Source organism: Plecotus auritus (assembly GCF_963455305.1).
Source record: "Plecotus auritus genome assembly, chromosome: 3".
In the NCBI taxonomy this organism is placed as follows: domain Eukaryota; kingdom Metazoa; phylum Chordata; class Mammalia; order Chiroptera; family Vespertilionidae; genus Plecotus; species Plecotus auritus.
In genome coordinates, this window is record NC_137772.1 from 221429275 (window position 1) to 221490656 (window position 61382).

General features: G+C 57.1%; 2 protein-coding genes across 2 annotated transcripts; both read left to right on the forward strand.

Annotated features, from left to right (window-relative positions):
* Positions 1–12408: 12408 nt before the first annotated feature.
* On the forward strand, positions 12409–46537 carry MGAT3 (beta-1,4-mannosyl-glycoprotein 4-beta-N-acetylglucosaminyltransferase). The gene is made up of 2 exons (XM_080661849.1): positions 12409–12579; positions 42031–46537. The coding sequence occupies exon 2, from the start codon at positions 42032–42034 to the stop codon at positions 43631–43633; it is 1602 nt and encodes a 533-aa protein (XP_080517975.1). The 5' UTR covers positions 12409–12579; position 42031; the 3' UTR covers positions 43634–46537.
* A 9022-nt stretch (positions 46538–55559) lies between these two features.
* On the forward strand, positions 55560–57602 carry MIURF (mitochondrial elongation factor 1 upstream open reading frame; the record flags this gene model as incomplete). Its single annotated transcript, XM_080660612.1, has 2 exons — positions 55560–55657; positions 57362–57602. Exon 2 carries the CDS (start codon positions 57390–57392, stop codon positions 57600–57602), a length of 213 nt encoding a protein of 70 aa, XP_080516738.1. The 5' UTR covers positions 55560–55657; positions 57362–57389.
* Between the last annotated feature and the right edge of the window lie 3780 nt (positions 57603–61382).

Here is a 61382-nt window from a genome sequence, read left to right on the forward strand (position 1 = left end):
AAGCTCAGTGTTGTTTGCAAACATAAATGTAGAGGCCTGGCTGGTGCGCCCAGATGGCAGAGGCCCCTCCTGCAGCCCCAGGGTCTGCCATGTGATCAGCAGTGCCTCTTCCTGCCCTCAGGGCCTACTGGGACCGTGGGTGAAGGGGGCAGGCGGGGCAAACTCCCTGGCACTGGAGGACACGGCATGGGAAAGCATGAGCTCTGAAGCCCCCGACTGGCCTGGGTTCGGGCTGGTGCCACCCTCGGGAGCCCTGGGACTTCCAAGCCTCTCCCAGCCTCAGTTTCCACATCTGTAAAGTGGAGATGGTCCCTCCTGCGTGGAGAAGGTCCCTCCTGACCTGGAGCAGCAGGCGGAGGTAAGGCAGCTGGCCCTCTGCTAAAAGGAGGGGTTTTAAGTTGGCGACCATCTTGGTGGTCACTGGAATGGGTGGGTTGGCTGGGGCCACCTCACACCCTCCCTTCAGTCCTAGGGAATCTGTTTCCTGTGAGCTGCTGAGAAGTGGTCAGGAAGCTGCGAAAAGCGGGGGTCAGTTTCAGGCTCAGCTCAGCCACCTGCTGTGTGGTATGAGCGGGTCACTCCTCTCTGGGCTTCTGCTTCCTCTTTGGTCTTGAAAACAGTTCAGGAACTGGCACCCCAGGAACCAGCTGCTTTAACCACCCCTCCCTGGGGCCAGAGTGTGGGGACAGGGCTTTTGGGGGGCGGTGTGTCTGGGCCACAGGAAAGGGGTGAAGGGCGGGCATGTGGTCAGACACCTGTGGACAGCCGTCGTGGCAGCAGCAGGGTGGCCTTCAGGGGGTCTTGGTAACCCCCAAGCTCCCCAGCCCTGAGAAGATACACAATTTAGGTTTTAAAAGGGGCACCCTTGCTGTCAAGAGCAGCTCCTGACACCTCTCTTTCTTAAGCCCTCTTCCTGCACAAGCCCCTCCTGCAGAGAAACTTGGTCCCACAGTTCCTCGGTGCGGGGTGAGCGCCCCTGTTCCTGGGGGTTTCTCAGACAGGGGACTGGAAATGAGCTGGGGGAGAAGGGGCAGGAATGCAGCGGAGGGACCACGTGTGGGCTGGTGGCCGCCTCCTGCCGAGTGGCCTCGGGGTGGCTGGCTCCTCTGGTCCTGGGACTCAGGGCTCTCCCAGGGCCTCTCAGCCGAGTCCTTCCCACCTTCTCCCCGTGCCGACCTCCCAGCTCAGGATGCTGAACGGTGGGTGCTGCCCCTCAGATGGGCTGGTGGCCACGGACTCATGCCTATCTTTCTCAGAACAGGCAAGGACCAGCTGGGTGAAAGGGCAGGTGAGAAGCCACCCGTCTGGGTTGAGTCACAAATACCGTGACCCTGAGGAAGTCACTCTGTCTGTCACACTGCAGACCCACAACGGGGGGAGGCTCAGATGTCATTCCTGTGTAGGCGGGACACCCAGTAGGTCCCTTGATAGGAACCTGGTGTCACCCAAGGATCCAGTCCAGGTCCCTGGAGACTGGTCAGCTGGGAGGCGTCCACCTGACTCAGTCCTGGAGGACTTTTTAACTCAAAAGACCCAAATTCCAGGAGCCTGATGACTCCCCTGAGGTGGACTCGGAGAATGAGCCTCTTTGCCCCCCACTCCACCCATCTCAGCAGGTGGGTGGGAGCAGCAGTGCCAGCGGGGTACTGTCTGTCAGGAAGAGAGAAACCATCGTCCTGTGGGGCAGGGCTGTGGCCCAGGGAGCCGGAGCAGCTGGGCCTCCACACCTCGCTCCCATTTCTCAAGCGCAGCCTCTGGGCCAGCCGGTGCTCCACTCCCACACTCACTCACCGTGCCTCCCTCACCTCAGGCCACGTCGTGGCCTTGTCATCCCTGTTTGGGGGAAACCAAGTCCCAGAGAGGGGGTGTGACTTGCCAGGCCACCAGAGGAGGCGCTGACTGTCATGTGCTGTGAGCCTGAGATTTCAGGACCTTGAGATGTCAGGACTCGAAGTGCAACGGTTAGCTACTGCTGAGTAACAAGCATCCCCCAGTGTGGATTTGCTCACAGCTCTGCAGTTTGGACACAGCTGGGCAGGACCACTGGACCGCTCGTCTCTGCTGTGTGCTGTGTAGGCCGGGGTGGATGACTGGCCTCCCACCGTCTGGGTCTCTAGCAGGGGTGGATTGACAGCAAGAGGCTGTCTTCTCCCTTCATGATCTCTCGGCTTTTTTGCTCTGTGGCCTCTCTCTAGCAGGCTAATCTGATTTCCTGGTTGTGGCCTCTGGCTTCCAAGCTGGAGATGAGGGATGCTGCAGGCCTGGATTCTCTCAGTCACTTCCACCTCATCCTCCTGGTCAAAGCACATCACACACAGGCCACCCAGACTCCTAGGGAGGGGAGACAGTGGGCCAGGGGGCCCGAGGTACCGGTTGCGAGGAATTGTTAGCCATCTTGGCCGACATTCTTCCACCCAAGGATCCCGCCTTAGAGCAGTCGGTTGCCTGTGTGTCAGGGGTGGAGAGTGGATGGTGACCCAGACTACGGAGGAGGGAGGCCAGGACCGGGGCCCAGCTGCAGTGGGGCCAGGATAGGCTGGCCCTGGCCAGGCCCAGGGACCAGAGGCCTCGGAGCCTCTCTCCTCAGGCCCGGTCTTACCCCTCAGCCCATGCCTCTGAGGGAGAGGCGGCCGAGCCCCAGTGGGGAATGAGGCCGGGCCTGCTCCTCCTGCTGGGGACAGCATTCTATGGCCCTGCCTTGGCTTTGCTGGGGGTGCTGCTGGCGGGGAGCAGGCTGTTGTCCTCCACCTGCCCTGCCCTGTACCTCCCGGTACTGAGAAACTTCCAATAGCTCCACCCCAGCCCTACCCCAGCCTCTCAGCTTCTGTGAAAACGGTGTCCCCAGATAATGATGATCATGGGGGGTGGGGGAAAACAACGCAAATCCTTCCCCCACCTCTACCCCGCCCCCCCAAGACCCGGGAACTGCACAGTGACCCCCAGCACAGGCCCTGGGGTGCAGGCCCCCTGCCTGTCATCAGGTCTGCAGATCCAGGGCCCTGACCTGCGCAGCCCCCCACCTGCCTGGGGCAGGGGCCAAGCATCCTGAAGGCGGCAGTGCGGGACCCCGGGGAGGGGTCTGGCCTCGGCCTGGGGGGGGGGGGCGGGCCACAAGATTCCCAAGGCTCTGGGCACGCCCATTCTGAGGGCAGTTTCCTCATGGGTGTAGTGGGGGTAGGCAGGGGGAACTTAGCAGCCTTCAATGTCCCTTCCAACTAGAAGATTCCATGACCCTAACCTTCCAGAAGGGGGAGGAGTTGCCGAGAGGGACTGAGCAGAGGGTTCCTGGGCAGCGACCCCCAGCTGTGGCAGTCATGGCGCCCTCACTGTGTCTAAGCTCTTGACAGGCACACACGGACTCAGTCCTGGCGGCAGCACAGTGCGGCCGGGAAACTGAGGCGCAGAAAGTTAAATGAGCAGCTCAGAGCCTCAACGACGGCGGACCCAGCCCTGCCTCCTGAGTCCAGGTCCTCACCCAGCTCCTGCGCCAGCATGTGGCTGAGGCTTCCCGAAACAGTCCTTCCTTTGAGCTCCCGGGTCTTTCCAAGGGCTAAGTCCCCGACCTTCACGCAGCAGCTTGCAGGGTGCGGACAGGCAGGCCCAGGCAGAGCGGAGGGCCCTCTGTGTGGGCGGCGCTGGCCGGGCTGTGCCTCGGGGAGGGCGGTGGCACATGGGACAGGGACTGGGTGGCAAGGTCTGGAAACCCTGTCCTGGCAGGAGCCAGTAAAGAGCCGGGGAGGAGAGATGGCGGAGGGGCTGTCACCACATTTCTGAAGGACCTTAGTGCCCAGGCGGAAACTGACGCGTTCTGACCGTTCCTGGCACGGGGCGTGGGATTTCTAGCATCCAAAGCTGTCCCAGGACAAAGGGCTGTCGTGGGAGAGAGTGTCACCTCAGGAGAGGCGTGTGATCAGAGCTGCATGGGGCGGGAGGTGGGGGGGTGGTGGGAGAGATGACTTGGAGGCCCCTCTCCCACTTCGCGGGTTGGAGGGTCAATAGAGCCACATTTGGGCGGTCCCGTCTGCCGCAGGGTGTGCTGCCAGCCCAGCCAGGCCGAGAGCCAGCCCTTCCCTGGTGCCTATCCCACTGTCGTGGGTGACTGTCTCTCTTCTTCCAGTTCCACCCATCAGCCTGGCTCCACCCCAACAGCAGGCCCCCCTCACCAGGGCTCCCCGAGGCAGCTGGTCATTACATTTCTGGTCATCAAAAGGACCAGAGGCCCTGCAGACCCAAAGGACCTCAGAGACCCCTAGCAGGCCACCTCCGGGCCCGTGGCCCTCAGGCTCAGACCAGGGAAAGCAGGCCGGATGTTCCAAAGACGGCCGTCCAGGCCTGGAGATGTGGCCGGGGGCTGCGGGCACGGACTTGGCAGCTGTGAGGATGAAATCTAGCTGACGGGCCAAAGGGTCTGAAGCTGCTGTCGATGGACAGGCTGTGAGTTGGCATCACTGGGCTGTGCCCCCACCTCCGTGTGTGGCACCTTTGCCAAAGCAGGTGCTGGCTGTGGGATGAGAGCAGGGGCAGGAGTCGGGAGAGGGGTCTCTGGGTGGCCGTGCCCAGCCCTGCCCTCCCTGTGGTGGCCTGTGGAATGTTGCCATGTGAGCTCATGGGGAGTGCCCAGCCGGGCTTTGTGGGTGCAGGGAGGTGTGCCCTATGTGTGTCCACATGGGTGTGCCTGTGCGTCAGTGTGTACAAGGCTTGGTGTGTATGTGTGCGAAAGTGTGTGTGCGTGACACTAGGGTGAGGAGTCTCCCAGTGGGTGCACCAGCCTGCAGGTAGGGGGCTCGCTCCACAGGTGCACCAGGCATGCGCACGCAGGTCTGGGTGTTTGTTCTTCTCCGCTGGCTTGTGGCCCAGCCCAGTCCCCTAGGGCAGTGGTCGGCAAACCGCGGCTCGCGAGCCACATGCGGCTCTTTGGCCCCTTGAGTGTGGCTCTTCCACAAAATACCATGTGCGGGCGCGCACGTACAGTGCGATTGAAACTTCATGGCCCATGCGCAGAAGTCGGTTTTCGGCCTGGGCGAGTCTATTTTGAAGAAGTGGCATTAGAACACTCAAGGGGTCAAAGAGCCACATGTGGCTCGCAGTTTGCCGACCACTGCCCTAGGGGATCCAGCCCCCAAGCCTCATTCGCTCCTGCAGGCCAGGGTCCTGGGCTGGCCTGGGCCGCAGCGGGTGTCGCTTGCTTAGCCTCCACCTGGTGACTCAGGCTCACGCTCAGCATAGGTGGCATCCTTGGAACTCGTGGGGTCCTCGGGATGAATGAGTCCCTCCGTGCAGGCCAGTCTCTTCATGCTGTGCCTCAGTTTCCTCACTGGGGATGGGGTGTGTGAGGCTGTGGGGCTGCCTGGGGAAGGCAGAGGGTGGAGACGGCAGGCTCCGAGTTTCTAGGGGCGGTTGCCAGGGTCCAGCCAAGTGTGCAGCTCCTGGTATAAAAGGCCATTTGCATCCTGGCTCACATCCACCTGCAACCACAGCAGCCCTGGCCCAATGGGAGGACTTTCCCAGTGCAGCGGTCTTCCCTGCCGGGAAGGCTGGTACTTTCCTCTCCAGGCTCCTGCCAGCCCCCACAGAAGAACTCACAGACGAGGGGTGTCCCCCCAAACACACTCACAGAGGCCAGCACAGGGGGTTCTCCAGGCTTCTTTTCTAGGGAACAGCACTTACTGCACGGCTATGTGCCAGGCTATGAAGGGGCTGGGGGGCCCACAGCAAAGTCGGGACAAAGACCCTGCCCTGCTAGTGGCTTTGTTCTACAGGGGAGACAAGCAAAAGAACGAGAAACATGGACATTACCTAGTGCCAGAAGGTGAAGAGTGCTAGGGAAGGAAGGAGGAGACGCGGAGGGATCAGGACGGGGTTGGGTGGGGAGGTGAGGCATTTGTGCTAAGACTGGGGGAAGAGCGGTTCAGACAGGGAACAGCCATCCAGACAGGGAACAGCCAGTGCAAAGGAGGTGGATGAGCAGGGAGTGTGGAGGGAGGGGACCAGGGAGGCACCAGGCCAGGCTGGGAGGGCCCTACTGTGGGTAAGAATGGAGCCACAGCAGGGTTTGAGCGGAGGAGGGAGGTGACCCACATTCCAGGATCACCCTGGCTGCTCTGTGGGGCAGGAGCAGAAGCTGTGGCAGGAACTCAGGAGAGAGCCATAGAGGGGTGAGAGTGCCATGCTGGAGCCCCCAGGATTCCCTGCTGTGGGGGGAGCAAGGAAGAGTGGGGGAGGGGCCTTTGAAAGTGGGGGAGAGCCAGGAGCCCCTCACCTGGGTCCTGAACACTTTGAGAATCTAAAAATGGCCATGGACCCTCTCCCAGGAAAACGCACACACATGTGTGCACACATCCACACACACAGACAGGCACACACACTCAATACACACGCATGCACACACACTCAGACGAGTATACTCACACCCATGTTTATGCATGGGCGTGCACATTCACATGCTCACAGACACACCTTGCTACCCCTAGGTAATGAACCCCGTAGAATCACCCCCTACTTCAGGCTTGCTGAAAGGGACTTGTCCAGGGTCACCCAGACACAGGGTCTAACCAGCACCCAACCTGGAGTGTCAGGAGACCGCTGCCTTAGGGCCTCATCCCTTAGCACTGAGCTAGGTGCCAGGGGAAACCCCTCTCATCCTTGTGCCCGAAGAGCTCACAGGAAGGCTGGGATACCAGACAGGACGTGCTCAGGGCCCTAAGAGGGTCCGGACACCTGCGGTGGCTCATGAAGGTGAAATTCAGGAAGAGGAAGTCAGAGGAGTCTGTGAGATGCGGCATTTGAGCCGCACCCTGAGGCTGAGATGGTGGAATGAAAGCTTAGCGGTGGGCTGGGGAAGGCTTAGCAGGCAGAGCCCAGTAGCAGCAAAGGCCTCGAGGTGGGACCTCTCCAAATGGGGCATGAGCAAGGCCTCTGGGAACAGAAGTCAGAGCAGCCTTCAAGGGGAGGGAACACGTGGATTGGGTCTTGAAGGATGAGTAGGAGTTTTTCCAGAAAGGCTCTCTGAACAGAAGGAATAATAAATGCCGGGGAAGGGGGGTGGGGGCAGAGAAAAGTTGAAGAAACTGCAAGCATTTCAGAGGGCTGCATGCTGTGAGCTTTAGGGAGGGGCTCGGCAATGAATGAGTGAGTGAGTGAATGAATGAATGAGGGGGAGGGTAGGAGAGGATGCCAAGTCTGGTGACTTCACCCAGGTGCTGAGGGAGGAAGGGGACTGACATTAATTGAATGCCACCATGCCAGCTGTCATGCCCGTTCTGCAGGCGAAGAGCCAAAGCCGTGGGCCAGCTCACGCCGCCCTGCCCGCAGCACAGGTCCGGGACTCCTCACCTGGAGAGCAGGGCCCTGCGGGCATGACATGACGCAGGGAGCGTGGAATGTGAATGTGTTCCCTGCGGGCCAGGCAGCAGTTCCTGAAAGAGATAACAGACCTAGCAATTGTTCCCAGAGCCAAATGGGTCCAGGTGAAAGGGGACAGCAGAGCTGTAAGGTGACACCACCTTGGGCTGGCTAATCTTGTATCTCCTGGCAGTTCCCGCTCCAGCAGCCTCCTTGCCAGGCAGCCTGGCCCCAGAGAAGGGGTGGGAGGGAGGACCACCTACTGAGCCCAGGTCTTCCCCACACCCCCCTTAAGGGCCTGGAATAGGACGGGAAGGGAGGGAGAGGATGGGAGGTCCGATTCCACTGATGGCCCTGTCATGTCAGGGCAGCGATTATCCCATTTCCAGATGAAAGAACGGAAGCTTAGGGCCCAGAAATGACTGGAACATGCAGTGGAGCTGAATTCAAACCTAGGTCTTTTAAAAAAATTATTATTGAGAGAGAGAGAGAGAGAGAGAGAGAGAGAGAGAGAAATACATTGTATTTATGTACTCATTGGTTGTTTCTTGTATGTGCCCTGACCAGAGATGGAACGTGCAACTTTGATCTATCAGGACGATTTGAAATCTAGAGTCTAACCGACTGACCTGTCCGGCCAGGGCCTCGAAGCCAATAATTTTAGCTTCTCCCCCTGTCAATGCCTGTGTGCCTGACCTGTAGAAATGCTGGGGGCGGGGGCAGGGGTGCGGGGAAGAAGCTGAGAGGGAAGCCTGTGGGAGCTGTCCCCACTGCCGCCAGCTCTCCAGAGGTGGGGTCCTGGGGCGGCAGGGCCTGGGCGGGAGAGGGGAAGGTGGCCGGGGGTGCCGGGCTCCGCCAGGGGCAGCTTGTGTGTGACTGAGCACGTCACTTGTCATCTCTGTGGGGCTGGGAGGGCAGGCATTTGTCACACACAGCTCCCTGGACACTGCGAGAGCGCCCTGGGCAGGCAGAGGCTGACTGGGATATGGCCCCAACCACGGGCTGACTCTCCTGAGGCCTCCCAAGAAGCTTGGGAATCTGCAAAGGTCAGAACAAAGGCCAGAGGAGGGGGAGGATGGAGCCCCAGGAGCGGGCCCACAGGAACTTCCTGACCCGGCAGCTCTGGGCAGGGCAGGGCTCCGCCACTCTTGCTCCTCCACACAACGGCCCTGGGGTGGGGGAGGGGAGGCTGCCTTTGGGTCCCCCCCCCCTCTCCTGCATGGGCCTAATTCCACCCACATGTGGGGGGGGGTGCCCTGGTGAGGGATGCAGGGTACAGCCCACTGAAACAGGGCTTTGGGGGCACAGCTTTCCCAAAGTGACCATTTTTAGACAGATTGAAATGTTTTGCTAATGACAGGTAGTATGCATGTGGCTGGCATTAATTTACTCATTTTTTAAAAAAATATTTTTATTGATTTTTAGAGAGAGAGGAAGGAAGAGGGAGAGATAGAAACATCAATGATGAGAGAGAATCATTGATTGGCTGCCTCCTGCACACCCCCTACTGGGGATCGAGCCCACAACGGGGCATATGCCCTTGACTGGAATCAAACTCTGGACCCTTCAGTCCGCAAGCCGACGCTCTATCCACTGAGCCAAACCAGCTAGGGCAATTTACTCATTTCTTAACCAAATATTTATGTAGTGTGTCCTGTACTCTGGACTCAAGAAACAGTGGCCCTGCAGTCATGGTGCCAGCTAAGACAGACTGGAGGACAGGCCCAGGGCGGGCACCGTTTGTATATGGACCCATTTCACCCTCCCAGGGGCCTTGTGAGGGAACCTTCCCCATTCCCATTTCACAGACAAGGAAACTGAGAGTTAAGCAGCGTGTACAAAACCCTAGACTAAAACCGTACAAGTCCTGACCTCTCACTCTGCCCCAGGGGCAGGGCCTGGGGGCTAAGGACAGGTGAGCATGTCTGTTATGGGCATTGGTTGAAAAAACCAAAAGGGAGTCAGCTATCAGTGTGATGGATTGGTTTTTAGGCCACAACAAAGTGGCTTCACATCAAACAGACTGCGTCCAAAAATGTCGCGAGGGTAAAATCCTTACTTAGAGGGAAGCTGGGTGGCCATGGCCATGGCCGTGGCTGGGAAGTCTACATTCTTACACTCTGGTGTTACTGGACACCCTTCAATAATTTTCACATTTGCATGATGTACGGCTATTAACTATTCACCCAAATCAATTAACTATTTTCAGAGGACAAAAAGCCAGGGCGGGGGCTGGATGCTTACTTTCTGATCTCACTGGACATCCTTCAATGATTTTCAAATTTGTACTGCGTGGCTATTATCTTTTCACCCAAATCAATGGGCAATTTTCAAAGGACAGAAAGGCATATTTGTGGTTCAGGCCTTGATCCAGACCTGTAGGGCTCCTAGTTTTGGGGGGGAGCAGAGCTGGTCATGGGGCAGAAAGAGCACACACAGGATGACAGACAAATGGTACAGACCACCCTGGCACCCTGGCAAAGAGTGAAGAAGACAAAGCCCCACAAACCTGGGTCTGAGCCCCGGTTCCAGGGCTCCCCAGTCTTGTTACTTTGGGCATGTCACTTCACCTTCTCTGCTTTGCTGGGAGCGCTGAAAATTAAGGGATATGATCACTTAAACCTGGCTTAGTGCTTGGGGGTGTAGGGGAGGGAAACATTTCATTCTTCTCTTTCAGGTTCTCTTGCTGGTCAAATTAACATAGTAAAGATCCACGGGAGAAAAACAAACTTAGTTATGTACATACGGGGGCCCCATAAGAATATGAACCCCAAGGAAAAGTTCACAGGATGAGAAGAGCAGATGTTCGATATTTAGATATTTGTCCTGTCGTGCAGAAAGATCATCCAAATAAAGAGTCATCTCTCTTTCTAGGCCAGGCCCTCATCTGCATATTTTTAGGTGATTAAGGAAGAGGTAAACGTTTTTCTTGAGTCTGCCGGGTCTTGATTGCTCAAAATCATCCACATGCCCAAGTGGCACATTTTGGGGAGGCTTATTCTAAACTGGGGGAGCTAGACCTGACATGGCGCTTCTCTCATAGTCCCCGGGCTGCCCAGGATGCAGGAGGCTGGGGAGGGACAGCAGATTGTCCCGGGGAGTCAGGGGCAGAATTGGAGGAGAACTTGCATGAGCGGCAGTGAGGGTTCGGTGGGAGACGGAAAGAGAAGGACAGAGAGTGGGAGGGAGGAGTAGGTGGGGGAGGGAGGGGGGAGGGGGGTAGAATGGATGGGATTTGGGGAGTGTCTGGGTATCTGAAGTAGGTGAGTCGTGGGGATGGTAACAAAGAGTACAGGGATGTGCTCAGAGCAGTGCCAGCTGGGAATGGTTTTTACATTTTCAAATGGTTGGGGGAAAGCAAAAGAATAATGTTTTGTGACATGTGAAAATTAAATGGAATTCACGTTTTAGTGTTCATAAATAAAGTTTTATTGGAACACAGCCATGACCATTCCCTTTACATATTGTCTTGATTTTATACTACGGTGGCAGAGCGTAGTAATTGAGACAGAGGCCCTATGGGCAGCAAAGCCTAAAATATTCACCGTCTGGTCCTTACAGACGATAGTTTGCCCACCCTTGGCGTAGAGGGGGCCTCAGGACTGGAGAGCAGTGAGGCTGGAGAAGGGGATAGGGCCAGATCGCCAGGGCCTCCCTCTGCCCCGCCCAGGTGCAGAGCTTAATCAAGGAAGTGGGAGCCATCAGGGTTCAGGGAGAATGCCCTGTTTGGATGCATGTTGCAGGAGGGTCACTGTGGCTGCTTGGTAAGGGTGGACGAAGTAGGCAATGGGCACCTGGAGCCGGGAGACCAGTCCCAGCCAAGCCCAGACTGCCCTTGAGGACGTTTGCTGAGAGAGACCTAGCCTCGAGGTCTCCCTGCCCTGCCCCACGCACCTTCGCCCACGGCCCTCGGTGGTGCTGGGTGCATACCCAGAGTGCCTTGCACACTTGGGCGGAAGTCACCGCTGGACGGAAGGAACCGCAGAAGGGCGGGAAGCGGGAGGAGGCCGCCTTCCTTGGCGCGCCCAGCAAGAGCATCATGGGCCCGCGTGTGAAATGGTGGGCGCTGGGAGAGCAGCCTGTGGCCCGGAGGCCGAAGACGAGGCTCAAGAGGTGAGCGGGCCGGCGTGGAGCGGGGTGGGAAGATTTGCGCCGGGGAGGTCGGCGAGGCTGGGAGAGAGCTAGCACACGGGCCTTTGGACGCGTGCACGGATGGAGGGGTCGGAAGGACACAGCCAGGCCGAGGCCGCTGGACCGCAGGCGGTGTACGGCGGTCACCCGCAAGGGCACACAGACCCGTGTAGACACGATAACAGGCCTGGCGCTAGGCACGCAACACAGTACAAGTCCAGGCCTCTGCACGACGTCACAGACGCGCGTACACCCCATCACAGCCGCCCAGGGCCAGGCACGCACACAATACAACACCAGAGGCCTCTGCACACGGCCACAAATGTGTGCACACAATCACGGTCCGCGTACAAGCTGGTGTGCACAGCTATGCACACAGGAGCAGCCCGGGGACACTGTAGGTCACACAGACCCATACACTGCAAACCACAGACGCACACATCCAAGCAGACACAGACCCGCTCACAGACCCGTGCACACGCCAGACGCGCACACTCTGACCCGCCCCGCCTCCATCGCACACACCGCCCCACAGGACGCACCGGGCGGGGGGCCGGCGCACGCACGGCCACAGGCAGGGGCGCGCTCACACTCACATTTAACCGCACACGCGGGAGGCGCGGAGCGGCGGCGGCCCCAGACTGCGGCCCGAGACGCCCCCGGCCCGGCGCGGCTCGAAGCCCGACAGGCGGCGGAGGGGAGGGGGCTCCGTGGGGGCGGGGCGGGGGCCGGAGCCGCCCGAGCCGGCGGGAGCGGGCACCTCTGTGCGCCGCGCTCGGCCTCGCCTCCGCACCCCCAGCGCGCCTCCCGCGGGGCCCTCCCCGCGCCTTCCGCTCGCCGGGTCCCCACCGCGCCCCCGGGGTGCAGCTAGGCGGCCGCGTCGGGCCCGCGAGACGGGGTGGAGGTGGGGGCAAGGGGCGGGGATCGGGGCCGGGCCGGGGCCGCGCCGCCTGCGATGCCGGGCGCCCGCCGCAGCCGCCGCCGCCGGAACCCGGGATGGGGCGAGAGGCTGCGGCGGATGCCAGCATCTCCCCGCCGGGGGCCCCGGGGGCCGCGGAGCCGCCGCCGCCGCTGCTGCCACCGCTGCTGAGACCCGGCAGGCGATGGGTGAGTTGACCCTGCTGTCCTGGGGCCCCGCGCCGCAGCCCCTCCATCCCGCACCCCCGGCCCTCCGCCTCCATCTCCGCGCCGCCTCCTCTGCGCTCGCGATCCCCCACCCCTGTCGCGGCTTCCCACCGCCCCCTCCCCGAGCGTGACCTCTGGGGCCGGGCGGGAACCTCAGGCTGGAGGACTGGGGCGGGGGGTGGCCAGGATGGGGGTGGGATGCGGAGGCTCTGGCGCCCCCTCTCCCAGCCGGCTGCTCAGTGGAGCTTTCCCTAGCCCCCGAGGGCAGAGCCTCATCCCTCCGACCCCTCCTTCCCCGCTCCTGGCGCGGGGCGTCCCCGAGGCACTGGGCTTGAGCTGTGCTTTGTGCCCTGCGACCCCCACAAACCTCCGGCGAGGCGCGGGGCGGGGAGTGGGAGGCCTTAGCGCCCGCCTCCCCCCTTCTCCCCCCGTCTCCCCCCCTCAACCTGGGTCTGCGGCAGCGGAGGTGGAGGCCCAGGCGCAGTCGGGGTGCTGGGCGGGGGCGGGACTGTGGGGACCTAGTAGAGGGGAATGGGAAGAGAACCCCAACCGTTGAGGGTGGGCTCCCGCATTTACCACTGCACTGCCCAGGGCTGGGAAGGGAACCTGGCCGGGGGAGGGCGCTATAAATATCTGCACACAGTGAGTTCTGGAACCTGGAGTGGGGAGGGGAGCGAGTCTGGGTGTATGGGGGGTGGGGAGTGCCAGAGCTGGGGTGCCAGGAGAAGCCGAGGTGGGTCTCAGCCGGCCTTGGTGGCCCGAGGTCGGGTGACTCTCCTAGCTCTGGCCAGAAGGGGTGTGGGCAGGAACACTACCCCAGTGAGACCCCTCCATGGTCCCCCAGAACTGGCGCTCTCCGCGTCCCCATAGCACTCTTCCTCACTCCTGGGACACCAGTCAGGATCTGCCTTGATGGGGGAGTTGTGGGCTCTGGTGTGTCACCTCCAGGGGCAGTTACTAAAGATCCGGGCATGGGGCCAAGCTGAGGATGGAGGGAAGAGCAAGACAACTCCTCCCCCACCCCCAGCTGGCGATTCTGTGGAGTCATCAATGCTTCCCAGTGCTGGGGACAGAGCCCAGGGTCCTGGGAAAGTTTGAAAGAGGGGCTGCCAGCCCAAGGGGGAGAGCGAACTTGCTGGAAGAGATGATAATAGGAAGCTGGAGGAGGGTGTTCACTGGATGGAGAACGTGGGAAGGGCATTCTGGTGGAGGGAATGGCATGAGCAAAAGCTTAAGAGATGTGAGTGCCTGGTATGTGTGGAGAGATGGAGGTGGGGGAGGGTCAAGCTCTGCAAGGCCGGGGAAGGAGGGCCCGGAGGGCCGGGTGGAGAGGAGGTGGCGGGCCACAGCTGGCACTGGAACCCTGTCCTGATGGCTGCGGGTGGTGCTGGCTGGCTCCGCCGCCCCCGTCTGAGGGTCTGCCCTGATGCGGTCAGGGCTGCTTGACCCTCACTGGTGCTCCCTCTTCTGTGGTAGTGAGTCTCATTTTCCACATCTGTCAAATGGGGAGAATCTTCCACGCGGTTGTGGAGAGGAGGACTGCATGCGATGATGCGCCTGGCACCTGAGAAGTAACTCGGGAAATGACTGGCTGCTGCGTTGGTATTTTTACCTGTAAAACGAGGACATCGATGCCAGCTGGCAGGCCAGGCTCACTTCACCGGGTGGCGGTGAGGATCATGTGAGGGCTGGATGTGGCTGGGAGGGAGCCAGAGGCTGGGGGAACTGAGTGCCCATGTCCTCCTTCTAGGAGGAGAGGAGAGAGCAGTGAGGAGCGGCTGGGGGCAGGGGAGTCTTCACAGACAGCCTCTTCTTGCCCCTGTGGGCCGGCACCACCTTCTGGCCCCCAGCCATGGCATTCAAGGGACCCTGCTGTGCTCTCCAAGGCCAAAGCCTCTTTGTTCCCCTTTCTGCATGGTGCACCCCCTCCCAGCCAGCTCTAGTCCACCACGTGGGGACCAGGGCTCCTTTCCAGAAGTTTCTTCAGACATTCAGGTCAACAAACATGATGTCCTCCTGTGAGGGGCACTGTGCCAGGTGGCCAGGTGGAGAGGATGCAGGCTGTGCCCTCAGGAGATGAGAATCCAGTTGGGCAGCAGACATCACTGGGCACCCACAGTCTACCCAGCCCTGTGCTGTCTGCTGAGGGGGCAAAGAGAGTCGCAGTAATTGCGCCACGGGGCAGTCAAATGCGGAAGATGAAAAAGGCTTCCAGATCCAATGGCCCAGCTTCACATCCTAGGCCTCCCGCTTACTATTATGTGACTGTGGACGGGTAACCCTCCTCTTCCTGTCTGTTTCCTTGTCTATAAAATGGGTACGGTACACACTACTGATTTGAACAGCTTGGTTCAGTTTCTGGTGGGTGTTCACTACTCTCCTAGAATGCATCTCCCTATTCCCACCCCTCCCTCCTCAGAGACTACCCAGCCTGCCCCGGTGCACGTGCAGTCCACATCCCTGTTGTCTTCTCCTTCTGTCTGTGAGTCCCCTTAAGCAGGGGCCTGCCTTCCTGTGTCCGTGGCTTGGGCAGGGGGCAGTGGTATGCTGGCAGCTGGCTCTCGGATGAGCAGTGGCCCATTTCTGTGGTGTAAATCTTCCCGGCAGGGTCCATTGCAAGCTGCCAACAGCTTAACGATCTCCTAATGGAATCAGGAACAGCTTCAGCACCCAGGCATTTAGTAGGTGCTTAATAAATGATGGTTGAACAAGAAGGAAAGGCCTCAGGCACTGTCGGTCAGATGGATTTGGGGAGCTGCCAGGCCATGCTGTACTGGAGAAGGGCTTTCAGGGGTTGGCATTAGACAGGCGGAGGGTGGGGCCAGGGACCACCCCGAATAAGTACCCGAAGTAGGACTGAGAGCAGAGGGAATGGAGGGCTGGTGTCTTCCTTTCCTGGGGCTCCACACCTCTAACCCTGCCTCACTCTTGCATTAACCCCTTCTCCCAGGAACTCCCCTTGAGCTTGGCCTGGCCTTGGGGCTTGCACAGAATGGCCTTGCTGGGCCCCAAGCTTTAGCTTAACAGAGCTCTCTCAAAGAGGTCCCAAGCCTCAAATTCTTTTCCTTTGCTTTTGCTGTTCCCTCTACCTGAGTGTCTCTTCCATCTGAGGCAGGATAGTAAGAAGCTGGGAAATTTTCTTGGCGAGTAGAACGGGGAAACGGAGACAGATAGATGAACACACTGGCCAAGCAATTTACAGCCAGATACAGAAGGTCGCCTCCCTAGAGACAACATCTGGGCCTCAGCTGCATTTCCGCTCCAGGCCCAGAAAAGCAGCAAAGCCAGGTGGGGGATGCCAGGACCAGCTGCAGTGACTAATGACCCCCTGCCCTGGCACTGACCCATCAGCAGAAACCACGATCTTGAAAGTCACAACTGGAAAACGAAAGAATATTCTGCTGAAACCCTCCTCTGAGATCTCCCCTCAAGTTCCCATCTGCAAGAGAGAGCGAAAAGCCCTGGCCAGTGTGGCTCAGCGAGTTGGGCATTTTCTGTGCACCAAGAGGTTGCTGTTTCGAATCCAGTCAGGGCACTTGCCCGGGTTGCGGGCTTGATCTCTGGGAGGGGGCATGCAGGGGGCAGCACTCTCACACTGATGTTTCTCTCTCTGTACCTCTCCCTTCCTCTCTCTCTCTCAAAATCAATAAACTATTCTTTCTTAAAAAAGAGAGATAAAAGCCTCAAAACAAAGGACCCAGAAGACCCAGGGCATGCTCTCCCTCCCTCCTGGGAGCAAACCCATGCCTTTCTCTTTTCCCTCTTCCCCCACAGACACGCATCTCCTAAACTCTAAGGGACCCCAAAGCCGCACATCTGGGGGAGCAGTGGGCAGCAGCAGCTTGTATCAGGCTAACCCTGGACCTGTCTCCCAGGCCCCCTTTTCTCTGACTTCCCAGGGAGCCAATGGGCGCACCTGTTGCTTCTTCTGTGCTCAGCCCTTCCTTGTTTTGGGGAGCTGCTGGGCCATGTTGTACTGGAGCTGCCTGCCTTCCCCACACTGGGGATCGAGCCTGTAACCTGGGCATGTGCCCCGACCAGGAATCAAACTTCAACCTCCTGGTTCATAAATTGATGCTCAACCACTGAGCCACGCTGGCTGGACCATCAAAATATTAATAAGTGCCCTCGCCAGTTTGGCTCAGTGGATAGAGCATCAGCCTGCAGACCGAAGGGTCCCAGGTTCAATTCCGGTCAAGGGCACATGCCCAGGTTGCAGGCTGGATCCCTGGTAGGGGGCGTGCAGGAGGTAGCTGATCAATGATTCTCATCATTGATGTTTCTATCTCTCTCCCTTTCCCTTCCTCTCTAAAATCAATAAAAATATGTTAAAAATATTAATAACTAACATTTATTGCATCTCTACAGCAACCCATGACAACGGTACCATGATAATCCTCTTTGCAGATGGGAAAGTTGAGGCACAGTGTCTTGTTAGCGCTGACCCGTCCTTCACATCTTAGCTTGAGCATCACTCATGTAGGGAAGCTTATGTGAGTCCTGATCTCTTTGCTGTGGGCCCACAGAGCAACCTCCCTGTATCTGTACTTGCTTGTTATCACACGGTTCCCGCTAGACCAAGCATGTCAAACTCAAAGGCTAACACGGGCCGAATAAACAAGGTTTACGTGTATGTGGGCCGCAAAACAACAAAAGCTTCCATTTTCATAGAAACGTAGGTTTATTTCGATAGAGACATGCTGAATGCAAAGGGCTGAAATAAATGAGTCATCATTAACATAAAATAATAGGACATTTTAATAAAAATTAATATTTCTTCTTGGACATTAACTTACCAGACGCTGAATAACTGCACAAATTAATAAGCGTAATAAACCTATTAATTAATAAACCTATTAATAAGCAAATAAACCTATTTCTCTTGTTCTCCAAAAGCGAAATATTCCTGTTGCGCATACGAAACAAGTCAGTCCAAGACTAATGATGTGGCCTTCGGCTGCTAAAATATTCGCTGTTGGTATTAGTGGAGAGAAATGGTGCGCCTGCGTGTAAGGCGCGTAAGGGGAGTGAATGCAACACGATTATAGTAATCAGTCATTAGCGAACGCTGTAGTTGGTTATTAATAATTATGTATAACAGGATATTGTAAAAATTAGGTTACAAAATCTTTATTAAAACGTTTTTTTACATCCTGTTGTATTGGCTGAGCCGCAAAAAATACTCCTTGTGGGCAGTGAGTTTGACATGCTTGCACTGTGAGTTCCACAGACCTGCAGGCGCTCCAGTGAGTGGATGAGTGATTCTCAGCCCACGCGAGCAGCTCTGCTCTTCTGTCCACTGCCCTCTTTCTCCTCCCTGAGGGAGGAGACTGACCCTTCAGAGGGCAGCCTCAGGGCTATGGCGGGATGGGCCCAGGGACCCTGCTTGTCCCCACCTCCCAGAAGGGGAAAGGGAGGGTTCTGGAGGGGCTGAGAGCCTCCCTCCAGCTGGAAGCAGGCCTGGAGGAAGGGTGGTGGGGCACCCTCCTGTGGCCTAGGAGGGGGCCCGCAGGGGGCCCAAGGCCTTGCCCATAATCCAGGAGGTTAACAGCGTCCCTGAAATGGAAATTTCCCTGTTGGAATGGAAATTTCTCACTTATTTTCAGAAGTTATCAGGGTCCCTGAAATCAAAATTCCTCACTTATTTTGATCTTTTCTCTAAAAATAGAATTGGAACAATAGGAATCATTTACACACCTAATTACTTTGTTATTTTAGGAATTTAGAGCTTTTTGGCTCAAGACTTTGGTTCCCACTGAAGTGGAAATGCCTGGGGGTGTGGGTGGGCCAGGGTTAGGGCCGGGCCTGGATGCTGGAGCTGGCTGACCCTGGGGCCTCAGGGCCTGCCCTCAAGCTGCCCTTTTGGGCAGGGCTCCCAGCGCGTCCCAGAGGGAGCACACAGAGTCTGAGCAGTGGGGGTGAGGGGCGGTGGAGGCAGAGGCAGGCTCCCGGCTTCTGGTTGACAGAGGCCCATGATAGATGGCTGTGCAGGGGTTCTCCCCACCCCAACATTCCGGTCATAATCATAGGCTGCTATTTGTTGAGCACTGACTATGTGCTAGTTGCTGGGCCAGGCACTTTGTCTGCATTATCCCGTAGAGCTATCCTAATCTCCAGGGACGGAGGTACTATTATTTATCCCTCTTTGGCAATTTCAGGGGACCTGGGGCCCAGGGCTCAGGGCTGAGAAGTGGTGGGGCTGGGATTGTCACCAGCCCGTCGGACCCCAGACAGGGCTGCCTATCTAGGTCCCCTCGGTCACCCAGAGGGGACCACTCTGAGGCTTAGAAGGGAACAGCTGCCTCACCCGTGTCCTGGCCTCCAGGTCACCCTCCTCCAGGCCCTGGTGTCACTCCAGTCTCCCCATAGTCCTGGGGCCCTGCCTCTGGAAGCCTTGCTCAGCCTCCCCTGGGCGGCTTGGGGACAGTATCTATTTTCCAGGCTGGCGCACAGTGTGGCCCCATCTGGTCCTCGGAAGAGCCCAGGACAGTCTGCGGTCTCTAAGCCGAGGCCCACAGAGTGTGGGTGACTGGTCCAACATAGGAGGGAGGGGGGGGAGCCCAGTTTTTAAGATGCTGCCCTGGGGATGTAGAGGCCTGTGGGCTCCAAGAACCACTGCCTGGCCCCATGGAGACCAGATTGCCTTTGAGACCTCCTGCCCTTTGGGGTCCAGATCCCTGTGACTCAGCCCTGCCTGTGTTCTGGGCCTCTGCTCCCTACTCCCCCACCCACTAGCTCTGCACACGCCATGAGGACCCCCCTCCTGCTGCCCCTGTTGCCTTTTTCCAGGAGCACCTGCTGCTCCGTGGGCCCCCGGAGCTTGCCTGATGCTCTGGGTAAGTCCCTAGTGGCTGCCCTCGTGCTGCCTGTGCGGGTCGCGGCTGGTGCATGATGGTGCCGGGGAAGGGGAGCAAGGAGAGCTGCCAGTGACAGGAAGGGTGGGCTCCCGGGCTGGGCACACGGGCTGGCGCTGGGGCTGGCACCATGCCTGACACAGAGAAAGCGTTCGATCCACATTTCCTCGGTGTTTGTTGAATGGTGATTGTGAGAGTGGGGGGAGGGCCACTTCTGGAAACAAGGCAGTGTGGCTGGTTTAGGTGAAAGATGGAAGGGGCGCCTTCCCCACGAGATGCTGGCGCTTTCTTGCGTGATTGCATTTCGGTGTTTTAGGGGCAGTGGTGCCCGAGTAATCCGCATCCCATCGTGTGGAAACTGAGTCCCAGACAGGGAAGGTGACTTGCCAGGGTCACAGTGTCAGGAGGTGGGTCTTCGGGTCAGAGTCTGCCCGAGTGGCTAAAGCGTGAATGAGCCTGCGTGGCACCTGCAGTTCAGAAAGCACCGTCACACCCATCGCCTCCCTCAGTCCTCATGCGGCTCGAGGCGTGACCCTCCTCTTTCACCTCTGCCCATGTCCCTGCTCAGAAGACCCGCACCCGAGGGCACACCGCGTCTGTAGGGGCGGCGGGGAGAGGAGAGCCTCTGCCCAGGCTGGTGGGAGGCGTCCCGTAGCCAGTGGGGGCAGAGCCAGGCCTGAGCTCAGGCTGGCGCACAGTGTGGTCCCATCTGGTCCTCGGAAGAGCCCAGGACAGTCTGCGGTCTCTAAGCCGAGGCCCACAGAGTGTGGGTGACTGGTCCGAGGTAACAGCCTCTAGCCCCAGGTGAGGACCAGAGAGTGTGATGCTCTGCCACACCGGGAGGTCTGGGACACCTGGCAGGTGGCTTTGGCTCCGCAGAATGACCACCGTTAGATTCACTAACCAATGGGACTGGCCCTAAAGGGCACCCAGGCAGACGCCCTCCTAGGGGTGCCCAGGGACCTCTAGGCTGTCAGAAGTGTTTGGGGCCACACGTGAGCACAGGCCATGGCCCTTTGGCCACCACTGGGCGGCATGTGACTGAACCCCCGGTTGCTGCCTGTAGCACGGGCATGTGGGGTGGGGCGAAGCACCAGCACCCCCATCCAGACCAGAAGCCCAGGCGCTGGCTTTCCCCTCGGGCCTTTGCAGGTGCTGTTCCTCTGTCCGGAATGCCCTTCCCCTCCACTCCTGGCTCGTCCTTGAAGGTCCCTCCAGGAGCCATGCCTGAGGCCCATCCCAAGGGGATGTGAGAACCTGCGGGCAAGGCCGGTGTGATGAGGGCCCGGTAGGACATGCCCGTGGGGTAAGGGAGAGGACTGGGTCGGGGGGCCCCGGGTGGCCACTCAGGCCGTCCGTAGAGCGTACTGTGCCATCCCTTCTGCCTGGGTGACAAAGGGATGGCATCTGCGGAAGACCCAGGGCCTCCTGAGCGGTTCTAAGAAGCTCTGTAAGGTGCTGCCCAGCCCGGGTGGTGTCCCCTCAACCCAGAGAGGGGTCCGGCTGGGAGCCTTGAGGCCACGTGGCCAGCTGAAGCCACCCCTTCCACAAAGGAAACACTGAGGGACTGACCCAGAGTGTCTCGGAGAGCCCGGCTGCGCTCCACCCCCACTCCTATCCCAAGCTGCAGCCGTTCTCAGCGGGATCCAGGTCAGGTCTGTGGGGGGGATGGAAGGAGCCGGAAAGAGCCAAGTCCCAGGGCTCAGGTCGGCACTTTGGTCCCCAGTGTGGAGGACATCGCTCCTTAGAGAAAGTGCATGTCCCCCAAAAGCTGGCAGAAAATCCATGTTGATAATTCATTCCAGCAAAAGGTAACGCTGGGGAGAAAATCTGCGAGCGCTTAGGCCAAAATGTTAGCCTGAGAGGTGGCAGGATGGTGTGTGATGTCCTATTTCTTTCACTGTGATTTCCAGATTTTCTGGAATGTCTGATAAACTTTTATAACCAAAAGGAGGAAGTTATATTGTAAAGGAGAGAGGTAAGAAGGGTGCTCCGAGAACAGCCCACTCACCATTTGTCCGATTCTGGGGTCACTACTGGTGCTGGGCCTCACCAGTGCGCGTTGTCTAGCCCCCGGCACATCCCCCCGAGCAGATGCACCTGCTGCAAACAGCTTGCGTGTCCATTGCATGTCTCTCATCCCGGAAATTGGGTCAGTGAGGGTCCAGCTCTGGGGCTACTGGGATGCAGTTCTGCTTGAATTCAGTCCAAACCTCTGACCTCCTTTCTCTGGCACTGCTCTGGCCTTTGCACCTCTCCCCCCAGGCACCCACATTCCAGCCTTGGGACCGTTGCTGTTCTCTGCACACGGTCCTCTTTTGCCCACCTCTGGCCTTCGCTGTGCCAGGCCCTCTACCTGGAAAGCCAGCCCTCTACCTGGGGTTGCAGTCCTCCCAGGAAACCATTCCCGCCCCTCCCAGCTAGCGGTGGTCCCGGGGCTCTGAGCTTTGGTGAGCAATAGTCACTCTCGTGGGCTCCGCCGAGCCAGGCCCACTGGTGCCTGACCTTGCAAGTCACGCCCCCTCTCCAAGCCTTGGTTTCCTCATGTGTGAAGTGGGGCCATGAGGCTGAGCTGAGATGGAGCACAGACTTGGGAAGGGGCACTGCTCTTGAAGCCCAGGGCCTCCCAGGAGGTTGCTGAGACTAGGACCCTAGGACTCCTGGACCTCACCTCCACCCCACCCACCCCACCCACCCCACCCCGGTGCCCAGTGGGTGTGGGTCTCTGTTGACTGCCTTTCTTACTGACTCAGCTTGAAGTGACTTTCCGGAGGCCCTCCTGCAGCATGGTCAGGCTCTCCCTGTGGTAATGGTGTTTGTCATCACAGCTGAGCCCTGATTAGGGTGGGGAGGGAGGGACTCAATCTCTGTCTTGCCCATGGCCCCTGACTCTGCCTGATACAGAGCACTCATTCATTCATTCATTCATTCATTCATTCAGTGATTATTCACTGAGTGTCCACTGTGTGCCAGGGGCTGAGCCAGGTGCCAGGGGCACAGATCTGCCCACTTCAGGGTGTGACTGTCTGTGTTTACCTGCATGCGTTTTGTGCACTTCACTTGCACATGAACACAGCCGAGCATCTCCATCACATATGAATGCGTATCCCTCAGGCTGTGCCCACGTACATTCCTGCTAGTACCTTGGGCATTTCTGGTTAATTCATTCAGCAAGTGTTAATCCACTGCCTGCCAAGGAGGTGCCAGGCCCTGACCCTGAAGGAAATACCCTCTGCCCTTGGGAAGCGCTCATCTTGTGAGGCGGTTGCAATGCAGACTGTTGAGGGCAGGGACCAGCAGAGGTGGGGGTAGTCAGAATGGCATCCTGGGGACACAGGGGAGAAAGGTGGAGAAGAGCATCCTGTGGGCTCTGCCCCCCACCCCCCGCCCCGGGCACCCTGGGACGGCCCTTTTTGCTGCTGGATACGCCCCTGAAAGCTGATGGAGCAGTGGCTGTGAGCCCTGGGGGAGGCTGGGAAGAGAATGCAGTGCCCTGAAGAGGAAGCATGTTGGCTGGAGAACTGAATGCGGAACCTAGGGGCAGGCTGGAGAGGCCAGGAGCAGAACTTTCTGTGAAAGGAGAACCTGGGACCAGACACCAGAACACAGCGCCTGGAAGGTAGAACCCCTTGATTCAGACCAGAGAAGCTGGAATACAGAACTTGAGGGCGAAGTGGAGGCCTTCTGGACGGGGGGGCCTTCTGGAACATGGACTCCTGTCTACCAGCCGTACAGAGTGGGGCAGGGGCCTGAGCTTTGGTGAGCAATGGTCACTCTCGTGGTCTCCGCCGAGCCAGGCCCACTGGTGCCTGACCTTGCAAGTCACGCCCCCTCTCCAAGCCTTGGTTTCCTCATGTGTGAAGTGGGGCCGTGAGGCTGAGCTGAGATGGAGCACAGACTGGGGAAGGGGCACTGCTCTTGAAGCCCAGGGCCTCCCAGGAGGTTGCTGAGACTAGGACCCTGGCCACCGGACTCCTAGACCTCACCTTGTGGGAGGCTTTGTCGCTGCGGTCTCCTTTCCCTCTCCTTTCCCACAGTCCGTGGGACGCTTGAGCCCTCGGGGCCTGTTTGGGAACACTGGATGCAGCAGGTGGCAAGGACCAAGTAATTAGCGGAGCCAGCGCCCATTGGTGGCTCCTATGATGTTCAGGAGCAGGGGCCCAGCGCCGGAGCCCGGCGTGGTGTTCCTGCTACGTGGTGAGGACCCACTGAGTGTCCCCAGTGCAGACAGTCAGGTCCTTACTCCCGGGGGCTGCTGTCCTCGCAGGCGGGATGGGCAGAGTAAGTAACTGGGGAGGGGAAGAGAAAGGGGTCATTGTTCCAGCTCCATGGAGGCTCGCCAGGTGCCCAGAGTGCAGAGCCAACCAGCTGTGCACCTGCCCCATCCAGACCGCTCCCAGCCGGAGGTTAATTGTGGCGCTCAGGTTCCCAGATCCCAGAGCTGCAGTCTCTGGGCCAGGTGCAGCTCGTTACCTCCCCGAATCCCTTTGCGGGCCCTGTCGATGGGTCTTACCAGCCTCCCTTTATGTCTCAGCAAACATGCTGGGAGAGGGTCAAGTTCTTGCTGGAGGCTGGAGGCTGGAGTCATTTCATTCCCCTCACCACCCTCCCCACCCCTCACCCCCCGCCCACACACACACACTGGAAGGGACCTTGGGAATTTATGGAGATGAGCCACCTCTTTGGAGGGTGTGAGCCCATGTCACACTGCAGGTCACACTTTCGAAGCCCCAGACCAGGCCTGAGAGGCCAGCAGTATACTGAAAGGTACAGGTGTGTGGATTTGGGGGAGAGTCAATTATTCATTCAACAAACAGGTTGACACCTCCTTTGTGTCAGGCTGGGGCAGCCCAGGAAACTTAGGCAGCACAGCCTCCGTGTGGGGTGAGGGATGCTGGGGGTGCAGGCCAGGGTCTCTCCAAAGCAGGGCCAGGGAGCCCTGGAGGACGTGCAAGGTCAGCTGACCCCTCCTGAGACAGGCATGGGACTGGGATGTAAGGTTATACACCAACTTTGAGCCTCCGGGAGGATTTGGACTTTATCCTGAGGGATGAGTTCCAAGGTGGGAGGGGCAGCGTCAGACACCGCTGTTCTTTGGCTCATGGGGATGAGGCTATGAGGTCGCTATTCTGTCCAGGTGAGCGCTGATGGTGGTGCAGCCAGCATGGGACAGTGGCACTGGGAGGGGGTGGGTTTGAAAAGTATAGGACATGGAATCGATGGGGCTAGGTCAGTGGTCGGCAAACTGCGGTTCCCGAGCCACATGCGGCTCGCGAGCCGCGGTTTGCCGCTCTGTTGACTAATGAGTTTGCCGACCACTGGGCTAGGGGATAGGTGTGCGGAGTCATCGAGGCGGGGATTCCTGGCGTGTGCGGCTGGGTGGATGGTCACATCGCTAATGGGGCCCAAAAAGAGGAATGCTGGAATTTCCCGAAGTTGTCCAAGCGTCGCTGGGTGTCAGGCTCAGGTCACGGGTCATCAGCTGAGGTTGTTGGAACAATCTGAGTGAGGTCTTTGTGCCTCATTTTGCAGCGGAGGGTCGCAGGGAGGACGGAAACCGGCTAGAGTGCAGGCCCCGGCCTTCCCTGTGGTCTGGCCCAGCCCCCCCTGGGTCTGCTCCTCTGTCTCCCTTACCCCAGCGGACACTCGGCCTCTCAGTCCACAGGTGTATCCACCACCTGCCACCCTGTACGCAAGGGGAAGTGCCCATGGGAGTGCCAAGTCAACCAATCTTTGCCTCCACTCCGCATGGGGGCGCTCCCCACCCCGACGCCCCAGGATGCAATGCATGGAATCAAGCTTTCCAGCCTTAGCTTGGTTCTGTGACTCTGGCCGGGAAGGCCCCCTGAGGACAGAGGAGGGGAGGGTGTGTCCTCCCCTCCCTTCCCAGCCTCAGGCCTTCTGGGTTGGAGACTTGTGCACTGAAGTGGCCCTTTGTATATTGTCTTTGCAGGACAGGCAGCCTGGAGGGAGGGGCTGGCACTGCCGGGGCTGACGGGGCTGACGGGGCCAGAGGGGCTGTCTCAACGGGCCAGTGCTGGGGCTTTCCCTGGGCCTCCGGAGCAGGGGAGAGACCCTGCTAGGCCAGGCCTGCTGCCCCCCCATCCCAAACCAGACGACTCTCGTCACTCAGAATCTGTCATCAGTTCTCATAAGAGTTCCGCTGTCATTCGGCAGCTGTTTATGGAGCGCTGTGACCAGTAACCAAGGCCCACAGTGACCCTGCTCTCCTGTTGTTGACATTCCGAGCGAGCAGAGTGTGGGTGGGGGAGACAGACAGCTTCCGCAGCCAGGAGTGCCGGGGAGCAGATGACCTGGGAGGGGACAGTTGCCGTAGCTGGCTGGTCAGGAAGGCCTCTCTGAGGAGGTGGCCAACGTGTGGAGATCTGAGGGAAGGGCATTCTAGGTGGAGGGAACAGCCAGTGCGAGGACCCTGAGACAGGAGGACCTGGGGTGTGGGAGGGACAGAAAGGCAGGGACTGCGGCTGGAGCAGAGTGGACGAGAGCTGAGGTCAGCAAAGAGGCAGGGACCAGCTTGGCAGGGCCTGTGGACACAGAGAGAAGTTTGGATTTCACTCTGAGTGTGGGAGGCCGGAGGAAAACGGGGGTCAGAGTGGGTGTCAAGCAGGGGAGACATGGCCTGATGAGAAGTTGGCGGTGGCAGACTTTGTGGGGCCCAGTGCCAGATGAAAATGCAGGGCCTCTTGTTCAAAAACGGAGTTTCAAGATGGAATTTTAGAAAAGGAGGCAGGAGGGAGGCCAGTGAGGAGGATCAGGGTGAGTCCTTGGGACCATTTTCGAGGTGACGACAGGCCTTGCAGTGAGCGCCCCAACCAGGCACAGGGTGAGGCTTGTAGAGGGTGCATGAGCCTCAGCTCAGAGGCCTGGTCTACGTCAAGACTCTTTGGATGTTACCTCATTTCACCTGAGGGGTTGGTCGGTCCCACATTGCAGATGGGAACTCTGGGGCCCGGGGATATTACGTGACCTGATCACACGGGGCTGAGGCGGGGCAGGCAGGATTTGGATCCAGCTCCCTTTGACTCCACGTGCCCCCTCTGCCTCCTGAGAGGTTGGGCCTGGGGCATCTCGCACAGCCTGGGCCCAGAAATGAGTTTCCGTTCTTGTTTGGACAGGAAACACCCGGCTCGGGCCTAACTAGCCTTGCTTTTCCTTAGAGTGAGCCCGGGAGGTGTGGGCATCCTGGTCTCCATCCCACAGATGTGGAAACTGAGGCAGGACAGGGCTGGTCTCAGCCTCCGGCCCCCTGGACTTGTCTGCTTGCTGGCTTCTCTTCTTTGGACAGGGAAGGGGGACCTATTGGGCCTGGAGGCCCAGTGTTGGGAGGTACCGGGCCTCTGGGTTCTGTAAGGATGGGAGTGATAAGCCTGCATGGGGCACGTTTGGTCAACAATTATCCAAGGCCTGGGTCCTCCTTTCTCTAATAAGAAGGTCTGTTAACGATTCATGCTTTGCTCAATTAATTATTATAGGCTGTGCTGCTCCTCCAAGGGCCTTGACCCCCACCTTGGCTGGACTCTGATCTCTCTCCTCCTCCTGGCATTCCCCCTGCCCCTGCCCTCCCAGCCAGCGGTCCCAGCCAGGCTCTCCCTACAGAGATGGCCAGGTCCCTGAGCCCTTGGGGAGTGCCCCCACGCCTGGCATTCTCTCAGCTGTCCTTCTCGGGTCTTCAGCTACCCTACTTGGTGGACGTTATCCCGTCTGACAGATGGAGACACATCGCTGGACGTTCACCTCCGGCATTCACTGCGTGGCCGGCTCGGGAGCAGGACCGGGGCAGTCACGGCCTTCGGGGCAGGAGAGGGGCCAATGGGAAGCTTCTCTCCAGGCTGATGGGGGCTCCTGAGCAGCTGGGGTGGAGGGCAGCCCCCGCCAGGGGAGGCAAGGCCTAAGCTGGGTGTGAAGGAGGGAGAAGGAGACCCTGACATAGGGGACAGCACATTTAAAGGCCCTCAATGCACCCCCCACACCCCGCCAGCAGCATGCATGCTCACAGCTCCGCCGCCCCACTCCTGCTGAGCCAGGTATGTCTTCACTCCCTAGGAGGAGCCTGGGGAGGGCAGTTCCCACCCCGGGAATGAATGGCTTGCCGTGGTGGGCTGGAGCATTGCGCCAGGCAGTGCAGGAGCTGTTTGAGGGTCTCCTCTGGGCCCCCCAGTTTCCAGGATCAGCCAAACACAGTCCAGTCTCTGTTCCCACTTACTGAGAGCCCCCTGCCCCACAGGCAGCTGCGCTGGGCCCACATGCCGGAGTGCAGCTCGTGTTCGCTGAGGGCGGTCAGGATCCAGGTCCCACCGCTGGAGAGTTATGTCAAGCTCTTCTTCGCGTACCTCGCGCCTGTTTCCATCTGTGTCCTGAAAATGTCCCGGAGCCCCTTGAGCGAGGGCACAGTTCAGGGTGACCTTCTGCCCAGAGAGAGGGAGCCGGCGAGGCTCCAGAGGGAGGTGGGCACCTGGTTCACCGAGCACTGGGCCCTGGCGGGCTCTCCCTGTAGACGGAAACCTCGAGCGTTCCCTCCTCCGGAGCAGCCGCCTGGCATCGATGCCTCGCGCTGCTGCTTGCTTACCCCTTTGCACAGTCAGAAGCCCAGAGAGGTTAGGCGACTAGGCAGGGAGAGGTGGAGCGGGCGCCGGGCCAGGCCAGGCCAAGATCAGCTCCTCACGTAGCCAGTAGCCACCTCGTTGCTGCCTGCGCTGCACTTGGGGGGCGGGGGCAGCCTCCAGGGAAGAGACGGCTGCCAAGGAGCCATAGAGGTCAGGCACAAGGTGGAGCTCAGCAAAGTGGCTGGGATGGGACACGGCCTCACCTGTGACCAGGACCTGGGGCTTGAGGCAGGTACCAGGTCAGGGGACGGGAGGGGTCCGGGGAGAAACCCGGTGGGACGAGGCAGGGTGCAGTGCAGGGAGCAGGAAGCCCCAGGCGGAGGGACCGACACCCCACTGCCACTTCCAGGGCAAGCCAGGAGGAGCCAGGCTGGTCATGGACTCTCACGGGGACTCTGATGTGAGGGCATCAGAGAAGGGCGCTAGAGCCCTGCAGGGGTGGGCAAACTTTTTGACTCGAGGGCCACAATGGGTTCTTAACCTGGACCGGAGGGCCGGAACAAAAGCATGGATGGAGTGTTTGTGTGAACTAATATAAATTCAAAGTAAAGGAGCGGAGGGGAGAGCAAGAGAACCGGATAGAACAGCCGGATCCGGCCTGCGGGCCGTAGTTTGCCCACGGCTGCCTTAGAGCATGCTGCAGAGGGCGGCTCCGGGGTTGGCTCAGACATCCCTCCTCCTTTCTCCTTGTAGGTGCGGGGTTGGGTGCCCCAGCCCACGCAGCCAGGCCCCACTGGCTGGAGGTCAGGTCAGGCGAACAGGAAGCCACATAAACCCCAGGGTGGTGGCTGGAGCCAGGGTGGTGGCTGGAGCCAGGGTGGGACCCTCCCTGTCTCCCATCCCCAGCCAGCAGGGCTGGGGGAAAACTCACAGAGCAGGAGGTGGGTGGAAGGTGTGGGCGGGGGCAGCCCGGGGCGGTTGTCTGCAGTGCAGAGCGGGAGCCTCCTGAAGTCCAGGCCTCACCTCAGAGGTTTCCCAACTTTCTAGAGCACCTGATCCCTTCAAGTTACTGGAGATCCAGCACGTACAGGGTGATTTGTTCCGTTTGGAATCCGTGGGGGATGGGAGGGAACCCTGGGCTTAGTGAGACCGGCTTGTAAGTCACTGCAGCACAGCCTGGTGGAGTGCGGCCTGTGGAGAGGGGAGCCTGGGCAGAGGGGTCTGCCCGGTGAGCTCTCCACTGGCTCCTGCTGGGGACGGGGCAAGGCTGGAGGCAGCAGCCTGAAATCTTGAGTGAGGACCCGCAGCGGTGCTGTGTGGGTGTGAGTCCTGCTGCTGCCAGCTGGGCCTCAGGTAGGTTCTCAGCCCGTGCCCTCCCTGCCCATCACTGTGCGGATAATGCAGTCAGGCGAGTGCACGCCCCATCTGGCACCCAGGAGCGCGAGTGCTGCTAAATGCAGCTGCCAAGAAGGGATGATGGCAGAGGCACCTTCTCCTGGGAGGAATGTTCCAGGCCCACCGCTCCCCAGCCTGCCCAGCTAGAGGGTTTGCCTGCATTGGGATTACAGACCCAGGAGGGTGGCTACTGAGGTGGGGTGGTCAGGCTTGTGTCCGAGCAGCCCCTGAGGTGTGGGGAGTATCCCTTGCCACTCCACTTGCCCCGCACCAGACTCAGGACCCCCCGACTTTGCTGCACAGCCCTGAGGGTTCCCAACACACAGGCCTCTGTGCCCTTGGCCTACTGCCTGGGGTGCTGTCTCCACTCTGCGCAGTAGCTCCTGCGGGACCTTGGGTCTTGGCTGCAATGTCCTCTCCTTGGAGGCCCTTCCTGACACCCGGCATGCTCTGTCCCTCCACTGGACTGAGCTGTGTGAGGACCTCATCCACCCATCTTGCTGCACCCCAGCGCCAAGCCCAGAGCTGATCTGCCCTCTACCCACCCACCCACCCACCCACAGAGCCTTATCAGTTCTCACTCTTGCTGGTCTGGGACATCAGGTGGCCCCCAGGGCTGTGTCCCTCCTCCCGCCCCCTCCCTCCAGCATCTAGTATCTGCTGAGCACCTCAGCATCAGCTCCGCTGTCCCCACCCCTCCCTGTGTCCCGGGTTGCATGCCCTGGATGCCTCCTGCCCCCAGCACCACAGCTGTGCCCCAGGGTCCTCCTCTCAGCTCCTCCCACTGCCTCCTCCACATGCCACCCCCACTGCCCTGCCTCCCTTCTCCCCAGTCCTTTCTAAACCTACTCTGTCCAGTTCGGTAGCCACTAGCTGCATATGGCTATTAAAGCTAACATTTTATTTAAAAGTTTCTTTATTGTTGACAACATTACAGATGTCCCCCATTTCCCTCCCCCTTTGTCCTCCTCCACCCAGCCCCTGCCTCACCCCAGGCCTCTCCACACTATTGTCCATGTCCATGGGTTATGCATATATGCATATACACTGAGTGGCCAGATTATTATGATCTCTGAACGCATAATAATCTGGCCACTCAGTGTGTGTATGTGTGTGTGTGTATACACACACACACACACACACACACACACACACACACACACACACACTAGTGGCCCAGTGCACGAAATTCGTGCACATTAAAAGGGGATTCATTAGAGGAAATAATTTAATATTGCTATTTGCCCTTTCTCTATAATAGAAATGTCAGAGATGAAAGAAAATTAGTAAAATGTCTATGAAAACCTTACTCCTGTCAGAGTCTGGGGCACACCATGGGACCCAGAGTCAAGTCCCCACCCACCCACATGTGCCTCAAAATCGTGTGAGACCCAGAACCGGCCCCCCCCCCACATTGGGCAAGATCCAGACCCAGCCAGTCCCACCCTTGTCAAGCCCCGCCAGGCAGGGCACATAGTCTCAGGTTCCCTGGCCCGGTGCCAGGACGGGGGGCATGGCCTGAGGTCCCCCAGCCCAGACCGGGGTTGGGTGCATGCCTTGAGGTCCCCCGTCAAGCCCCGCCAGGTGGGGGACACGGCCTGAGATTCCTTGTCAAGCCCCGCAGGGTGGGGGGCATGGCCTGAGGTCCCCCGTCAAGCCCCGCCAGGCAGGGCGGCACAGCCTGAGGTCCCCCAGCCTGGTGCCAGGGTGGGGGGCGCGGCCTGAAGTCCCCTGTCAAGCCCCACCTGGTGGGGGGTGCGGCCTGAGGTCTCCCGGCCTGGTGCTGGGGTGGGGGGAGCAGCCTCAGGTCCCCTAGCCAAGCACCAGGACAGGAAGCGCACCTTGAGGTCCCCCATCAAGCCCTGCCAGGTGGGGGACACGGCCTGAGGTCCCCTGTCAAGCCCCACAGGGGCGGGGGAGGGTGTAGCCTCAGGTCCCTGCTGACTGCTCATTAAGGCTCCTTATGGGAACTTGGCCTCAGCTGTGGGTGCAGCCATCTTTGTGATGGAGTGATGGTCAATTAGCATATTCCCTCTTTATTAGATAGGAGATATATATATATATATATATATATATATATATTTAAGAGGCCTGGTGCATGAATTTGTGCATGGGTGGGGTCTGGCCAGCCTGGCCAGGGCGGGGGGGGAACATGAGCAGTTGCCGGCCTGCCTGCTGGTCGAACTCCTGGTCTAGGGGACAATTTGCATATTAGCCTTTTATTATATAGGATATACACTGAGTGCCAGATTATTATGCGTTCAGAGATCATAATCATCTGGCCACTCAGTGTATATATTTGGTTAATCTCTTTCCTTCCTCCCCTCCCCTCTCAGATGTCAATCTTTCATGCATCCATGCCCCTGCTTCAATTTTGCTTGTCAGTTTATTTTGTTCATTAGATTCCACAAATAAGTGAGATCATGTGACATTTGTCTTTCTCTGGCTGGCTTATTTTGCTTAGCATAATAATCTCCAGGTGTATCCATGCTGTCTCAAAGGGTAAGAGATCCCTCTTTTTTACTGCTGCATAGTATTCCATGGTATAGATGTACCACAGCTTTTTAGTCCATTCATCTGCTGATGGGCACTTGGGCAGTTTCCAGATCTTAGCTCTTGTAAAGTGCGCTGCTATGAACATAGGGGTGCATATACTCTTCCTGATTGGTGTTTTGGGATTCTTAGACTATATTCCCAGAAGTGGGATCGCTGGGTCAAACAGCAGTTCCATTTTTTATTTTTGAGGAAACTCCATACTGTTCTCCTCAGTGGCTGCACCAGTCTGCATTCCCACCAGCAGTGCACGAGGGTTCCCTTTTCTCCACATCCTCGCCAGCACTTGTTGTTGATTTATTGATGGTAGCCATTCTGACAGGTGTGAGGTGATACCTCATTGTCGTTTTGATTTGCATCTTGGATTAGTGACGAGCATTTTTATGTGTCTGTCGGCCATCTGTATGTCCTTTCTGGAGAAATATCTATTCTGGAGAAGTATTTATTCAGCTCCTTTGCTTCAGTTTCCCCAGTCAATTTATTTTTAAATTTTATTTGTTTGTTTGTTTGTTTGTTTGTTTATTTATTTATTTATTTATTTATTTTTGATTTGACAGAGAGAGAGGAAGGGATAGTGAGAAACATCGATTTGTTGTTCCACTTAGATATGCATGCATTGGTTGATTCTTGTATGTGTCCTGACCAAGGATCAAATCCGCAACCTTAGTGTATCGGGTTGATGTTCTAAGCAAGTGAGCTTCCCGGCCAGGGCGCACCAGTCAATTTCAAGTGCTCAGTAGCCACATGTGGCCAGTGGCTGGTGGGCTGGCCAGCACAGGCCTGGAGGTTTCCACCATCAAAGAGCGTGTCATCAGATAGCTTTGCAAGCTAACAGATTCGTCATCCTCAGGCCCAGCCTGATGTTGTTGCCCTGCTCAGAGCCTTCAGTGGCCGGTGACAGGCCAGCCTACCCGCACCCTGCCCCAGCCCCTCTAAGTGGAAGCTGTGTGGGCCTCAAGCCCTGGAGAGCAGGGGTTTGCACAGGGGATCAGAGAAACACTCTACAAGTTGCTTTACCCTCTGAGCCTCCGTTTCCTTGTCTGTAAAGTACGGATAATAATTCCTACCTCCAAGGATGGCTGTGAGGGTCACATCTATATGAAATCCAGTCAACAGCTGGCACATATTTAAGCATGCAATAAGTGGTGACCGCCACATTAACATGAACAAGGCGAGGTGGGGGCAGATGGAGAGGCCAGGGTCACAACAGCGGTGAGCCTCAGTGCTGAGCACAGCTGTCCGTTGGCTGGTACCTGAGGATGAGTAATCTGCTTAGCCTACAGTCCGGTCCATAGGACGTTTTGGGATAGTGGAAATGTTCTATATGTCCACTGCCATTGGCCTCTGGAGACCAGAAGCTGGTGTCCTGGGTGAGCCAGTGACCAGTGGGGAAAGGGGAGGAGGCCCCAAGGAGCAAGGGCAGGCCTCAGCCTTGGGAATCAACCTTCCCAGGCACGTGTTCGGCCTCTGTGGGAGCTGGGCTTGGGTGGAGAGATTTGGAGGAAGGAGAGGGACAGGGCGCACGGGGCTGGTGGTGGAGCAGGGGGAGAGGTGGTTCACCCTGGAGAGGGCTTCTGGGCTTGGGCGTTGGCCTGAGCATTCCGCCAGCCCAGACCCTTGTGCCCAGGCACATTGGGTATTCTGGTGGCATGGGTGCCCTGTCTTCCTCCAACACTGCCTGGCTGGTCCAAGAACTGGTTCCCAGTGCAGCTCTGCCTCTCCCTTCTGGGCCTACGTTTCCTTTTTCCTCTGCAGCTCAGACAGCTGCTGCCTCGTGGTGAACAGGGTTTGCCAGGACTCTGGTCACCTGGAACAGATGGAGTCCTTGGCCAGGGATGGCCCCATGAGGCCACTCTCTCACTCGGGAATGCCCGGGGAAGCAGAATTCCTGGTACAGCAGACCCTCCCTCAGCCAGGCCATTCGTGTTTGTCCTAGGGCAGGACCCCAAAATCTGCAGTCCCTCTGTCTCAGTTTCCATCTGTTTCATTCCCACTAGTCCTGTGTGGCTAAGCAAGTACCTTAACCTCCCCAAGCCTCTGTTTTCTCATCTACAAAATGGGGACATATGGACGTTCCTCCAGGGTTGGTCCCCTGAATCTAACTTCTCTCCAGCCCTCATAGCTGCAATGCCTGGCGTACAGCAAGGTCTCAGTAAATGCCCGCCAGTGGCCTGGAAAACGTGCTGGCTGTAGAGTGACCCCTGCATGTAGGCTTGCCTTTTGGAGCCCTGCCTGATGGAGGTGGACCGAAGGAATGACTACGATGATGAGAGGTGAAGAAATAAACAGCATCCGTTTTGTGCATCTTGCCAGAACTCCAGAATCTGTGCTGTTCTTAGCCACCTCCTCTGCTCCTCTCTCCGTGTGGAGTCATGGAACCTCGTGTTGGAAGGACCCATTGGTCCCCGAGACAAAGGGAGTGTAGAAGTCACGGTCGCTGCCTTCGATCCCTGAGCCGCTGACTTCCCTGCTTAATCCTAAGAAAGGACCTGGAGACAATAGCAGCAGCTCCTGGGAGCGGATTCAGGCCGCCAGGAGGACTCTGGCAGCCCAGGGGCTTGGAAGGGGCGGCTCTAAGGATTGGACAAACAGAAGCCAAGTGGGCACTTGGCAGGGACACTGGCCTGGGCAAAGGCTTGGACAGTATTCTTACTTGAGGGCCCTTCAGACCCTGGGAGAGGAGTCTGACCCCCCCCGTGGGGCTCCAGATACCCCAGGTTCTGGCCTCAGGTTTGGATGAGTCACTGAGAAATGCCCGGGAAGGCGGTGGGTGCCAGTTGGTGGGAAGGAGCCCTACAACTGGCCTAGTCCTTTAACAGAGCTGGCCAGGAGCCAGGCCTGGCGTGTTCAGTCGGGTCATCTGCATTTGCTCATCTGGCAGGAAACCCAAACGGAAGGAAAGAAACAGGCATTTTTAGAGCATCTATCAAGTGCCAGGCCCCATGCAGGTGTTGTGACACCTGGGCTCATCCAGATCGCCCACAGGACTACAAGGGAGAGGATGATACCTTCCTTCATTGGAAGACAGGCTCAGAGAGGCGAAGTAACTTGCTTAAGGACACACAGCTAGTAAGTTACAGCACTGGGATTCACACCAAATCCTCCCGACTTCCAGTAACACTGGAAGCCAGTATTTACTGAGAACCTACTGTATGCATAGGCCCGGTTACGAGTCCTTGGCATGGATTAACTAATCTGATTCTCACAGTAACCCTATGAGACAGGGAGTGTTATACCTCCATTTTATTTAGAGGGGGAACTGAGGCATAGAGAGGTGGAGTAACTTGCCAAGGTCAGAGACAGTGTTCAGACCTGACATTGTAACCACTGGCCTACTCTGTGTCTTGGGCGCTGCTGGGCACAGCAGAGTTGGCTGCTACGATGCACTTCCTGTCTTCCTCAGGTCACGAGGGGCAGGACTGAAGTGGGGTGAGGTGAGCACAAGGAGGTGGACTTCAGCTCAAAGTCAAGATGCTCTTTCAAGCAGATGAACTCTTGGAGAGGTGGCGAGGGCCCATTCGAAGTGCTCTGAGGGTGGGGGGTTTAGATGGGCACATTCCTGAGCACCTACTAGGGGTTGGACCTGTCCGCTGCTGGACACAGACCACAGGGCCCCTTCTCCCAGTTGGAGGAGTTGAGTGCCCCAAGGCTGTCCCAGAGATGAGGACACCAGGCATCAGGTTCCTCAGGCAGGTGAGGAAGGGGGCCAGGAGTGGGCCCACAGGGGAAGTGGCCATTAGTGGCCATGAGCTGCTGAACCACAGAGGAGGCTGCCTCAGGGCACCCCCAGGACTGAGCTAGGACCCTGGTCAGCGCAGGAGAGCTCAGGACCATGGATAGCACCCGGTGACAGCTGTCAGGGTTGTCTGCACTGGAGGCTGCTGCCCGCCTGGCCAGCTCCAGGTCACAGCCTCAGCCTCCAGGGACCACCTGTCTCCTCTCACCACAGTCCCTACTGGACTCAGCCTGAGCCCCCCACCCTACATCATACTGTGTCATGGGGTTTGGGCTCATCTGCTTCCCCCCTCACTCCATCAGTCTTCCAAGCGGAGCCAAGGGGAGCAGTGCGAAGAGGGGGGAAGGAAGAAAACCTGCCGAGCTGGGACCCTCCCGGTGGGCACAGCCACAGCCGGCCGTGAGGCTGCGAGTCAGCACAGGAGGCGGCAGCCCAGGGTGGGCTGGTCCTGCTGCCATCCTGGGTCAGGGTCAGCATCAGCCTCCCTCCTCCATGATTATCTGGCCACCGGGAAGCACCTGGCCCATCCCCACCACCTTCACCCACTCAAATAGGAGACCCAGCCCCTGGGGCTGGGGGCAACTCACGGAATATGTGGGGGTCCTTCTACGAAGGCTCCCAGACAGCCTCTCAGTCCCCTGGAGCCCCAGGAAGCAGAGTGCTGTTTCCAAGCCTTCCCCTCCCTCCCCATCAGGCTCAGGCTCTGGCCTGGCTCCACTTGCTAAGCCCCTCACTCTGCTCCTTGTTGCTCTGAGACTGGACAGCACCTGCCGAGCCTTTGCCCGGCTGCTCCTCCCCCGCCCCAGGCTCTCTGCTCTCTGCCGGGCTGGGGAGCAGCAATGGCAGCAAGAGGAGCTGAAGCTCATCGAGCCCTCGGTATGTGCGTGGCACTTCACGCGGTTATTATTGCGTCCTTGTAAAGACGAGAAAGGGAGGCGCAGGGACGTTTTCAGCCTACCTGAGGCTACCCAGGAAACGGCAGAGCCAGGATTGGGACCGGGCAGTCTGGTTCCAGAATGTGCGCATGGAAGCAACGGGGTGCTTTTGAGGAGGTGAGGGTCTAGTTCTGCCGCCCGGAGACAGACATCAGGGATGACGACACCGGATTGTCTTCCCTCGTCACCAGTGGGCACTTCGTAGGACCCTGTTGCCCACTTGGGTTGAACGTGGCATATGGAAGGGACTCGGGATACCTTTACCACTGGATTAAATCCCACTGTTGACCCCACAGAATCGAGTCTGACCCTTATGGGTTGTGTGACACTGAGCAAGTTACAGCATCTCTCTGGCCTCAGTCTCCTCATCTGTGAAATGGGATGACAACGGTACCTGCTCCGTGTTGGGAGGGCTCAGTGAGGTTGTGTGTGTAACGTGCTTAGGACAGCAGCTGGGTTGTGTCAGTGACCGTGAGCTTTATGGTTACACCTGATGGTTTCTCTGTGAAGCTTTGCAACGGACGCAAATGCTGCTGGCTGGGCCCAGGTTGGTTCCATGGCCGCCGCCTGCGCTGGGGAGGGACACCGTCTCGGCTGTAAGGAGGGAACAGGCACTGGCTTGGGAACATGACTTAGGTTCAAGTCCTGACCATGTACTTAGTGTCATTGGGGAAAGGCTCATCAGCTCTCTGAGTCTCAGTTTCCCCATCAGTAAAAACAAAGCCCTTACAATGACCTTCCAGCGTGGTCGAGACTTAGGGAGACCCTCGTTCCCAATGCTTACGTATTTATTCCATCTCCTATTTCTATGCCTCTCAGTCAAGAAGTGTATTGAAGCCGTGGCCAGTGTTGGTAAGTGGTTAGAGCATCAGCCCGCACACCCAAGGGTCTTGAGTTCAACTCCTGGTCAAGGGCACATACCTGGGTTGCGGGTTTGTTCCCTGCCCCCAGTAGGGTGCGTGCGGGAGGCAACCAATCGATGTGTCTCTCTCACATCAATGTTTCTCTCCTCTCTCTTCCCTTCTCCCCGCTCCCTTCCATTTTCTCTAAAAATCAATGGGAAAAATATCCTCGGGTGAGGATTTAAAAACAAACTTATTTGAAGCACTTACCAAAACACATGAGGACAGATAAAAAGGAATCAGGCCAGGAAGAATAAGAGTTTAAAAAATACGGCCCTGGCTGGTGTGGCTCAGTTGGTTGAGCATCGTCCTGTGCACCACAAGGTCTCTGGTTCAATTCCTGGTCAGGGCACATGCCCAGGCTGTGGGTTCAGTCCCCGGTTGGGGCATGTACAGGAGGCAACCGATTGATGTTCTGTCTCACATCGACGCTTCTCTCTCTCTCTCTCTCTCACTCCCTCTCCCTTCCTCTCTCAAATCAATAAAAAATATTTAAAAAAAAATGCCGGCAGCTGTGAGTGAAGGTGTCCCAGGAAACGCAGTTTATGAGGCACTGACTTACTCTGGGCTGACCACTGTGCACGTTTGAGCTTCCTGGCAGCGGAGTGATGAGAGAAACATGCTCAGTTCCGGATTCTCGGCAGCAAGTGAGGCTGGGACCTTCTAAAGGGGCCTCACTCTGAAGGCCCCCGGGGGCCAGAGGGATAGATCCCAGGCATTGGTGTCTGTCCTTGGAGGGGCACAGCTGGCCAGGGGTAACCAGAGCCTAGAAGCCAGCCTGGCCAGGGGAGTTGGGGCATTGTGACCTCGGTGGGGTCAAAGTGCCCCTTTTGGGAAAAGCAGAGTGTTCACTTGCCTCCCTGAGTGTCTTACCTGCTAAGGCCTTTGTTCGATGCTGCCAGGGGGTTTAGTCCTGGCCCCGTCCTGCCCTGCTCTCCACAGCTCGAGCCCAGTGCACTCCTGCCAGGGCAGGGATTGGGGTGTGCCCTGCAGAGGCAGGTCCCAAGTAGGGGGGCAGTCTACCGGGGCCATCGGGCTCCCTTGCCAGGTCCTGAACTCCTTAGGTGGGCCACTCTGGAGGCTTCTGCTGTGCTGACCTCAATTTGCAGTTGCCTTTGACCCGGTGCCTGCCATGGCAACAACTCCCCGCCTGCCTTTATTGGGCCTCACCCCACTGCCCTCCACTCATTCTGCTGGCTGGCCTACCTGCTCTCGCTTCCCCAGAGCAGGGCTGGAATCCATTGTGGACGCCGAAGACCCGCTTCAAAATGCTCCCAAGGAGCAGCCCCTCCTCCCGCCTTCCCGAAGGCCAGTGGCGACCAGCCCTACCTCTGCCCCGGGACAGCTGACACTCAGCAGAGGTACCCTCCCCACACACAGTTGTCCTGCCTGCCTGCAGTCCGCTGTGCTAGCCACCTGTGGACAGGCTCCGGGAAGGGCAAGCGTTCAAATGGAACAAGATGGGACATCTTGGACCTGACAGCACAGGTACTGCCGGGCCAGGGGTTGGCGACTCGACTGTCCCTGATGGCCTGCTCAGGAGCCTCCTAGGGTAGCACAGGAGTCAGAGCCACCCAGGCTCATGCCTCAGTTTTGTAACTTTGAGCAGGTCCCCGAAGCCCCTCGCTTCCCTCCTTTATAAAATGAAAGGATTGGAGGAGATGGTCCTTAAAATTAGTTCGAGATCCAACATTCATGATTCTGTGCCTTGTGACCTTGCAGCTCGGAGTCTGGAGCCTTCTAGCCTTGAGCATGGAAAGGGCGAAAGTTTGCTCTGGCTGGTGTGGCTCAGTGGGTTGAGCATTGCCCCGTGCATGGAAAGGTCACCAATTCCATTCCCGGTCGGACACAGGCCCGGGGTTCGGGTTTGATCCCCGGTTGTGATGCGTACAGATGTTTCTCTCTCACATCGGTGTTTCTCTTTCCCTCTCCCTTCTTCTCTCTCTAAAATCAATAAAAACATTTTAGGAACGGAAGTTCGGAAGTTCGGTGCACTCTTCCTCTCGGGAGCACACGTGCCTTTTCCATCCCCTACTCCGCCCCCCAGGGAGTTGCCTCTGCCTTTCCCTCTCCCAAGCTCCCAGGGCCCTTCCTTTGCTTCTGTCACTTGTTTCCCGAGCCTCCACAGCCCAGCTGGCTCCCTTCTACTACCTCTTTAACTTGCTAAATAAACTTGCTCTTATAATTGTGGGGGAGGGGGGACGAAAGTTTACTGAGCACCCGCTGCATACCAAGAACTCTGTCCATTTCACAGATGTAGAAACTGAGGTTCAGAATGGTGAAGAGCCTTCCTTAAGATCACAGTCGTTGGAAGCCGGGTGCATGTTTTCCCACTGCACCCTGCTGTCCTCCGAGTTAGGAAGTGAAAGGGAGAGTATGGCAGGACACTCAAAGGACTCAGAACCAGAGAAGAAGCCACAGAAAGGCACTTTAAAAAATACCTATCCTCACCCGAGGACATGTCCACTGATTCTAGAGAGGGGAACATCGACGGGAGATAGAAACATCGGTTGGTTGCCTCCTGCATGTACCCCTACCTGGGATCAAACTGACAACCTCGACATGTGCCCTGACTTAGAACTGAACCTGCAACCTTCCAGTGTATGAGGCGACACTCCAACCAACCGAGTCATGGCAGAAAGGACCATTTTAAGGGAAAGAACGTTCTAGGTGTAAGGACTGTGCCCTACTCACCGGGATCTACGGAAGGAGACGTGAAGACACGAGATGCCAGAGGCCAGTTTTCTTTTCCACCCCTCCTGTGACTTGGCGGGTCACCCCAAGCAGGTCACTGGTCCCACTCAGTGAGATGAGTATACCTCCCGCCTGCCTGCCACCTCCCTGGGCTCACAGACAGAAGGAGCCAGATTGGCCCAGCCGGCGTGCAGGAGGCAGCCAGTCGCTGAGGTTTCCCTCAGCGATGTTTCTCTATATCCCTCTCCCTTCCTCTTTCTCTAAAAATCAAATGTTGGCTTTAAAAACATTTTAAAAAGGAATGATCTGGATTGTTATGGTCAGAGTGCTCTCTTGCTGCTCAGGCTTGTTCAGGAGATGTACATCCAAATCGAGTGTGGACTTTAGTTCATAGTAACGCGCCCGTTTCTGTCTCCTCGTGACAAATGTACGTGGTGATGGAAGATGCTGGCCCTGGGGAGACTGGTGAGGAGTGTAAAGGAACTCTCTGTACTATCTTTGCAACTTTTCTGATAAACTACAAATAATCTAAAATAGAAAGTCTAGCCCTAACCGGTTTGGCTCAGTGGATAGAGCGTCGGCCTGCGGACTCAAGGGTCCCAGGTTCGATTCCGGTCAAGGGCATGTACCTTGGTTGCGGGCACATACCCAGTAGGGAGTGTGCCGGAGGCAGCTGATCGATGTTTCTCTCTCATCGATGTTTCTTATTCTCTATCCCTCTCCCTTCCTCTCTGTAAAAAATCAATAAAATATATATTTAAAAAAATAAAAAATAAAATAGAAAGTCTACTTACATTATAAAAAAATACTTTTCTGAGGCCCTCCACAGCTATAACAAATTGATAAATTAGACTGTGTAAATAGAGAATGGTTATATTCATGAATCACTCATGAATAGGGTGATTCATTCAAAAGAACCATGGAATATTATGTAGGATTTAAAAGGAAATGGTAGCTTTATTTCTACTGATCTGAAAATCTCTATTATTGATTGAGAAAAAATTTGATTGGACTTAGTGTCCAATATTTAAGAAAACTATTAAACCAAGAACAGGAAAATTGCATCTTAAAGCCAGCAATACACCTCTAATAACTGAAATTATTTATGCCTGGAGACCAATGTAGTGTGAGGCACAGGGTAATGAGGGGAACTTTTACTTAATTTTATTCTTTAAATATGTTAGAATTAAATGTCATCCCTTGAGACCTGTGAATTTTTTTCAGCGAAAAGGCATTCAAAAGACTTGTCACTATTCCACAAGAAAAGGTACAATAGGTAGAAAGAAAGAACAAACAAACGAACAAGAACATCACCCTGGGTGGTGCAGAAAAGGGCCCCCAAGTCTGCAGCCTGCTCCCCTCTCCTTTGGGGCCCCTAAGCCCCCTGGTAGACTGCACTCCAGGGTTGAGCTTTTCCCAGGATGCATTTTGTTCCTGGAGCAATGCAGCTGGTGCAGTTGGGGTGGGGCGGGCCAGGTGGCGGGTGGGGCTGCAGAGGCTGGATGTGGGTGACCTGGTGGTCTCTGGGGGAAGCGCTGTGGGAGCAGAGGGTGGTCCTGAACCAGGAGGGGAATTTCTGTGGTACTGGGGATTCCGGGGATACTGGTACAGCAAGGTGGACCAGCAGGCTTGACGCCTGGGGGGGCAGGAGGTGATTGCAAGCAGGGTCCCCCGCACCTGGCCAGGACATTCACAAACATGGTGGCGGCAAAGGCCTGGTCATGTCCAGCTCCTAGAAGGGCCTCAGGTTCCCCTGCCCCAGGAACGCAGACCCTGACCTGCTCTCCCTCTTCCCCGCAGGATGAAGATGAGACGCTACAAGCTCTTTCTCATGTTCTGTATGGCCGGCCTGTGCCTCATCTCCTTCCTGCACTTCTTTAAGACCCTGTCCTACGTCACCTTCCCCAGAGAACTGGCCTCCCTCAGCCCTAACCTCCTGTCCAACTTCTTCTGGAACAATGCCCCCGTCACGCCCCAGGCCAGCCCAGAGCCGGGGAGCCCCGACCTGCTGCGTACCCCACTCTATTCCCACTCGCCCCTGCTCCAGCCACTGTCCCCAAGCAAGGCCGCCGAGGACCTCCACCGCATGGACTTCGTGCTCCCCGAGGACACCACCGAGTATTTCGTCCGCACCAAAGCCGGGGGTGTCTGCTTCAAACCGGGTACCAAGGTGCTGGAGAAGCCCCCATCGGGGCGGCCGGAGGAGAAGACGGAGGGGGGCGATGGCTCATCTGCCCGGGGCCCAGCCCGGCACCTGCTGAGTGCCAGGGAGCGCACAGGGGGCCGGGGCACGCGGCGCAAGTGGGTGGAGTGCGTGTGCCTGCCGGGCTGGCACGGGCCCAGCTGCGGGGTGCCCACCGTGGTGCAGTACTCCAACCTGCCCACCAAGGAGCGCCTGGTGCCCAGGGAGGTGCCACGGCGCGTCATCAACGCCATCAACATCAACCACGAGTTCGACCTGCTGGACGTGCGCTTCCACGAGCTGGGCGACGTGGTGGACGCCTTCGTGGTGTGCGAGTCCAACTTCACGGCCTACGGGGAGCCCCGGCCGCTCAAGTTCCGGGAGATGCTGACCAACGGCACGTTCGAGTACATCCGGCACAAGGTGCTCTACGTCTTCCTGGACCACTTCCCGCCGGGCGGGCGGCAGGACGGCTGGATCGCCGACGACTACCTGCGCACCTTCCTGACCCAGGACGGCGTGGCGCGGCTGCGCAACCTGCGGCCCGACGACGTGTTCATCATCGACGACGCGGACGAGATCCCCGCGCGCGACGGCGTGCTCTTCCTCAAGCTCTACGACGGCTGGACCGAGCCCTTCGCCTTCCACATGCGCAAGTCCCTGTACGGCTTCTTCTGGAAGCAGCCGGGCACCCTGGAGGTGGTGTCGGGCTGCACGGTGGACATGCTGCGCTCGGTGTACGGGCTGGACGGCATCCGCCTGCGCCGCCGCCAGTACTACACGATGCCCGCCTTCCGGCAGTACGAGAACCGCACGGGCCACATCCTGGTGCAGTGGTCGCTGGGCAGCCCCCTGCACTTCGCCGGCTGGCACTGCTCCTGGTGCTTCACCCCCGAGGGCATCTACTTCAAGCTCGTGTCCGCCCAGAACGGGGACTTCCCGCGCTGGGGGGACTATGAGGACAAGCGGGACCTCAATTACATCCGGAGCTTGATCCGCACCGGGGGCTGGTTCGACGGCACGCAGCAGGAGTACCCGCCAGCCGACCCCGGCGAGCACATGTATGCCCCCAAGTACCTGCTGCAGAACTACAACCAGTTCCGCTACCTGCTGGACAACCCCTACCAGGGGCCCAAGAGCACGGCGGAAGGTGGGCCGCGGAACAGGGGTTCCGAGGGAAGGCCCCCCGCCAGGGCCAGGTCGGAAGCGGTGGAAGGCTAAGGTTGCATGATGTTTAGGGCCGGTGGCAGGGCAGGGGTGCGACTGCCCTCCTGTGATCTTCCTGCCTCCTCCTAACCTCGGGGGTCTTGAGAGAGAGGACCGGAAGTGGATGAATGGGAGAATCTTCCCTGTCCACGCCTTTGTGGATCAGGGGTCAGGCCTGTGACCTCAAAAACCGTCATTCCTCATGGTGAGAGGGGACCCTGACTCTTCTGCCCTCCAAGCGGGCTGTGCCAGGAGGTGCCGCAGACAGTGCATGATGGTAACTGGGTAGCAGGGGAGGGTGGGGAGGAGCTGGAGGAGCTCCTGGTGGCCCGTGGGAGCTGCAGCGCTACTGGGAGAAGCCAGCCTTTGGCCCTGCAGTGGGAAAGGGCTTGCCAGGAGGCCCCCAGCTCTGTAAATAGTTGCATTGGGGTCCAGGAGGAAGCAGGGACGCCAGGAAAGGAGGGTATAGAAAACAGCATCCAGTTGAGCAGTAGCCCAGGGTCCTCGGAAGTGCTGGGCCAGGAGCCGGGGACCTCCACCCGCCTCCCCTCAGGGCTCCAGATGCTCCTGAGCCGACATAGGCGTGGGGCTGGGGAGTCCTCTCAGTTCCGAACCTGGCGTTGATGTTCCTTCTTACGTTTTATCTTTCTGTCTAGCGGGCTCCCCCTTGGTCCTTGCAAGGCCAGGAGTCCAGTTCTCAGGGTGGGATGGGACATCAGCCAGCCTAGTAGGTCAGACATGGGGGTGCCCCACACCCCTTCCTGCCGGAATCCCCAGCTCTCCCCTGTCTCGGGTGGAGTTACCCTTGTACCCCTTGGCGTTGGCTAGGGGCCAGAAAGGAGCCCTGAGGCTGCCCTGCGCCCAAGGGGGCCATTGAGGCCAGTTCTGTGCCATCTCCTGCCTCTTAGTGTGCTCCGTGGGGGCAGGAGGTGTGTTCATTAAAGTAGGTTCTAAGCTGCTGTAATGAGAGACCCCGAAATACAGTGCTTTTAGCAAGACAGAAGCTTGTGTCTAATTTAACTGTCTAGAGGGCGATGGTCTGGATCGAGTAGGCCAGCTCTGCTTTCCTCACACACCCCTTCCGGTTCCGGACAGAGTGGTGGCTCCGCTTCCCACCATCACGTGCATCCGAGCCTGGGGGAAGCAGAGAAACGCACGGGAACGCACACGCTTTCCTGTTAACGGCGTGAGCCAGAGATGGCAAAGCTCCTTCTGACCGCATCTTGCTGGTCAGGACTTAGTCACATGGCCACCGTAGCTGCAAGGGAAGCGGGGCCTCCACGTGCCCAGCCTCAGCTTAGTTCTCTTCTTAAAGGAAGGCGGAGAGGTGGACACAGGGAACAAGGAGCATCTGTGGCACAGACGGAGGGAAAGAGAGGGTAGAAATGACTGTTGGAGTCATAAGATCCTCCTCTCATATTTGGAGCCCCTGGAACAAGCTGCCCTGCTCCCCTCACTGCCAGCCCAGGGCTGGGGTGCAGTGAGAGCCTGCAGTCATGGGGAGGATGAGACACCCCCTCTCCAAGGCCCCTTTGGATGCTCACCAGTGATGCCAGGAGGCAGAGGCTGCCTGTGGAACAGTACATGTTGGTATGCGTGTGTGTATTTATGGGCATGGGTGCATGCTTGTGTGTACTTGTATGTGTCTGTGTCGGTGTGTCCCTATACATAGATGCTTGTGTGTGGATTTGGGAGCAGGGCCCAGGCGCTTCCCGGGATCTGGAGCCTATGGCCATACCTCCTGCAGCTCCCCAAAATGACAGGCAGAAAGCCCTTGGGGAGCCTGGAGAACAAGGCTGAAGGGGATGCAGGGTCCGTCTGTCTGTCTGTCTTTCAGTCCAAGAGATGAGAATCCTCCTGACCTGAGGGCTGTGCAGCTGAGCGCCCACTACCTCCAGCCGCTCTTGGCCCCACCACATCTTTCCACCCAGTGCCCTCTGGCCTCCAGCAGGGACTTTCCCTGGGTGTCTCCTGACGGGCCAGAGAGGAGGTGCCCCTTTGCCACAGCCCTGTCTGGGGGAGTTCCTGGTGTGGGCGTGGTCTGGGAGCAGCCTCTGGTGGGCAGGAGTGAAGAAGGCTGAGGGGCTCTATTTCCTCACTCTCCTCCCTTGGAGTTACAGCAGCCACCCTCTCTGATCCCGCGCGGGGCTGAGAAGTGGCTCAAGAAGCCAGCAGCCGGCTCGCCCCTGGACAGGCAGTGTCAGGGCTCCTGAGTCCCAGCCCAGAAACCTCCCTCCTCGCCAGCTCCCTCACCCCACGCCCCTGGCTCCTCCTGCTACTGGAATACCGCTTCCCAGGCCGGCCTCCGGTCCACCAGCTCAGGGGCAGGGGGAGAGGACGAAGCTAGGACCAGCCAAGGCCTGCCTTTCCGTAGACCCAAGAGGGCTGTTTGTGGTCTCTGCCAAGTGGAGGCCTGGCCATTGGGTGGAGATGGCAGCGGTCAGAGGGGTGGGGGCCAAAGCATGGGGTTGAAGAGTTTCAATTATTATCACATCATACACTGGGAATTTGGGGGGTCAGGGGAGCCCTGGGCCACTCCCCCAATATGAAGGGAAACCGAACTGTGAATGTGAATACTGGTGCACCACTGGCCCTGTCAGCATATCAGATAGCCTTCCCTGGAAACACCTGCCCTATGACTCCAGGAGGCCCAGCCCACCCCCGGGTCATGTCCGTTCCCAGGGACAGGTGGGGGGGAGCTTTGGGGACAAAGGTGACCATTGGGATGGGGAGGCAGGAGTTGCCCAAGCAGGTAGCAGGGCCCTAGGAAAGGTAATTTAAGGACATCATTATTTCTTTTGTAAGGGAAAATCAATATGTACATTCTGAAATCATTTTCTCTGTAAATGGTTGGATTTCATTTCACCCTTAAAGGGATGTTTAAGATAATATTAATAATAAAAACATCTACAAAGTCTGCAGCGTGTGCACGTGCGGCTGGTTTGGGCGTGCTCTGGGCAGGGAGGGCTGCAGGTGGGTGGCTCTGGTCTCGCTAAAGCCACTGTTGCTACGGAGGGCTGCATCTGTGGGGTGAGGGCCTCCCCAGGACTGGATGCAGTTACCTCCACCAGCACCAGGGGGCAGACTTCCCTCCCACTGATGGAGATAAACTGAGAAAGGGAAGGCTCTGGGCAGAAGGAAGGGGAAGCGGACCTGGGACCTCTGGGGGGTCTAGATGAAGACTTGGGTGCCTCTACCAAGACAGCAGCAGTTCTCCCCAGTTGTGCTCTTGGGGCGTCAAGACCAATGCATCCACCTCGGTCGTTTCCTCCCTGAGCCTGTGGATCCTCAGGATGTTGTGCAGCATCCCGGCCTCCACCCACCGGACACAGCCCCTTGATGGCCGGACAGGGCTGGACCTGGGTTGACAGCGCTGGTCCTGTCATCAACCCTCGGGCAGGAGAAGATGGCAGCCTCCAGGACCAGTCATCTCTCTCCTGTGGAGCTGACCGGGGAGCTGACTGGGGACTTGAGCGGCGATGGCGCCTGGAGCCGTGGGATGTGGGGGGCTTCCGGGAGGCTTCCTCTGGGACCTGTGGATACTGGACTGTCCTGGGAGGGGGCCCTCTGGGTGCTTCTAAGGAGCGTCTCAGAGATGGTGGGAATGCACACTGAACTCTGCCTTTGTCCCCTGTGGGCTGGCTGTGCAGCCTCCGTGTTAGATGCGGAGACCGAGGCCGGAGATGGGAAGGAGTGACCTCAGTGTTGGTGGCCAGAGCAGGGGCTATGCCTCCTGAGCACTCGCAAGGTGCCAAGCCCTTTGCATGGGGTTGGTGATGGGAGGAACATCCTTGAGATTTTAGGAGACAGGGAATTGCCCATTTCAGGCCCAGTTCACCGTGACCACGTCCTGGGGCACAGGCTCCAGAGGGGGGTACTCGATTTTACAAAGCCCTTGAAGTGTCCCCTTGATGCCTAGCATTTAACGCAATCTGGTTAGGATGCTTAGGAAGCAATTTTGTTATTGCAAATCGAGTTCATCTCCCTGGAAGCCCCCGTGCCCATGCAGTTAGGCACGTGACCCCGCTCTGTGACAATTAGGCCTTTTGTCCTGCCACCCACTGGTCCCACCCCCCATATCTGTGCCACCCTTTTTGCCACTGTTTGTCTTTCAGTTCAATCCTACACTCAATTATTGACTGTCTGTTGGACAGCTGGCCCTGAGGAAGAAGTAGAAATGGACATGACATTTTCTGGCCTCCAGGAGCTCACAGTCGACTGGGAGGAGCCAGGGTTTCTCGACCTCAGCGCTGCTGACACTGTGGGCCGGGTCATTCTATGTGTCGGGCTGTCCGTTATAGGGCCGCTAGCAGCGTCCCCGGCCCCTACCCACTAGACACCACTAGCATCCAATCCCCCAAGTGTGGCACCAGCCATGTCTCCAGACATTACTAAATAAATGTCCCTTGGGGTGCAACGTCACCCAGGCTCCCACAGGAGGAGCAGTACCCAGCTGCTGAGCATCTACTGTAGACATGCCAGGCACTTTGTACAATTACCTCACCTATTAGTTAGTAATCCCGTGGGATAGATGACAGTGGTCATTGGAGGTCAGCTCTTGGGGAATTTAATGGTCTTGGGGGCGTCCTCCTGCTCTCCAGCCTGGGAGATGGGAGGTGGGGAGGCTAGGATTTAGGGAGGTTAAGGGTAGAATTGCTCCAAGGCACACAGCTCCCAGGCAGGAATTAGGACCAGGGTCCCCACCGCCCTTCTGACGGTCTGCACTGCCCCCTAGTGGAAGGTTGAGGCATGTCGCTGCAGCGGCCACCCTTCCCTGTTTGCCTTCCTCTCCCTGTCTTCTCACTGGAGGCCACACGGTGTTCCAGGCAGCGGTGCAGATGCTGCTGCAAAATGGACAGGCAGGTGTGTAAAGGCTAGAATCGTGGAGAAGTGGAATTCTAAAAAACAAGCCTAGGAAGCAACAGAAAATGCAAAGGCAACGCTAGGGGCACGTCCAAGTGTTGAAGGTGCAGAGGAGAGGGGCCCGTCCCCTTCTCGCTTTTACAGATGAGGGAACGAAGGTTCCGGAACTTTCACAGGAAGTGGTGGAGCTTTGGGATGAATGCTGACACAGGCACCTCCGGGGCATCTGTCTTGTCTGTAGGGTGCTCCTCACTTTTATGTCCCCAGCACTCTGCCCAGGGCCCGGAGTGCTTCCCAAATCCCGCTGCATTGTACTGACATGATGTGCACACAATTCACCCTTCCTTGGGCGACCCGTCCCCGGGCCTCTAACTTGTGTTATTAGTGGTTTTAGTAGATGTTGACCCCAACGACCCCGGCGCCCTGGCCGACCAGGGCAGCTCCCTTCCTCAGGCGGGTTCACTCGCCCTCTGCCTCACCCAGGACGAGGCTTCCCCGCTGCGGAGCTGTGTTTGGAGGGCTCCCCCCGTCCTCCAGCCTGCGTGTGGCCTGTGGAGTGCCAAGACCCCCAGCGAAGGGAAGGCTGTTTGGCCAGCAACCCAGCAGGAGGGCACCCGGGGTCAAGGTCTAAGACTCAAAGGGTGAAGAACATGTACCAACATCAGAATTCGTCATGTAAACCACACGTTAGGCCCTCCCCGCCCTCCTCACCCTCTGGGAACACGTCTCGTGTTAAGCACTGGGGTCGCCATGCAGTCCAGACCCTGACCTGGCAACGCAGAAATCACCCCTTGCTCTTCCTTCTCCCTCCTCCAGGCCCTCCAACCACCTTCTCCACACAGGCCTTCGTGCAGACTGGGAAGGCACCCCTTCCTCCAGACACTGTACTTCCACCTGTTGGAAGACTGCCATCATGTGCAGGTGTCCTTACAACACGACAACTCCCTGCTTCCCGCCAAAGACATGTCAGAAGACACAGGCACCTAACTCCGCAGTCTGTGACGTGAAAGGCGCCCTTGGGCGCAGCCCCTCTGCCTTCCAGGTCTGCTCCGTCACCACCCTTTGACGTGACAACAGTCCGTGGCTCCCCAGGACCTGCAGTGCTGGCTCCCGCAGCCCTGTCATACTACTTTGTGCCGTCTCCTTGGACGGGAGTAGACACCTGACGTGAAGGCAGCCACGCCACCTGCAGGCCTGGTTTGAAGGGGTGCGCTGGGCCCACAGAGGAGGCGGTTGGAAAGGGGCGAAGGGAGCAGGTGCAGAGGGGAGCGGCCAGGAGAGACCAGCCTCCAGTCACTGGCTCCAGTGGATCCTCAGGACACACCTGAGTGGAGCTCTGCCCTGGGAACTGAAAGTCGCCCTGTCAGAGCTGTGACCTGGGGGAGGTCACGCTGACCCGCAGTCAGCAAGTTCATGTAGTCACAGGATGCTGGAGGCCTGCAGACGGGTCCTCAGATACACACTGCGTGAGCCCCGTGGCTGTCCGTGGCATCGGGTAGGATAAAAGTAGCTTTTCATGGCGCAAGGGTTAGTGCGTACATATCTGACAGCTCTGTAGAAAAAAGCCTAATTACAATCCCTCCCTCACTCCTTACACCAAAAAGTGAACCCCAGGGGAATATACCAAAGATACAAAAAGTTGAAAAAGTACAATCTGGCCAGTCTTTCCAGTCATTTCCTCTCTGGGCTGAAGTGCGTGTGTGCACGTGTGTGTGTGTGTGTGTGTGTGTGTGTGTGTGTGTGTGTGTTGGGTCTGGCTGGGAGGGCGGAACTGGATAAACTCTCAGGTCTCTAACTGTTATGACAGCTGCCATTCATTATGCCCTGATCCTAAGCCCAGTAACCCTAAGCCCACCATCCCCATCTTCCTCCGGTAACGCTTCCTCTGTAACTGGGATATCCTCGGCTCTCAGCTCTTCACCCCTGCATCCCCTTCTCCTGCAACTCCTGGCAGAGGGTAGGGGCTCTGCAGGTCCGCATCCCGCTCGGGAGTCCAGCTCCAGGCTGCACACAGGGCTTCGGCTTCAGTTCCTTTCCTGGACTTTAGAGGCGTTTACCTTGGACTTGAGTCCAAGCTCAAAAGGAACTGTGCCATTTCGGTTTTCCTTCTCTGTTTTGAAGGTCAGGGCCTTGTGATGGCAGCTGGGGAGGTATGTCAGAGAGCACACTCACCGTGGCGCTGGAGGGCAGCCGGGCTTTCTCTTTGATCCCTTTCCCTTCCCACGTAGATGAGAAACTCAGGCTCAGAAGACTACAGGAGCCCCACAGGCAATGGAGAGGAGTGAGCACCCATGGGTGAGACAACAGGGAGTGATGGGGGTTGGGGTAAGCTGGGGAGCTCAGACTCTGTCCAAAGGTGATTACTCTTCCTCTTCATAGGTGGCGAGCCTAGTGTTGCAAGATCTAAATATTTGCGCAAACCAGGAAAGCTGTCTTTTATAGCTGTCTGGGGCTTACAAAGCTCTTGACCCAATCCAGCATGTAGACCTCCAGTTTGCTCCCAAGAAGGTGAGAAGGTGAAGGCTATAGTCAGCCTGAATGGTGCTGCCTCATCTGTAAAATGGGTACATCGATACTCAGCCCGCACAGGACTGTAGTAGGGATCAATGCGGATAAAGGATGTGAAAGAAAAACAAGCAACATTCATTGAGCAATGGCTCTGGGCTGGCACTGTGCTCAGCCTCCCCACCTTTCTCCTGTCCTGAAACTCACAGAGGTTGCACAGGTGTGGAGTGGAGATGCTGGGATCTAGGCTCTGAGCCTGTGCCCCTGCCAGGCCCCGCCCCCCACTCCTGCGGCCTGGCTAAGGGAGGGTATTCAGCAAACAAGCTTACATTTCCTCACCCTTTGCAACACCCCCCCCCCCCCAGACACACACACAGACACACACACAACGTGGGCAGCAAGGAGTTCACTCACTTGCAACGCCCTCCTGTCCAGGGGTATCAGATTTAGTCTGGCGAATGCAGAATCGGTGACATCTGATTAGAGCAAACCCCATTATGAGGGAGGTGGCGCTTTCTGAGAGTGATTTGCAGGTCCCTGGCCGGCTGGCCCACTCCTCCACCAGCCAGGTAATAACAGCGCCTGTGTGTCTGCTCCGTTCTGGGTCCTCCCCTGGGAGGCGGGGGGAAAGGAGGTGGCTGGGCTGAGCTTTCTGTCTTGTCCTCCAGCAGCAGTTCCCCGCCGATTCAGGGCAACAAGCATTTGCAGAGGGTCTCCATTTCATCAGGGACCCAGCTGAGCAACGGGAAGGGAATGGAACTGGTGAGACGAAGGCCTCAGGGCACTCACCCTCTCTGCCTTCTGGAGGGAAGCCTGGGGCGCCCCGCCCTGCTCCCCCACAGGTAAAGGGCCACCTGGCCTGCTCTCTCCCTCTCCCTCCGTCTCCTCTGTGCCATCACGATCCCTCTAACCACGCTCTCCACCACCTGTCCTCTCATCTTGCCCTTTCCCTTCCCAGAAAAACGACTGTCTCCTTCCCACTCGCCGTCTCCTCTGCAGTCCTGTCCTCTCTCGGGGCTGTGATGAGTTAGGGGGTCGGTGTGTGCCAGTGGTGGCCACAGGAAACGCTCAGGAAGCACTAACTCTCACCGGCCACTGGTGGCTCTCGCCAGGGATACTGCGGGGACCTGAGGCTGACCTCCTGGGCACAGCCCACCAGTCTAGTCCCCCAAACGTGGCCAGGCTGCTCTTTCCAAGACGCAAGTCTCTCCGTGACACGGACTTCCCACTGCGGCTGGATCAGGGCCAAATTCCCCGCAGTGGGCTGCTGGGCCCTGCCTCCCTCACGGTCTTATCTTGGACTCTTCTCCTGCGTTTTCTGGGCTCCAGTCCTTTGAGCTCTCCAGTGGGCCAGGATCCCGTCCTCTGTCTACACTACTCCGTGTTCCATCCTCCGGGCTCCCTAAAATCTCAGCCGTGGTTACAATTCTCATCGCACACATCTACTTGACCTGCTTCTCTCTCCCTCCATTTTAGTTAGCAGGGGTGCGTGTTGAGGTCTGATTGCCTAGGTGCTCATATTAATCCCCATTTATGAGTGTAGAGACCAAGGCTCAGAGAGGTTGAGAACCTTGTTGAAGGTCACCCAGCCATCAGGGGGTGGAGCTGGGATTCAAACCCACATCTAAGGGTGCTGGTGCCACAGCCTGAAGCACACCTGTAGGCCATCACGTCCTCCCTGCGCTGCCTCCGGATGCTCACCCGGCCAGCCTCAGCTCCCCCCCTGTGCTCCGGCTAGGTGGTGCCCCCCCCTGCCCCGCTTCTGCCCTGGGTCCCAGGCTCTTCCGCGTCCCACCGTGAAGGCTTCTCTCCTAGAGCCTGTCTGTGTCCTTGTCTGTCTCCTCCCTCCACCCTGCACTCCCCTGGACAGGAGCTGTGTGTTTTATTCCTACACCCCTGCTCCTGGCTCACACTAGGTGGTCACGAAATGGTGAACGAGTGACTGACTACTTACTCGGTCAATACACTGAGAACAACGGTGTTGGTTCTCATGGGTCATTCAGCAAAAATGTTTCGTCCATTTCTGTCCCCTTCACAGATGAGGAAACCAGGCAAGCACAGCTTAAGTCACCTGTCCCATGTTCATCACCTCCCCATATGCCCCTTTCCACTTAGACTAGACTTGACCGGCCCGACCTCAGGGAAATGGTCCCTCTCTCCCAACCCCTGGAAAATGGTAATTAACTTATTCCACAATTAAAGGCCTACTCTGTGTGAGTGACTGTTTGATTGAATAAGTGCTTCCCTCTCACCCTCCAGCCATGATCCCATAAGAAGCTGTCGTCATCATCCAGATGGGAGACCAGGGGTCATAGCAAAACTGCGGGATCCCTCAGAGACATCCCAGAAGGCCCCTTGTCATGTTAAACCAGCAGAGCCCTGAGATCTGGGTCAGTGCCCCTGCTGGGGTCTCCAGTCTACCAAGTCACCACGGGTACATGTGGGTGCCAGACGCCCGCCTCACTGCCCTGTCTTCTCCCCCCCGCACATTGCCATGGAAGCACTGAAGGCCTTGTGAGTCTTGAAATAAAGAGAAAACCCTGAAGAACAAGGAGAGGCTGGGGGAACAGATTGAAGGGCAACCCCCACCCCAGCAGATCCCCCTCCTTCTCTCCTAAAAATATTATTCTATAGAACAGCAGGGGCAGGAGGGATATAAAAGGTCACCTGGTCTTCCGGCTGGAAATGTCACCATTTAGATTTATCTGGGTCACAAAATTATTTGTTTAAAGAGCAAAGTAGGGCAGCCCGGAGGAGTGGAAAGAAGACGTTTCGGAGTCGGAAGGACTCGGGTTCCACTGAGAGCTTCCCTGCTGCCCAGCTCGGTGCCCTGGAGAAAGTACCGAACCTCTCTGGGCTGGTTTTCTCATCTATAAAATCAGATAGGGGCTCAGACCAGGGAGGTGGCCGTGACGAAGGCAGTGGTCAGGTCCTGGAAGTGTTTGGAGACTGAGCCACCAGTAAACCAGGTCTTGAGCTCTCTGCTCTCTGCAATGCCTGTGGCAGTGGTTGCACATTAGAGGCCCTCAACGATGATTTCTTGCATCAATGAATGGAGGAGCTACTACTCCTTAGGTGCTAGATACCTTTGTTGTTGTTGTTATTAATCCTCACCCAGGATATGTTTTCCATTGATTTTTAGAGAGAGTGGAAGGAGGGAGAGAGAGAAATATATTTTTTAAAAATTTCTTTATTGATTAAGGTATTACATATTTGTCCTCATCCCCCCATTCCCATCCCAAACCCCTCTCCACGCATGCCCCCACCCCCTTGTTGTCTGTGACCACTGGTTAGGCTTATATGCATGCATACAAATCCTTTGGTTGATCTCTCCCCCTTACCCCCACCCTCCCCTACCTTCCCTCTGAGGTTTGACAGAGAAATATTTTTTAAAATATTTTTATTGATTTTTTTACAGGGAGGAAGGGAGAGGGATAGAGAGCTAGAAACATCGATGAGAGAGAAACATCCATCAGCTGCCTCTTGCACACCCCCGACTGGGGATGTGCCTGCAACCAAGGTACATGCCCTTGACCGGAATTGAACCTGGGACCCTTCAGTCCACAGGCCAACACTCTGTCCACTGAGCCAAACCAGTCAGGGCGAGAGAGAGAAATAGTGATGTGAGAGAGACACATGGATTGGCTGCCTCCTGCACGCACCCGGACCGGGCCAGGAGTCAACCTGCAACCCAGGTACTCAAGGGAATCGAACCCACAACCCTTTGGTGCAAGGGCCGACGCTCTACCCACTGAGCCAAACTGGCTGGGGATTTTAATCCCAACAGTCCCAGGCCCGGAGAGATTTGGAAATGTGCCAGAGGGCACTGAGCTTAAATGGTGGCGTGGAATTGGGAGCCAGCTGGGCCTGACTCCAAAGCCCAGCGTTCCTTGGCTTCACTCAGAGCTGGGCACCCCGGGGGCCCTGGGGAAGGGGTTTACAGGTTCCAGAAGGCATGGCTCCTGCCCTCAAAGCTGGTGAGAGACAGAGAAGCCAGTGGATAAATTAAGAAGCAGTGCCTGGCAGATAACAGGCGCAATAAATGTTTTGTCGTTGACCCGCTTAAGAGCCCTCACAGTGCGCAGACATTTCTGTGGGGCCCGAAGGGTACCTGAGTGTGTTGGATGAGGGGCAAGGAGGAGGCTGGAAAAGACTTCCGAAGGGGACACTTGAGGTGGACCGTGAAGGGTAGGAGTTTGCCGGGAGCAGCGGGGCCTGGGAACAGCGCGAATGAATGAAAAGATTTGAAATCGATCTGAGAAAACGGGCTTTGAAAGCTGTGACAGGGTATATTATGTTAGAATTCCCGTAGGTACCCCCACGGCCCAGGCCCAGGCGGTGCTAAGGTCTGGCCTGACGCCCTGGCTGGCAGCGGCTGGGGGCCCCACGACTCTCCGGGTCCCTAGATGACGTCACGAGGGAGGCGGAGCCTCAGGGCTGCGACAGGGTCCGACCCAGGGGGCGTGGTCCGCGCAGCCTCAGGCCCCGCCCCCGAAGGCAAGGAGACCGGAAGTCCTCCCGCCTCCGGCCGCCTTCGTACTCCCTCAGTCCCACCCCTCAGCTCCGCGCACAAGGTCGTGTCCCGGAAGTGAAGGGGCCATGTTGCTGGGTGACCCGGGGAGAGGTACCGGGCGAGAGGCGAGTCCCGAGGAGTCGTAGCGCGGCCCGCGGGTGAGTGCGGGAGAATCGGGGGCCGGATTCGCCGAGCCTCTTCTCGGGGCGCTGCCCGGCGCCCCCCATCCGTGCCGGGCCGGGGCTGCGGGCCTGGACGCCCGGGTCTCCCCAGCCCGCCCTGGGCAATCTCTACGGAGCCGCTCTGGCGCCCCGAGCCGGTCTGCCCAGCCCTTGGGTCCCCCACCTCGACTCGGCCCGCCCCTCCCCCCCCGTTGGGTCGGCGGAGGACCTGGGACCTGCCGGCACCTAGCCGCCCTCTCGCCAAGAGAGATCCTGTACGAACAGCCTTACGTGACAGTCGCTTCCCACCTCATAAAGCACTTTTCCTGTTTATTTTCTGGGTTCATCTCCCACTTGCGAGGCCCTTGGGGACCGCGGGGTGGGGGGGAGTCCTACATTCGAGGAAAGGGACAGGGACAGTGGCTTGCTCAGGCTCGTGCAGGAAGTCAGCAAGGCCAGAGGCTGATGGCTCGCTGACTTTGGGCCCAAAGTTCAGATCTTTTTACCAAATATTTCCCCCACTCAGTCTCATTACTTTATTTGTGAAACGGGGTGATCGTTTCTTCCGCATAGGGGCGTTGTGAGGGTTTCCTTTTTCATCAGCTTGGTTTTTGAGCTCCTGGTGTGTGCGCGGCGCTGAGCTGGGGAAGTTTGAGAGCCGCACATGGTAGGGCCCCGGCCGGAGGGAACTCTCTTCCCCGAGGCCGGAATCGGGGGTCAGGAGTGCAGCCACCTTTACAGCGTGTTCCCTGGGCAAGTTACTTCTCCCTGGGGGCTGCAGGCTCCCCGACTTCACATGGGGGTGAGGATGACCTGGGACTGCTGACAGAGTGAGATGTGGGACATGCTTAGAACATGTGTGATATATAGTAAACAGTAAGTGTTCACTATTATTATGATCCCTGACCACCTCATAGGTTCCTTAATTTAAATATAATAATGGGTGACAAAGCACTTTACTAATGCGAACACTCCTGAAAGAGGATGGTGGCAGTTTATGCGGAACTAAATCTGTTTATCGAGCATTTACATACCAGGCTCGGTGGCACTAGTAATCGCTTATCCGTATTAGATGGAGTCTCGGTACGTGCCAAGTGCTGTTCCAAACGTGTTCCCATACATTATCTCATTTTATCCTCATACCAGCCATTTGGGCAGAATGCGGTTTTAATCCTCATTTTACGGGTGGCAAACAGGTAAGGCAGAGGGGTTAAGAAACTTGCCCAAGGTGATGAGCTCATTAGTGGTGATGCCAGGATTCACGTATGTCCGAGAGCCCTTCAGGCAGTCTAAACCACCCCTACGGTGAAATGCTGTTACAGATGCTTTACATGTATTATCTCACACAGTTCTCAACTATGTAGCAGCTACTGTTAACATACTATCATTTCCATTTTACAAGTGAGAAGGCTGATGCTTAGAGGGGTAAATGCTTTGCCCAAAGTCATGTGGTCAGTGGTGGAGGGAGGATTCAAGCCCAGGTGGTTCAGCTTCCAAGCTCTGGCCCTTCAGCATAAACTGTACTTCCCAGAAGGGGGGTTGAGAGGCTGGGGTCTAGTCCTAACCCTGTCCCTAAATTGTAGTGTGGCCTTGGGGGTGTCTGAGACGTACATTAAGAACTCTTGACTTTTAGATCATCTCTGTAGGCCCTTCTGTTATTAATTCTGATTCTAGGCTTCCGTTTTTCCCTCCTGCTTATAGCTTGACGCCCAGCACCTGCCAGTCCCCCATGGCCCCGTGGAGCCGAGAGGCGGTGTTGAGTCTCTACCGGGCTCTGCTGCGCCAGGGCCGAGAGCTTCGCTACACTGACCGGGACTTCTATCTTGCCTCCATCCGTCGTGAGTTCCGGAAAAATCAGAAGCTAGAGGATCCTGAGGCGCGGGAGAGGCAGCTGGAAAAGGGCCTGGTCTTCCTCCAGCGCAAACTGGGGGGCCTTATTTAAGATCCTCTCCTGTCCTCTTCCATCCTAATTCCCAGGGAGAGAGGGCAAAGGTGCCTTCTGCAGACCCTCCTGCGCGCCCACCCCCACCTCACAGATGCAGTAGCAGCTGCAGGTAGGTAGGCCCTTGTTGCTATAGGTTTCGTTTTTTTCTGATGCAGGGGACCAGGAGAGGGAGACCCTTTTCTTTTAGGGACCAAAGTTTAATCATTAGAAATCAGTGGAGAAACTACAGACATATTAACAGAAGTATGTTCCCTTACTGAGAAAAGATAGGCCCTGAGTTTCAAGCCCTACCAGAATAGGATTGTTACCACCATTCTAGTTCAAATAGAACCGTTTACCCATGAAAACGTTAGAAAAGACATTAGTTAAAATGATTAGTTAAAATGTACTGAAGAATGAGCCAGGCTGGTCATTCAGTTATCTTGCAGGTCTGATCACATCCCCCAAAACATAACTAGCTCCTGTGACAGCAGTCTAATGTAAAGCAAGCAGAGTGTACAGATATCGGGGGTTCACAGCTTGGCACTGCTGCTCATAGTTGTGGGATTTAGGACAAATCACCAAACTGTTCTAGGCCTCCATTTCCTCATTTGTAAAATGGACACAATACCTCTTCAGGTTTTGAGAATTCAGTGAGCGTGCACACACAGCACTTAGGATTACTCGGCACGTGGTGTTAGTGCTGTTTGCTCCCGATACCACTGTTACTAAGAAGTCCCACTGAATACAACCTAATGATCATACTTAATTCAGCAGCTTCCCCAGAGGGCCTTCCATGGTGCTGGCTTTCCTGTAGGTGCTGGGGTAGAGGTGAGTGGTACTGTCCATCAAGGGACTTGGTCTGATGAGATCAGCAGGAAGTAATTCCGGCATGAGCCGCTCTGTAGGTGAGGGTGGGCACAGAGCTTAGAGACGAGGATAAGAACCTGGCTGCCTTGGGTAGGTGGTGGCAGGGGAATCGCAGGGAGCTGTAGGAAAGGGGACATTTGAGGTTGCTGAGTTGATGGGAAGAAGCAGCAAATGTGGAGGTGCAGCTGCACTTTGTACTGGAAACTTGAGTCTGGCATGGCTAGAATGGTGCACCTGTAAGGCAAGTGGCTGGAGTGGAAGCTGGGCCAGGTCCGGAAGGACACTGAATCCCCAGTTGAGGAGATTGGGACATCTGATAGTAGGGGGACCATCACGGCTTTGAAAGCAGCGGAATGTCATGAGAGAGGGAGCGTGGCAGTGGCGGCCGGAGGATAAGTTGGGGAAAGATACTAGAGGCAGCGAATATGGCCAGCTGAGATTGAGGGACTGAGGAGGTGGGGTGGCCGCACATAAATACAACTTGTACAGCAGTGGGGCTTGGTGACCAGTTGGCTGAAGCAGGAGGAGAAAGAAGAATGAAGGATAACAGGTGAAAGCTTGCCAGCTGGGTGGGAAGGACTGTGTTCAGCTTCGACAGGAAAAGCAGGGATTGGCAGACGGCCTAGGGCCCATAGGGGCCTGCCTGCACAGGAAGGGCGGCAGGTCTGAACGACATAGTGAGTTACTGACTCTGAGCTCCTACTCTGTTTTGACTGAGTTGGGTTACAGGTCGCCACCACCCCCTCCTTGAAAACAAAACAAAACACAGGGTTCATAGCTCATTTGTGCAACAAATACTATGTGTCAAACACTGGGGCTGGCCAGTAGCAGTGAATGAGCCAAATGCCCCCAAGAGCTTGTGGTCTAGTGGATAACAGAGAGGAAATGTGAGCAGGCTGCCTGAGACCCCTGTAAACTACTCCCCAGCAGCTTGTCTGGTTCAGATCTTGGTACCACTTACTGACATGGTGACCCTGGGCCAGTTCCTCACCTTTGTCTCCGTTTCGTCATCTGAAAATTGGGAATCGTGTGACCGCCTGGCGGGATTGTTGGGGTGAGGAGTATTTCTCTTCCCTGAAATGTTGGCAGTGCTGATTCTCTGCCCCCTGCCCTGCCCTGCCCGCCAGGCCACAACCATTTCTCAGTGTACAGTTCAGTAGTGTTAAGAATATTCACATTGTTTATGCCACATGAACAAAATCACAGATTTGGTTTTGGTACTTTTTGTTCCTCTTTGTATTCAGTTGTGTAGTACGTCTAATTCAGAATGAGAAGAAAAGCTGTTCTGTATCAAACCGTGTAAGCCAGGGGTGGGCAAACTTTTTGACTTGAGGGCCACAATGGGTTCTTAAACTGGACCGGAGGGCCGGAACAAAAGCATGGATGGAGTGTTTGTGTGAACTAGTATAAATTCAAAGTAAAGGAGCGGAGGGGAGAGCAAGAGAACCGGATAGAACAGCCGGATCCGGCCCGCGGGCCGTAGTTTGCCCACGGCTGGTCTAAGCAATGTTATATTTTAAAAATGGCAAAAAAAAAAAAAAAAAAAAAAGGAATATTCACCCTGTGGTGTAACATCTCCAGAACTTTTTTATCTTGCAAAACGGAGACTCTTTCCCCATTAAAACACCAGTGCTCCTTATAGCACTGAGGAGCCCGCCCGCTCCTGCCTGTGGAGTCCGTTCCTAGGAGGCTCCCACGAGTGCAGCGGAGCCTGAGTGGAGGACGTACGGCGGGCGGATAAGCCCTTTCCGCTGGAACAAGTCAGCTTTTAAAATAAGGCCTGTAGCTCCCTGTTGGAGTTCGTGGATGCGCTCTCCTCTTCCAGGTCACCAGGCCTTTGGGTGGGGAGCATATGGCGCTAGAGTAGGAACTGCCTGCTCAACTTGTTTTAATCTCAAGCCCAGGACAGCATGAGTCTGAGTTTTATTTATATTTTTTTAATATATTTTATTGATTTTTTACAGAGAGGAAGGGAGAGGGATAGAGAGTCAGAAACATCGATGGGAGAGAAACATCAATCAGCTGCCTCCTGCACACCTCCTACTGGGATGTGCCCGCAACCAAGGTACATGCCCTTGACCGGAATCGAACCTGGGACCTTTCAGTCCGCAGGCCGACGCTCTACCCACGGAGCCAAACCAGTTAGGTTTAGACGCCATTCTTAGCTCTGTCTCAGAAGGTCAGATGTAGCTCAGAGAGCAGTCTGGATTGCTGGCTGCCTTCTGGAAGTTGACCTTTTGTCCTGTGGGTGCAAATCTGAAAAGATAATGATAAACCCAAATTTTTGGAGTACTTTACAGTTTATTATAGAGTGTTTACATACAGTGTTTTAGTAGATTTTTTCCCTCACTACAGCCCTATGATTTAGGCCCTGCGGGCATCATTCTCCCCCTTTCATAGCTGAGGGGTTAAATAATTCAGGGTTCAAAGGCAAGGACTCCATCTCAGGATTTCTGACTCAAAAACCCAGGCTTTTTTCTATTCTGCCACATCACCGCCTGCACTCACCAGTCATCAGTCAGAGGGATCAAGGACTAAATGGCCCGGGGGTGGGGGTGGGGGGCTCCTCTGGCTTCTGCTCGGAGGGAGGACATGTCCTTCTGGTCTGCCGCATCACATCCAGGGATCACTTAGGGCAGGGTGGGAGCCTTTTTCTGCCAGGGGCCATTTGGATATTTATAACATCCTTCGTGGGCCAGACAAAATTATCAACCTAAAAATCAGCCTGCGTCAGACATTTAATTAACCCACCCCTAACGCCTTGGCAGGGCCAACTTGGCCCACGGGCCAGACGTTCCCCACCCCTGACTTAGAGTGCCTACATCCAGTGGCTCTCCCTACTATAAATATATTAGCAAAGCTCCTCTTGTTTAAAACAACCACCACAGAACGGTGGTGATCATGTGGGGGAACCATGCAGTGTCCATG

Excerpts from the sequence above, each read along its gene's own strand:
- MGAT3 (XM_080661849.1), top strand. The coding sequence starts at position 42,032 with ATGAAGATGAGACGCTACAAGCTCTTTCTCATGTTCTGTATGGCCGGC.